The sequence below is a fragment of the Dermochelys coriacea genome, chromosome 14, assembly GCF_009764565.3.
Source record: "Dermochelys coriacea isolate rDerCor1 chromosome 14, rDerCor1.pri.v4, whole genome shotgun sequence".
Taxonomy (NCBI): Eukaryota; Metazoa; Chordata; order Testudines; family Dermochelyidae; genus Dermochelys; species Dermochelys coriacea.
This window is the reverse complement of record NC_050081.1, coordinates 37,228,884-37,299,269: the sequence shown is the minus strand read 5'-3', so window position 1 is coordinate 37,299,269 and position 70,386 is coordinate 37,228,884. Positions and strand designations below refer to the sequence as shown.

The 70,386-nt window shown below is 46.3% G+C and overlaps 3 protein-coding genes and 1 long non-coding RNA gene across 5 annotated transcripts; 2 read left to right on the top strand and 2 right to left on the bottom strand.

Annotated features, from left to right (window-relative positions):
- The first annotated feature begins 13,147 nt into the window (after positions 1-13,147).
- LOC119842655 (killer cell lectin-like receptor subfamily B member 1B allele C) lies at positions 13,148-25,671 on the top strand. The gene is made up of 6 exons (XM_043497169.1): positions 13,148-13,299; positions 17,608-17,706; positions 21,751-21,900; positions 22,424-22,578; positions 23,263-23,375; positions 24,558-25,671. Exons 1-6 carry the CDS (start codon positions 13,227-13,229, stop codon positions 24,670-24,672), a joined length of 705 nt encoding a protein of 234 aa, XP_043353104.1. The 5' UTR covers positions 13,148-13,226; the 3' UTR covers positions 24,673-25,671.
- Positions 25,672-26,899: 1,228 nt separating this feature from the next.
- LOC119842445 (C-type lectin domain family 2 member D-like) lies at positions 26,900-32,506 on the bottom strand. The gene is made up of 5 exons (XM_038370560.2): positions 32,367-32,506; positions 31,629-31,721; positions 30,979-31,157; positions 29,297-29,400; positions 26,900-27,088 (listed from the first exon to the last, which is right to left on the bottom strand). The coding sequence occupies exons 1-5, from the start codon at positions 32,452-32,454 to the stop codon at positions 26,935-26,937; spliced, it is 618 nt and encodes a 205-aa protein (XP_038226488.1). The 5' UTR covers positions 32,455-32,506; the 3' UTR covers positions 26,900-26,934.
- A 16,137-nt stretch (positions 32,507-48,643) lies between these two features.
- LOC119842443 (killer cell lectin-like receptor subfamily F member 1) lies at positions 48,644-65,357 on the top strand. 2 transcript variants are annotated; one of them, XM_038370551.2, is made up of 7 exons: positions 48,644-48,912; positions 52,625-52,723; positions 53,264-53,437; positions 60,715-60,869; positions 61,350-61,460; positions 61,713-61,714; positions 64,959-65,357. In XM_038370551.2, exons 1-7 carry the CDS (start codon positions 48,828-48,830, stop codon positions 65,080-65,082), a joined length of 750 nt encoding a protein of 249 aa, XP_038226479.1. In that variant the 5' UTR covers positions 48,644-48,827; the 3' UTR covers positions 65,083-65,357. The 2 variants fall into 2 exon arrangements, with proteins under 2 accessions (XP_038226479.1, XP_043353054.1); XM_043497119.1 differs by lacking the exon at positions 61,713-61,714.
- Positions 50,101-68,609, bottom strand: LOC122456644. The gene is made up of 3 exons (XR_006275626.1): positions 68,378-68,609; positions 61,814-61,817; positions 50,101-50,114 (listed from the first exon to the last, which is right to left on the bottom strand). It is a non-coding gene; the product is annotated as an uncharacterized LOC122456644 (long non-coding RNA).
- Between the last annotated feature and the right edge of the window lie 1,777 nt (positions 68,610-70,386).

Genomic DNA, 70,386 nt, shown 5'->3' with positions numbered 1-70,386 from the left:
CAGGCGAGCGGCCCCCTAGCTGGCTGGCTGTTGTGGATCCCATGTGGAGGCGCCTGTCTCCCCCCATTCACCTAGGACCACATGGCATAAAAAAGTGTCCAGCCCATTAACCATCTTTTATGCAGCTGTTCTGCAGCTGAAAGGAGCCTTAGAAAGGTTCACCTGCCCCTGGGAGAAGGATTGAATCATCACAGTTATCTGAGCTTGCTGTGTCCTCTATCTGTGAAGACTTTCATCTTGCATGCTCGTGTACCAGTGACTCAGTTTCCATAACATACGCCAAGAAAAACCTCCTGACACGCCTTTATGCTGTGATTGGATGAAATTCATCCGGTGGTTATCTTGATCTGTTCATGTTCTGACTCCCAGCTCATCTTGGGAATGTCGCTCTCAATTGGCAGGAGTTTACGACTGTTACCCTGTGGGTGGCCTCACTCTTTTCTGTGGCCTTTTGCTAGTTGATCCTTTCTCAGCGTCACATTCCTCTCTCTGCTGAGCAGCTCTGAGCTCTCAGGTAAGACGTGACTCTTGTATTGTGCAGAGGTATTGAGTTAGTGCCATAGTCAGAGGATATTGCAGAGATGGGTAGAAAGATAAAACCCTACGATAGATAATATAGTGGAGCACTGTGAAGAGGAAAGAAATGGGAGTGTGTTTATTTATATAAATCTAGCTTTCTCCATTCTGTATCATGAAAGTATGTTAGGCCTTTGTTCGGAAATGTAATGTGGAATTTCCCACACGGAGCATGGGAGAGGGCATTGAAGAGTGTGTGTGTGTGTGTGTGTGTGTGTGTGTGTAATTTAGATTGTAAGATTTTTGGAGACTTTTTAATTTTTCTGTAAAGTCCCACGTACATCTGTCTAAGCAACCAGACTAATCAATACAAGCCCCTTTTTACCCCTTATGGGATCAGGACCTAAATGTATATTTTTTTCAGTGAGTACATCTGGGGATAATTGGCATGTTAAAATTGTTCACGTGGTCTTAAGTTCCAAGTATAAAAAAAGCTGTTGGATTTTTTTTTTTTCATTCTTTTGATATGTGCTATTGCATAGGCTGGTCTTGTGAACTAGTCACGTGTAGAATGTGATGCAGATTTTTGTCTTTATTGCATCTTCTCCATTAGCATCTCAGTAACATGTAATGCACAATATTTGTTTTCCCTTTTTTTAATAAGGGGTTTATGCTGCGCTATAAGGGACGCTTAGAAACCTGGATTGGCCTTACCAGGGGACAAGCAGACAAGCCCTGGAAATGGGTAAATGGCACCCCATTCAATGACCTGTAAGTCCCTTTCTTTACATTCCCTTTCTATCATGGTGACTAACGTGCAGAGAAATATTCTCAGCTGGTGTGCATTGGAGTAACTCCATTGACTTCTTCAACTTAAGTGGTGCTATATGGGATTGTTTTTAAATTCCATGGCCTTTGTGTTGCAGGTTTCCAATGAGAGGAGGAGGTGAAAGCGCGTATCTGAATGACGACAAAGGTATCCGCAGCTCAAGATGTAGCACGGGGAGACGCTGGGTCTGCAGCAGGCCAGCCTGATGCACAAAGCCAAGGCAAAAGGCAATGCAAGGCTTTCTGAATGAGGGAGAATGAGTAGTCATCACTTGGCTTTCTGAACTGGAGATATTGACCACTGTCGACCCACTGAAGACTGGTCCAAACCTGTGTTTCGATGGTGAGCTGGGAAATGTAGTTCTCATAGATTCATAGCTTCTGAGGCCAGAAGGGTCCACTGTGATCCCCTCTCCTAGATGGGAGACTGTGGTGCATTGTGGGAGACAGAGTCTGACGGAGAGGCCTGGCATGTAGAGGAGAACGGGCGCATGAGGAAAGGTGCATCTCCCATGGGGTACCACAGCAGCATTTCCAAATCAAAATATTTCAGTTTTGGCTAAAAAAAATTGAAGTTTTCTACACAAAACCCCTCCCCTATATTCTGACCAGCTCTGGTCTCAACTAATGTTCCAAAGTGTCAGCATTAGGGCCTTCAGTAATGTAAAAGCTATTTTTCTGAATATTAACATATTTTTCGGTATGACCAGCTACAAAAACCATCAAAGAAAACACTATGTTCTTCCCTTCCTCTGGAAGCAATACATCTCCTGCCAGCTTCTCAACCTGGATGTTGCAAACAAGCTGTTACCAAGGGCTTCAATCATGCTGCCTTTCCTAGAGTGTTAAATGAGAAGTCGGTCTTGATGTGGAAAAGGTTGAGACCCCTTGGTCTACCCATGGCACAAACTATTCACGAACAGGCATTCTTACCTTAGTCAATTAAAAAAATGGGAGAGACACTTTGTGTATTGGACCTGACTAAGATGTGAGTGGTAGCTGTGCTTAGGTGACTAATATAGCCATAAGCCACCAAAGTGTATGCGCTGGTAGGCTATTGGACTGTCCTTCTACAGGCCTCGTTCTCTGTTATTATCAGGAGTCGTGTATTATGGCTGTGCATCGAGGCCCCAGCTGAGATCAGGGCCCTGTTGGGCCGGGCACTGCACAGACATACAGCGAGAGACAGTCCGTGCCCCAAAGAGCTTGAAATCTAAATATACAAAGAGAGTATCATTATCCCTCTTTTAAGGGAATAATGGGTTGAGACAATGGAGATCTCAGACAGGGAACAAGCAGACAAGTGGACTTGCTGCCTCCTGACACCTCTAGAGCTGATGTTCCAGGGGAGACCGGTGGGTCTAAATGACAGCACAGGACACCTCAGAGACTAGTTGAACTTTGTTAGTAAGTGTGGGTTGTATTTGTTTTGGGTTTTTCTAGGTGTTGTTAAGTTTTGCTTAGAAGGAGAGATGGGGTACTGGGTGGGAGGGGCTGTGCCTGTAATGGCTGAGCTTCCCAGACAGAGAGTCTCAGTGGTGCGATGGGAACCTCTTGTAGGTGTTGTTTTGCACAGCCCATTTTATTCAGATGGAGAATAAAGCAGATCTGATGCAAGCAACTTAAGCTCTGTGTGATCTCTAACTAGCACATGGACAATATACACAACCACATTGGGACGTGCAATGGCTCATCATCAAATGGAGGATTTCCGCTTCCATGTGTCTTGATGGCTGACCTGTGCCCTGCAAATACTCTTCTCCTCATGCCCTTTGCTTCTGCCTCATGCAAAGTTACAAATATCTGCTCCTCTCTGCTTTCTGCAATCTATGGCCCCTGTTGCCTTCCCATCCTGCCCTCAGTGACCCCTCTGAAGTCCTGTTGCCATCAGTGGATTTGCGCAGCTGGAACTCACTACAATTTACTATATAATTCCAAGGCCGATGCATGAGCCTGAATTGAATCCAGCTCCCAGAGCTAAGCTCGCTCCACAGAGAGGCGAAGGCACTAGCAAGTTATCTGAGTCTCTGTAGTCAGGAGATGGGACTTGGATACCTACAGGGAGCCGATCTGCTGAGCAAAAAAGGACTGCTTTTACAGAGTCATTTCGCAGAGGGGAATTGCCTGCAAAGTGTCTAAGCCTGCTGCAGAAGCTGACTGTAGTAAAACAAACCCACTGGAGATATAGGTAGCTGCACCCTTCTCATTGTTCTGTCAGACCAATGCAGAAGCCAGCCGTATTTAAGTTCATGCACAGAGATCACAGAGTAGTTACAAAAAGAAAAGGAGGACTTGTGGCACCTTAGAGACTAACAAATTTATTAGAGCATAAGCTTTCGTGCGCTGATAGCTGCTAATATCATCAGTAACACCTGTTGGTAGCTATGCCACAGGGCTCATTGATCAGAGAGAGTTTCCTGCTACAATTCATGAGCCACTTTCTTATTCATACATTTGCCAAGACAGAAAATTGGTCTCGTTATGTGGCTGTGAATCCTGATTGGTTGGTAATTGCGAACATAGGACTGTCCACTCCGGATCAGATCAGCGGTCCATATACTCCAGAGGTCTCCAAACTCTGGAGCGTGCCCCCCTAGGGGGGCATGGAGGAACATCTGGGGGGGGGTGCGGTGGGGCCAGGCCAGCTCCCATGGGGGACGGGGAGAGAGCGCCACCCAGCCCCACTCTGCCCCCAGCTCTGCTCCAGTCCTGCCCCCAACCGCATCCCTGACTCCGGGCCCTGCTCCTAACTCCATCCCCCAGCCTCGGTGCAGCTCTGCTCCCAGCCCCCAGCTTTGACCACTGGCTGCGGCTCCATTCCTGGCCCAGGGCCGAGGCTGGGGGTAAGGCTGGGGGTGGAGCCAGACCAGGCTGCCAGCCTGGCTCCTGGCCCCCACCACAACCCTGCTGTGGCTCTGCCCCGGCCTCGGCCCTTGGCCACAGCCCGCTCCTGACCCCAGACCTACCAGCTTCCCAGCTGCAGCCCCAGCCTCAGCCCCCTTATCCCATCCACATTCCCCTGCACCCCCGGAGCCGCAGCCCCACTCTTGGCCCTGGTTCTGGGGTGGGGGAGAGGGCGCAGTCAGAGGTAAAGGGGGGTGTGACCCTCAAAAGTTTGGGGACTGCTGATCTACTCTGTGGTCAGGCTGGGATGTTTCAGAGAGGGGAGTGTGAACCCAGCCCCAAGTGGACAGGGTTGGAATTCCCTCTCTTGCTAATTGACTCAGCTGGCGAGTTTTTAACACCCCACTGAGGTAGGTCAGCATTATCAAGCCTATTTTATGGGTGGAAGACTGAGCCATAAAGAATTAAGACCCAGATCTCAAAAGTATTTAGTATTTTAATGGAAGTTAGGAGCCTAAATACTGTTGATCATCAGTGACTTGATCAAGGAATCTGTGGCAGAACTACAAACTGAACGCAGATCTCTGAAACTTGAGTGCCTTAACCAGAAAACCAGCCTCTTCTTTCACCCTCCGGTCGATTGCGATTTGTCTAGACTAGGATTTAAAAGTTTGGTCTCAGGATATGCTAGTTAGCACATTGTAAAATTCCAATCCAAGTATAGCCAAGACCATGGAGACTGTACAGATGGTAGCTAGTCAAGATGAAGCTGTCAGGCTACAAAATTGTTTAATTAAACTTTTTGTTGATTTGTGTGTGTGAAAATTTTTAATCAAGAAAGTGTTTTATGATTTTTTTCATTTTTGACTAAGAAAATGTCATGAGTGGGTTTTTTAAAATGTAGGAATAGTGTTTAAAAATAATCGTTAATAAATCCCACCATTTGATTAAGCGGATAAGAAATCATTTTTTTTTAAAATATTTCTTATTTCAAAAGAGGAAAATACTTTTATTTAAATGACACATGGATAGAAGGGAGAGAGAGAAAGAGAGAGAGAGAAAACAATTTTGGTTAGAAATAGTTACCATTGTTTAAAGAAATGAAACAAAACCGATTTCCAACATTTTGTAATTTTTTTACTAGGCTTGTCTGAGGCCTTGTTCTTAGGCTAAGGCCTTTGGCTAAGCGGCGGGGGCAGCCATAAGCCGGGAAGCGAATGGTCACATCCTCACATCCCAATCCAGTCACATTGAAATAAGGTGGTATTAGGCTGCTAGGAACACAATCCTATCCTGATAGTGCCCATCACCACCAGAGAAAGAAACACATCTTAAGATGGTTAAAGAAAACTTAGTCTGATAGCCTCCGGTCTGGCAAGAAATCACTTCTCAATGTTTGTGGTTGTGAAATCCTCATTTCTGTATCGTTTTATCTTTATGGCCCCCACTTTTCTATTGTAAATCAGTCTGGTTCTCTAATTGTTTCTGTTTGCTGTATAATTTATTTTGCTAGGTGCAAATTAATGAGGGTAGTGGGATATAATTGGTTAGAGAATTATGTTACAATATATTCGGATTGGTTACTTACGTTTCAGTAAAATGATTGCTTAAGGTACAGCTGAGAAAATTACTATATAAACTGGGTCAAACAGGAAGTGGGGGGGAAGTGAAATTGGAATCATGTTTTCTAAGGGGGGAACGGGAACAGGGAATAGGGAATGCAGCATCAGAGCTGGGAAGGGGGACGCGGGGTAAAGCAGGGGTTCTCAAACTGGGGGGTGAGACCCATCGGGGGTTGCAAGGTTATTATATGGGGGGTCGCGAGCTGTCAACCTCCACCCCAAACCCCGCTTTGCCTCCAGCATTTATAATGGTGTTAAATATATTAAAAAGGGGGTTTTAATATATAAGGAGGGTCACACTCAGAGACTTGGTATGTGAAAGGGGTCCCCAGTAAAAAAAGTTTGAAAGCCACTGGGGTAAATGCTCTGCGGCATGGAAGCCAGGAAGAGGGAGATGGGGTAAATGCTCTGTGGCGTGGGAGCCGGGGGGGGGGGGGTGCAGGGTAAAGGCTCTGCGGCGTCAAAGCCGGGCAGGGGGACACGGGGTAAATGCTCTGCGGCGTGGAAGCCGGAAAGGGAGATGCAGGGTAAAGGCTCTGCAGTGTCGGAAGTGGGAAGGGGGATGCGGGGTAAAGGCTCTGCGGCATCAGAGGTGGGAAGGGGACATGGGGTAAACGGTCTGTGGCGTGGGAGCCGAGAAGGGGAAGGCGGGGTAAACGCTCTGCAGCATGAGAGCTGGGAAGGGGGACGTGGGGTAAAGGTTCTGCGGCATGGGAGCTGGGAGGGGAGGGACACGGGGTAAATGCTCTGCGGCATTGGAGGTGGGAAGGGGGACGCGGGGTAAAGGCTCTGCGGCGTCGGAGCCTGGAAGGGGGATGCGAGTTAAACGCTCTGCGGCGTTAGAGCTGGGAAGGGAACCCTGGGGAACAGACTCTATCGGCGTATAGAGATAAGCCCGACTGGTGTGAAGCCTCAGAATATGCTTGCTTGGAAACTAACCCGAATAAACATCACACTGTCTGCACTTCGGACTTCTGGTCTTCTGCTTTCTGTCTGTTGTGACAAGAACCAGGGGAGAGGGTGAAAGGAAATTCCTCTATCACACCACATTGGTACTCTTTTACTGGAGACTGCAGCATGAGGGAGCCCTTCCTAAGCCGTCTCTGTCGTGGGAGCACAATTGACACCTTTTGCGAGCAGCAGACCAAAGAAATCACACAGGAAAGGAAGGCTAAAGGTCGGTGACAACTCAGGCAACATTTGTTATGCTGCTGAGGCTTCTAAAGTAGAGACTTTCCAGTAAAGGAGACAGGCCTCAAGCCAAATCATATGAAAATAGTGCACACTGCACAGTGCTGGCAAAACCGAGGGCTAGTTTCCCCTCAGAGTACAAAGGGGCAGGACCTAATCAGAAGATTTTCTTGGTATGGTTAGTTTATTTACAGAAGATACAAATGCCCGTGCCCAAGACTTAGCAGCTATTCCTCAGCCTCTCTGATGAGCTGGCAACATACTAGCTAATTAGTGACCCCAGTTGGATATAATGGGGCTAAATTAGAAACCGAGCTCAGCTGTGGTGGTGAAGCAGGCAGAACATTACTCACTGGGGCTGGGGACTTAGTAGAGGAGGAAGACCCTGGAGAAAGGAAAAAAAGCAGGTTCTCCTCCGAGAAGAGCCTGAGGAAGTCAAGTGTAGAGACCCACCTGAAGCAGAATCAGCTCCTGAGGAGTAGCCCTGAGCTAAGTCCTACATCAGGGAAGAGAAGAGAGGCCCAGGAGGGGTGGGAAACCAGTTAATGTGGAATTTTGGACTCCCAATGGGGAAAAAGCCTGGAAAGTCAATGTCTTGACAAGAGTGAGGAGAACTGAGAGAATCCCAGGAGGGCTGAAGGACCTTTTGTGTACATCAACTGGGACGCTGAGTACCCCAGAAGTGGAGTGAACCATTGCGTGACTCCGCTGGAGGACAACACTCTGAGGGTGAGTTGGGAGATGATGCAGGCTGAGAAAGACCATTGCACATCTGTGGGAGAGCCCAGTAGGGGCACCAGACAGGAGGACCCCATGCAACACTGGGGACAGAGATAAAGGGGCACCCACAAAGCAGAGACATGCTCTTCCAGTCCTGTTTCTTGAACAGAAGAGGTTGCAAACGGTTCATAGGCAATCCTTGCAGAAACACCAGCTAAGGGTATGTCTACACTGCAAAAAGAGGTATGTCTTTTAACTCAAATTATCTAATTTGGATTAAAATAGCAATAAAGACACAGCAACTTGGGTTTTATCTCAGGGTTAGCAGCTCAAGTTCCACCCCCAGCTCCTCTGAAGGCTTTAATTTGAGCTGCTGACCCAAGTTAAAAGCCAAGATGACGTGTCTTCACTGCAATTTTAATCTGAGTTAGGTAATCCAGGTTAAGAACCCATAGAGTGACCAGACAGCAAATGTGAAAAATCGGGACAGGCGGTGCAGGGTAATAGGAGCCTATGTAAGAAAAAGACCCAAAAATTGTGACTGTCCTAATAAAATCAGGACATCTGGTCATCCTTCGAACACACCTTTTATTTTTCAGTGTAGACATAAGCTAAAGCCCTGTCAACAAGGAGCAGCTTTGTCTTTCTCGGAGTTTGTCTTCACTGCAAAGTCAGCTGAAGTTATAACTCAAATGCTGCCCTAACTTGAGTCCTGTCTGCACACAAAAGCCCTTAATTCAAATGCAATGTTGCTTGTAGCTCATGTTGTTGTCCCATCGGCGAGTACAACTTAAGTGAGCACAACTCATCAGCTGCTAACACAGCCACTCTGTAGTGTGGATGCAGGCTAGCACAACTTCAGTGCCACAAGTCCTCCAATGCCTTCCCACAGTTCCCCAGTGTGCCCCAAAAGGACAGACAAGTTCTCCAACAATTCACTGGGAAAGAATTCCTAGAGCGGCTCAGCTCACTGGAGAGCTATAGGATGTATCCTGAGAAGTGATAGCACCACATTCAGGTGAGAGCAGAGCCATTGTGGACACGGCAACATGAGTGGTATTTCTGTGGCATGGGCAGTCTCACTGGAGCTAGGCTAACTCAGCAGTACAGCTCTGCAGCTAACTGGTTTCTCAGTTCACTGGCACTCCTGAAATATAAGGAAAAAGATTAGTTTCAGATCAACCCAAAATGAAAATTTTTTTCAAAATTTTCAGCATACCAAAAAGTCAGAATTCAGAGTAGCAGCCGTGTTAGTCTGTATTCGCAAAAAGAAAAGGAGTACTTGTGGCACCTTAGAGACTAACAAATTTATTAGAGCATAAGCTTTCGTGAGCTACAGCTCACTTCATCGGATGCATCCGATGAAGTGAGCTGTAGCTCACGAAAGCTTATGCTCTAATAAATTTGTTAGTCTCTAAGGTGCCACAAGTACTCCTTTTCTTTTTGAAAAAGTCAGAAAAAATTCATTTGGGGTGAAAGAAAAATGGTTCATTTCACCCACAAAAATGTTTTGTTTCGATTTTGAGCTTTTATTTTATGTTGAATAAAATTGAAGGAAATTTCAAACTGAAAAGTTGTTTCAAATCGTAATGTTTTCAGAATTTTTTTTAACTGAAACAATTTGGTAAATTCAGCACAATTGCACAAAATGTTTGTTGTCCCAAATCTGCATGTCCCATAAAAAACAAAGTTTTGGTCGAAAAACTCCCCCCGCCCCCTGAATTCTATGTGAGAAGAGTCACTCCAATGCAAATCAGATGAGTTAGCTCTGCAGTGAGGATGTAACCTGTGGACGCTTGCACAAATCTAACTTCTTAAACCACTCTGTGACCCGTTTCCTTCCTCGGTGCCTTGATTTTACACCTGATAAATGACCCAATGAAAGCTGGTCATCTAAGATGGCTCAAGAGATGGGTACTAATCCTGAGATTCCTATGTGCATAATGGGAGAAGTTTGCACCTCTTGCCATAACCATACTCTGTGATTTCAGCACTCCTGCCTAAGAAAAATATTGCTATTGAGGCAGCTGACATCAGGCTTGGGTCTCAACAAACCAGCAACACAAAGGAAGATATACAAATGGTCTTTTTTCTGATCAGAGAATGAATCAGAACTTATTGGTTAATGACAGGCGGTGCTGAATATGGAAGAATCTGCTATTTATTTTTTAAAACATGTGTTCATGAGTTTATTGCTCACGGGAACAGAGAGATCTGACACAGTGCTCGGTTTTTTAAGGATACCATTTGGCATAGCCGAAGCCCCGGCAGCGTTTCAGAGAAAAAACAGTGACACTGAGAAGGTCACAGCGGTCGCAGTGGAAATCAACTCCACACGAGCTCTCAGTGTGACACTGTGGCTAAAAAGGCCAAAGACATCCTTGGATGTATAAAAAGGGGCATATCAAGTAGGAATAGGTGTTACATCTGTATGCAACATGAGTGAGATTGTTACTGGTCTGTCCAGCTGTGACGTCAACTCTGAAGTTCCTGGCAGGGTTGCCTGGGAGGATTGAACCTGGACTCCTGTGAAGTACTGAGCTAAAGGGCTGCTTCGTTAGCCCTGAAGCAATCACAGACTCCTAAACCACTAAACCTGGTTCAGCTACTTGAGGGAGACATGGAGGCACACTGGGTTAACCTGCTTTGCACTTAATTTAGCGAGTCAAAAATTTTCTGTCAAAGTGTTGCTTTTTCCAATGGAAAATGGATTATGTGCAAAACAGACATTTTCTTTCCAAGAAATCATTTTAATTCAAACTCTTTGGAATTTCATTAAAAACAAATCTAAAATTGAGTTTAAAACCAAAAAATGTTAGTTTTTTTCAGATTTTTTTCTTTGTTTTTATTAAGAGATCCCTTCTTTTAGAACAGAAATCTTATAACTTAAATAGAGATACTTAGTGTTACACACAAATACACATTTATAAACTGGCCTATGGAAATCCCTAAAGCTGCATTGACAAGACCTGCTACCAGTCACTTTCCTCAACTTTGTGATCTTGATCACATATTGTGGTTGAAGCTTTTCTACTCTTTGTCTTCCTCTTCTATCTTTTCAGTTGCTAGCGTCAGTTAAAGTCTTTCATCTCACGTTTAGGTCCAAACTTTGGTTTTTCTTGCATTTTAGTTGTGTAAGCTATGTATTAGCTGTCCCACCAAAATGCTGCATAATGTTAAATTTCAAACACACACACAGAAAAATATCAATGAAGATAAAAAATGTCTCATTTTCACTACTTTTTTTTTCCTGGAGAGGGAGGTGGGACATTGCTGAACAGTTCTATGTAAAATGTTAGCTCAAAAGTGTATGTTTTGCCTTCTGTGTTTGAAAAGCTGTAACAGCTGCTGTAGGTATTTCGTTTAAATACATTCAGACAATCTCTTTTCCACCATGCCTATAGTTCTTAATTTCTTTCTGCTTCTGATATTGTTTCTGGTGGTGGGTTTGCCAGGTCATGCTGTGATAATGGACATACTCTCCTTGAAAATAATATTTGGTTTCACTTAAAATGGTTTGTAAAACTCCCCTGTGAAATAACCATTTTGATTTAAAGAAATCTGTTCCTGTTGTAGCAGCAGCTCTGAATGCTCCAGAGACAAGAAACTCTTCTTGCTACGTACAAACTGGAAAACACTTTGACAACGACGTTACAATTGGCATTTGGCAGATTACGTATTTGCACTTTTTAACCCCTGTCAAGCATTTGGAGGATATAGTGGTTTGTGCAACTGAAGCGACAAAATAGTAAGACTATTTTGTATCTGACCACCTCAGAGGCGGGTCGAGTTATTTTCCGTACAAGTTTGGTACGTGTTCAGGTCAAAGCCACACATATCTGGGTAGCAGCTAAGCAGAGATGGGGGCTGAGTTTGTTGCAATGGAACAAAAATTCAACTTCCGCAGCGTGTGTGTGTGTGTGTGTGTGTGTGTGTGTGTGTATATATATATATATATATATATATATATATATATATATATATATATATATATATAAACAACCAGCCACTCAAAATTGTTTGTGTGCATTTTGGTAGCATCTACAGAACACAACTGAAATCAGGCCTCCATTGCACAGCACACTGTAGTAGGAAGAGGGCCTAAAACATAAATCTTTGAATCAGAGGCCTGGTATGAGGCCTGGGCTAAAGTAGTGTCCAAGCTTTGCTAATATAAAGCAAAGATAGGTTGTGAGTAAGAGGCAGGCCCTGCTCACAGAATCTGGCAAGAACAGGGCTGATAGTGCAGAAACACACATTCCTAAGGAGTGCTAGGCACAATGCACTCACGAAAGCACATTCTAGAAGGGTGGTACCAGAACATCTTGATACCAAAATGGAGTCTCAAAGAGAGTGTCTTTGGCCAGCTGAAGGGATAGTGAAAAGTCTGGCCACTAACTGAGCTGTATCCATTGTCAGGGGCATACATGCATTGAGTGTACTTGTAGCAATTATAAGGTACTTATACAGTGCTTCATCAACAATAAACCAGGCTGGGTGCCTTCATACCTTAACGGATCTTATGGTCATTGGGAGGTTTGCTCGAGGTCTGCTGTGCCAGCTTTCTGCAAGGAGCTGGGATGGCACACAGAGAGAACACACACACACAGCCAAATATCTGATGACACACACTGTACAAATACATCGTAAGAGACAGCCCGTGCCCCAAAAAGCTTCCAATCTAAATGGGAAGGAGAAATGAAGGACTGAGGCCCAGAGATTTAAGTGACTTGCCCAAGGTCACTTAGTGAGTTTGTGTCACAGAGCTGGGATTTGAACCCCCAACTCACAAGTTGTTTCTTATCCACAAGAGCATCCTTGCTCACTAAGGTTTTCAGAGCTTATGCAAGGTAGCCTACATACGCTCCAACTCTATACCTGTGGGCCTGGTCCCTGTGCATTGGGAACACTATGGAACTTGTGCACAGACCCCGGACTCTCAAGTTACCCCAGCAAAATCCAGCATAGCAGCCTCTGGGACAGAGACAGGAAGGAAGAAATCAGCCGTGATGTGCCATCTACCCAACACCGTTTCTTTTCACAGGAAGCATCTGTACAAGAGCTTGATGATCCCAAAGCTGTGGAAAAGGGAGAGGGGGAAGGTCTGGACTAAGCTGCTCCCAGCAGGTCTGGGAAATACCCATTGTAATTTTATTTCCACGCTCTTTCTCAATTTTTATGCAGCAAAAAATGTTTGCCCCCCCGCAGCTCGCAGAGCTGCTGTTTACAGGAAAGCATGGGGGCGTCTGGAAGCCAATTAATTCAATGCCTCCCAGCTCTGCAAGTGCAAATGCCTTGATTGAAACGACACGATCGGTTCAGTCCTTAGCCTTAAACGGTGAAGGGAATCCACAGAGCGGTGATAGGAAAGAAATTCAATAGCTTCTGATAGATAAGACTTCCTGGCTTTGGATGTGTTGTTCATTTTGTTTTATGCACAATCGGTGGTTCTCCTGATTCACAGCCCTGCTTACTGGTGTGCTCTCTTCTCGGGCTGTACATGCCATGGCTGGGGACGTCGTCTATGCTGACTTAGACATCCCGGGAGCCCGCTTACCTCGTTCATCTCAACCCCACAGTGAGTGTGTTCTTACTTCCTACTTTTGTGCTAAGACTGGGATTTTCAGGTACATCTCCCGGTTTTTAACTGGAGAGGAGTGTACAGAGATGGGGTCTAGAACAGAGGCACTAGTTTGTGTAATGTAGAGTCATAGAAATGTAGGAGTAGAAGGGACCTTGCTGGTTCATGTGGTCCATCCCCCCATGCTGGACAAGACCAAATCTGGGCCTTGGGTCTAGCCGAATAAATGACTATTTATTAGTTGATACGTATAGTATAGTATATTTTAAACTTTGTACTGTGTCAATGTAAATGTCTCCCAGGCCGTTTCAGAGCTCATTGTAGTCTTAGCACAGAAAGACAAGCAGAGTATAGTTTTTCCAGAGTATCCTTAATGCTTATTTTAGTTTATTATTTACAGACTTGGAGTGGAAACAAGTTAATGCTGTAAGTGACAATGTTTCCTGCCGAGTGTCTCTAGAATAATGGTGTAGGTAAAGGCTGTCTCGGATTCTCAGGGTCTAGTCTGTGCCCCTTCAGCATCCCAAACCCCCAGGGTTCACGCAGTGCCACAGCAGTTCATGGACCCCAAGACTGGGTCTTTGGGCACACATGATCCCTGCCACAAATCCAGCCAAGCCAGAGCCCTGTGGGTGGCTTGTTCTGTATCCTTCCAAGGGCACAATGCACTCAGGGAGTATTTGCAGTGATGCAGGCAGCCTTTTCAGAACACGGTAACCACTTATTAGTTACCTGGCTACAGACTCTGAACATCCTTGGGTTGGCAAAGAAGCAAAAGTTACATCATCGTCCATCCTGGCCAAGCCAGTGCTATGAACCAGCCAAGCTGCAATGGATTTCATCTCTGGCTCTCTCTCTGTCCCTTTGTCCTCCCCAGGGGAGAGCTTCTCAGTCCCTGCATAGGGAAGTCCCTATTCCAGCCACTGAGCACCATTTTCCCTTTTGTTTTCCAGCTCTGTTCACATGTCTCACCTGATGTAGTTTCCTGCTCTTAGGCATTGATGGTTCAGTCCTTGGGACTTCTCTCTGAACCTTCTGTTGATCTGAGTCAGTTTCAGCCAGTGCATTAAGGACCCAATTCATTCCAGCCAGGCAGCGAGGTGACACACACACCCGTGTCTCCTGCACTTTTCCGGGAGCAATGTTAATTGCCCTCCTGCTGACACATTGATGGCAATGCAAAGTTCAGAGGAAAACTGAGGCATGCATAAGAATCATGAAAATATTACAAATTTTTCCCACTTTGTCACAGAAGGGATGAAAAAAAGCTTCTACGGTTGCGTTTGGAGAAGAATGAGCGAGAATGAGCATTGAGATTCGGGATGCTCAGAGAGTGAATTTAAATGTATTATTTCAGAAAGCAGGGCAAAGACGCTGCTCTCATTTAAACCAGTGTAAACCCAGACTAACTAGTTCTGGAGTCACTGTGGATTGACACCACGGTCACTGAGATCAGGATCCAACCCCGACTCCATTGACTGCAATGAGGTCACTCCGGATTTACACCAGGATCAGTGAGATCAGAATTTAGCCCTGAATCCTTCAGATAAGAAGCTTACATTTGCAACAGAGACATTTCACTGGGCTAACAGAGAATGACATGGGCTAATGTAGATGGACATTCTTTCCTTTAGAAGAAGTGGCTGAGAGTACAGCCCAGTGGTTCTCAAATATTTTCCTTTTTGGAAACTGATGTATTAGGTCCCCACCCAGTTCCAGTTCAGCGCTTCCACACTTGGTTACATGAACCATTAATCACAGAATCGTAGAATCATAGGTTTGTAAGGGACCTTGAGCGGTCCATCTAGTCCAGTCCCCTGCACTCGTGGCAGGACCAGCATCTTTTATAACATCCCTGACAGGTGTTTGTCTAAGCTGCTCTTAAAAATCTCCAGTGATGGAGAATCCACAACCTCCCTAGGCAATTTATTCCAGTGCTTAACCACCCTGACAGTTAGGAAGTTTTTCCTAATGCCCAACCTAAACCTCCCTTGCTGCAGTTTAAGCCCATTGCTGCTTCTCCTATCCTCAGAGTTAAAGGAGAACAATTGTTCTCCCTCCTCCTTGTGACAACCTTTTAGGTCCTTGAAAACTGTTATCATGTCCCCTCTCGGTCTTCTCTTCTCCAGACTAAACAAACTCAGTTCTTTCAATCTTCTCTCATAGGTCATATTTTCTAGCCCTTTCATCATTTTTGCTGCTCTTCTCTGGACCCGCTCCAATTTGTCCATATCTTTCCTGAAACCTGGCGCTCAGAACTGGACACAATACTCCAGCTGAGGCCATATCAGCATGGAGTAGAATGGCAGCATTACTTCTTGTGTCTTGCTTACAACACTCCTGTTAATACATCCCAGCGCGATGTTAGGTTTGAGGGGTTTTTTTGTTTTGTTTCTTTGTTTTTTGCAACAGTATTAAACTGCTTACTGATGCTAGGTCTGAAATAAATAAAAATCCCTAGATCTTACCTGGGGCTTTTCTCCCCTAGATTTCAAAGTGCTTTACAATGGTCAGTATCGTTATCCCTGTTTTACACATGAGGAAACTGAGGCACAGAGCAAGAAAATGACTTGCCTGGCATCACCCAGGTGGTCAGTGCGATAGCTGGGAAAGAACCGTGGTTTCCTGCATCCCACTCCACCGGTCCATCCACTAGGCCGATAAAACAAAATGAAAGTGACCTTGGTTTAAAGCCACCCCCTCCATGTTCTCTCTCAGCAGTTGATTTCCTCTCCCGGGGCTAGGGCATTACATTTATTCACTCTGACATTTTCTCCAGCTGCTGGCAGCCCCCAGGGCTCTGATCTAGTTTAATCAATTATGTCCCCATCCAATTTTGGTGTCGTCTGCTGATTTGATGTACAGTGTTAATCAGCTGTGATAAGGACACAGGTAGAGCTGTTTAGTTTTGGTGTTTGTTGCCATAATCTTGTTTTCTGGACTGTTAAATGTAAGACGCCTGGCTGGGGTGTGAAGGAATTTGAGAAGGAGGATTTTGAAAAGCAAGAGACACCCTCTGTTGTTTCTCTCACAATGACTCTATTTTTGCTCTTTGTGGTTTTCTTTGGTCTTGGATAAAAACCTTATCCCTTTGGCTGAGAGGTAGCCAGATTCACAGCCTGCCAGGCCAGCTTTCCTCTGCCAGAGCCCAAAGAAACCGCTGTCATGCCTCTGTCCCTCTCCAGGGATTCACAGAGATCAACACCTTGATTCAGCTGCTTCTCACTAGGGTGGCCAACCCTCCAGGATTGTCCTGCAGTTTCCAGGAATGACAGATTAAATTTTAGTTCATGTGATGAAACCTCCAGGAATACATCCAACCAAAACTGGCAACTCTAGGAGTGCCAGAATGGGGGGGGGGGGGCGCTAGAGGACCATAAGGGCGAGCGACAGGGCAGGGAGCAGAGAGGAGTGAACCGGGGACGGGGTCTTGGGAGGAAGAGGCAGTGGAGGAGCAGGGCCTCGGGGGAAGACCCAACACACTGCCAGCTAGTCATAGGCTGACACAAAGGTTCAGGGACAGACACATTCTCCCACAATACGCTGCAGAACAATTGCTATTGTTTTACTACTTCATGATAACATTAGGGGGTGCATAATTCTGCCCAGGCAGTTTCAGGGATGCTCTTAAAATGGACATTCACTGACAGACAGCTGTATGGTAGCCCCCAGAATCATGATTTATTTATCGTTCGATGAGCCAAGGTAGGGTGGTCTGGTGGCTAAGATGCTGGACTGTGATTCTAAAGATCTGAGCTTGCTCTGCGGTAGACTTCCTTTGTGATCATGTGCAAGCGGCTCCAGTCTCTCTGGACCTGAGTTCCCAGCTGTAAAATCAAGGTGTCAGTACTTCTCTACTACATAGGAGTGCTGCGAGCAGTTGCGGGGAGAGTATTTGCTGGTGCAGTATAGATTGGCGCGCCATCCTCTTGCAGGGGTTTCTGGACAAGCTTTTAAGGAGAATAACAAGGAGTTTGGTAAAAAGAAAAGGAGTACTTGTGGCACTTTAGAGACTAACAAATTTATTAGAGCATAAGCTTTCGTGAGCTACAGCTCACTTCATCGGATGCATTTGGTGGAAAATGCAGTCTCCATGCATCTGAAGAAGTGAGTTTTTTACCCACCAAAGCTTATGCCCAATTAAATCTGTTAGTCTTTAAGGTGCCACCGGACTCCTTGTTGTTTTTGTAGATACAGACTAACACGGCTATCCCTCTGACACTTGTTTAAAAGAGAATGTAAATCATCAAGTAATTGCAATATTTCCTTTTTTATTATAATTTCCCCAAATACTGAATTGGCCAGATTTCCATCAGTGTCCGCACTGGCATCAACTTGTCTTGAAGATCGGAGCTGCTGGGTACGTTGTCCTGCTGATGACACTCATAGTGCTGAGTGTTTGGGGTAAGTCGCTCCACGCCAGTTATTCACTAGCAAGCATACCACAGGCAGTTAGATCACAGTAATACCTATCGTTAGGCATTTCTATTACAAGAGACATTTTTTGGTTCTTATAATTTCCCCCAGTTTTCACATTTTGAGCTGAATTTTCCCCTGGTCATTCTTAGCAATATTTTTTAAAAAGTTTGAGTAAAAGTAACTTAGATGTTCTTGGATATGACAAAAGTTGAGAGGGGAAAATAAGCTTGTGACTTTTTTTTTTTTGGAAGTTGTGTGACAGTTGTGTGACATTTGCCATAGAAATGAGTTGGGAACCAGAGAACCAGCTCCCCTAGGAATTGGGCAGCCCAGAACTGAGACATTATATTTTATTGCAATTTATGTTTTAGTTTTAAAATTAGTTAAAAGAGCTACTCTTCTAAGCAGCAGTTGTTTTTAATGTCCTAGAAAAAAGATTTCCGGCTAACACAAGGCATTGAAACAAACTTGCTATTGTCGTTAGTACTCAGGGCTTTTCTGATTTTCTTGCTCAATGTGTCAAATGGTTTCATAACAGCAAACAGGAGACACATCTAACAAGGAAATAAGATAAGCGCTCAAGCTGTTTAAGACAGCCGGTAGCTGCTGCTTTCAATAATTTTAAAAAGAAAATGAAATGAAAAGAAATTGAAAAATAGAACCAAATATAAAAACTCAATAAACAATTTAATGATAAAGTTAGTAAAAATAAAAATTTGATTTCAAAATTTTGAAATATTTCAGCATTTCATTTTGAAATTTTCCAATGCAATTGTTTTGATTTTTTTTCCTAAATGATTTTTTTTTTAAATTTCCACTCCACAGAAAATTGTGAAATTTCTACTTTTTGTTCCAAACAATTTTGGAATGAAAATGTCATCATAATGCAGTGACACAGAAATTTGAATGTTAACTCACTCTACTCATCAGTTTGGGGGAGACATTTAAAAGTTCTAAGACTTGAATATCTGGTTCACCAACATTCCTTTCAGTGGTTCCTTAAAATTTTGATTTGGGGAAGTTCTAAGGATTTGTTGTTGCTGTTTTTTTAATAGTTCAGTTATCACGCATAGTGATTTTTGTTATACTAGGAGGATGATTTTTAATAGCAGATCTGCTCTCTCAGCACTTTGCTTGCAGATGGAATTTAAATGGAATTTCTCCGATGCCAACACGGAGGGTTTCCCCAGTTTAAGTAAAGGTGTGAACTTAAACAAATTTAGTTAAACTGACACAACCCCAGTTGTTGATCCTCTTATTTTGGCTTAACCTGATTGGGAGCAGATTTAAGCAAAACTGAAATAAGAGCATTGCTAAGAGTGTTAGTGATGATCATGTAGTATTCAGGCCGGTCTATTTGCCTGAGGTAGGAGTCGAGGCAGTCTTCAAGTGCACGCTTGTTTTATTATACTCCCATTCTATCCAGAAACACTTTAGCTTTATCGCTTCTCTCTCTTTTCACCCCGTCTGCGTGTGGGCAGATGTAACACACAGTGTCTTTGTTCTTTGTTCACACATATTAGTAAGAATATAAAAATATCAAAAGGCAAATGGGCAAACAACTCAAGACCCCACATTCTATCTCAGGCAAATATACAGGCCTGAATACTACATTATCATTACTAACACGCCTAAAAGGCATTCCCACTAATTAAACCAGTGCAAGTTTGTGTGTGGACAAGGCGTGTATAATCCGTAAGCATTGCATAGGCTCTACACATGCATGTGCAAGAAGGCTAAGGAGCATTTCATTTCTGATGTGAAGATGCACTTGGGATAAGGTAGAGGTTCGAAGGAACTCACCTCAATCTCCGTGATCAATAATTGCAGGCAGTGAATTACATAGGGCTGTTTAGAAGCTCAGCTCCTTTTAATGCTCAAAATTGTGCACACAATGAGGCAGGGCTCCACCACGGTGCCCATTTTGTGCAAGGTGGAAGAAAACAGTAAGTATCCCATAACAGAATAGCTTTGTTATATTTCAGGGGGGTTGTTTTGGTTTTTTTTTAAACTCAGGCAATGCCATCGAAAGATTACAAGGACCTTATTGAGGTGGCAAAGTCAAGCACTCAGAAAGTAGGAAATGCCAGCAACACCTGTACAAAACCTGAATTCAGCCCCCCTGGTGTGTTGGCATCATGATAATTACATGCACATGTGCTGTTTTTTTCCCATGGAACCCCCGTGCCTCAGCCAGTGTACAGGCTGGGCAGTGCTCACAGCACCTGTTGTAAAGGTGTAGGTCCAGAAATCAGAAGAGGTTATGCAAATGATGCAATGACCTGATTTGCATAAATCGTCGCTCTCCCGCAATGATTTCCACCCCTCTGATGCACCCCTTTCTAACTGGCACCTCCTTGCTTAAATTCCCCCCTCTATCTCTGACTGGGGGCTGGTTGTGGGGGGGGGGGCTAAGGAGAGAGCCCTGGGAAACCCGTAGGAGTCCCTATGTTTTCAGATCCTAGAGCGGTTTTCCAATATTCTAACCATAGAGACTTTGCCTAGAGCAGGGGTGGGCAAACCTTTTGGCCCAAGGGCCACATCGGGGGTTCGAAACCGTACGGAGGGCCAGGTATGGAAGGCTGTGCCTCCCCAAACAGCCTGGCCCCACCCCCTATCTGCCCCCTCCCACTTCCCGCTCCCTAACTGCCCCCCCAGGACTCCATCCCCATCCAACCCCCTCTGCTCCCTGTTCCCTGACCTCCCCGATCCCTATCCCCACCCCCGCCCCCTGACAGCCCCCCCAGGACTCCAACGCCTATTCAACCCCCCCACATTCCCCGTCCCCTGACCGCCCCCTCCCAGGACCCTCCACCCCTAACTGCCCCCCCAGGACCTCACCCCCTATCCAACCCCCTGGCTCTCTGTCCCCTGACTGCCCCGACCCCTATCCACACCCCCGCCCCCTGACGGGCCCTCCCGGGACTCCCACGCCTATCCAACCCCCCCTGTTCCCTGTCCCCTGACTTCCCTCCGGGACCCCTGCCCCTTATCCACACCCCCCCCCGCTCCCTGCCCCCTTATCATGCCACTCAGAGCAGCAGGAGCTCGCAGCCCCACAGCCCGGCTGGAGCCAGCCATGCCGCCGGGCTGCCCGGCAGGAGCAGCGGGCCAGAGCGCGGGTGGCGCAGCGAGGTGAGGCTGCGGGGGCAGGAGAACAACGGGGGAGGGACCAGGGGCTAGCCTCCTTGAACGGGAGCTCAAGGGCTGGGCAGGACGGTCCCACAGGCCAGATGTGGCCCTGGGCCGTAGTTTGCCCACCGCTGGCCTAGGGCACTTCCCACATAAATATCCATTCACCCAACTCCCCAGCTCAGTGACAGTGGGAGACAGAAGCAGGTGCTGAAGAGGTGATGCCTGAAATCCGGAGTGATCCAGCCAACCCAGGAAACTGAATGGCTCCGGTGCTGAGTGCAAGAGGCAGCTGTGCAATACGCAGCCCCTTGCTTCTCACACACCGCCCACCATCCAACCCCTTCAGTGAATCAAAAGCCACCCCGCATCCCTGCCACAGTCACCATCCAATCTGTGCACTGAATAAGGCCAGGGTTCTGTGTGTTCAGCTTGCGTATCATACTAACACAGAGGCACCAGGGAGGCAGAGGTGAAGTTGCACAAGCAAGCTTCCCCGAGACATTTGCCTAACTTTTGAGAGCTGCCCTCTGCAACCTCCGTGGTCTTTGAACGTAGAAAAAGCTAGGGAATTGTTGGAATTTTCTTGCTCGTTTTCACACCTGTTACACTTGCCAGTGAACAACTTAACCATTCTCAACGGCAGGACAAAATGAAACAGACAGGATCCCAGTGCCTGAATTCACCTGAACAGCTCATGAAGGCCTTGCCTTTGTTACACAGATAGGAAAAGTGAGAAGGAGCTGAACGGTTGTAGCGAAAGAGACGCCCAGTCTATCCATTTCTTTCAGTCCCCCCTGCCTCTTTCCCTGGTACAGTCACTAGACGCTACCGAATGAGGTGTAATTTACAGACCCGCATTCGTAATGTTTTAAAGCACATTACGTTGTGCTGAAGTTTTTCAGGGCTCCTCAGGGAGTGGACTGGCCCCTGAAGGCAATGTGGTCTCCGAGAGACCCAGAAATGAAAGTAAATGTGTCGCCAGCCTGGAGAAATTGTCTCACCTGAAACAGCACCTGTGTGACCCACCCCAAAGCCGATCAACAGGTAACATCACAGGCATTGACTTTCATTTTTCTGGGTAGCTGCATCTTCAGTGGTTTGTTATTTAACCTGTTTTCCTCCAGGCTGTTTGTGGGACCTGCTTTTAGCCATTCGCTCCCCGCCCCAAAGCCCCTGTACTGGTATGAGAGCTTAGCAGAAATGGAAATTTCTGTTCCGTGGGAGATTCCAACCCTTGGGAATTTTTGTTTTCATCCGACTCAGAATCAAGAGCGGAATTCTTGACATTTCCTGGGAAACAAAAATTCCAAACAATTTTGATCCAGGACCGTTGCAATATTTCGGTTTGATAATGTCAACCCCCCGACCCTCTCCCCCGAGGCCCCACCCTCGCTCTCTCTCTTCCTGTCCCTACTCCACCCTCTCCTCGATGCCCCCGCCCGCTCACCATTCTCCACCCTCCTCCAAGCCCCTCCCTGACCTGCCAAACAGCTGATCAGCAGCTACAGTAAGTGCTACAGTAATACAAACAACTCATTAATGATGCTCTTTCCAGTTCCCCCTCCAGAGGGCTCCAGGTGTGTATTTTGCCCCAGGGACTGGCTGCCGTACAAGGGAAAATGTTACTGGGTGTCTAAAGAAACTAGAATGTGGAACAGCAGCCGTGATGACTGCTTAATGAAGAGCTCTCGTTTACTGGTGACCCACGACCAGGAGGAGATGGTAAAGTTAATTTTCTTACAGGATATTGGAGCACTGCGCCATAATAAACCAATGTGGGAAAATGTAGTTCCAACCCCCCCACCCCTCCTCCGGTAAGCTAGTGGATATTTTGTTTGAAGGTCAGCGGCTGGGAGTGCCAAGATCCCAAGTGTGGTATGTACGGTTGCCCATTTGGGTAATATTTAAAAACCTGACGCTCCTGCAGGAGTGCTGGAACCTCCCTGCCCTGCCTCTCCCTCCCCCGAGGCTCTGCCCCACCTCTTCCTCTGAGGCCCCACCCCCATCCACTCCTCTACCCCCATATCCTCTGTTGCTCGCTGCTTTTCCCCTCCAGCCCCATGCCTGGGTCAGGAGGGACTTGTCTGCAGAGCTGGGGATGGGAGCTGCAGCCACCTAACGATGGGAGGAGACAGCCCAGCCTGAATAGGGGCTGGTGCGGGTGATGATCCCCGCCTCCCCTGCTCACAGTAACTGGACTTGGATTGTCCTGTCGGTAGATCTGACCGGACACTGTCAGGTCCCCTTTTCGAGCAGACTTTCCCATCAAAAACCAGGCACCTGGTCACCCTATCAGGTTGTTGTTATGTGTTGGATTTTTATTGCCCTTGGATTAACACCGAAGCAGACTTCAGAGAATGAGAGTACCATTTATTCACCTAGATGCCTGTCTCGTCCACTTTACAGGATTACATACACACAATTACAACCGAGAAAAATTCTCTTTGGATTGGATTAAACTTTAAATCTCCCAAGAGGACGTGGATTTGGGTAGATGGCTCCCCCTTCAATAGAGACCTGTGAGTTTCCTAATGTTTTTACGATTTGTGTTTGCAAACAATCTTACTGCATCATTTGCAGATTCAGAAGCCAAAAATGTGACACTTCACTTCCTTTGAAATTATTACCGTATGGGAAAGCCCAAGCCTTATGCATTCTCCACCCTTTTAATGCATTTAGGGTTTTTGTCTTTGTCTTCTGGTTTTCGGGGTCATGTTTTCAATCAAAAGGAAGGGTAGAAACTTTGTTTTTTAAAAGGCAAACTGAGATTCTCCCATAATCACCTGACTCCAAGAGCTGAAACTTAAAGAAAAGCACGAAATAGCATGAGACTGGCAGTAATACTGCAAGCGTTCATAGGGCTGCAGAAGAGAAGGTCACAACATGTGTCAATGGAAAGGTTTGGGGGTTTGTGTGTATTTCAGGTGTCGCAATAACCAGAGAGCCAGGTTCAACATAACCTGATGTTCAGGTGAGAGCAAAGCATCTCTTCTAAAACAGTTTGGTTTGAGCCACACTTGCAGATTCTAGGAACTTCAATTAAAGCCCTGTATCGTGGACACAGTTAGGTGCCCTAAACCATTACAGCGTATTCCCATACAGGAGTAGCTATGCCAATATATGCACTTTTATTCCGGTGGGTACATCTACACGTAATACGCTATCTTCAGTGTAGCCACTACCTACGCTGACAGGAGGGAATTCTCCTGTCAGCATAGTTAATCCACATCCCCGAGAGGTGGCGGGCAGGTGGACAGAAGAATTGCTTTCTCAACCTAGCGCTGTCTGCACCGGCAGTTAGGTCAGGATAGCTACGTCTCTCAGGGGTGTGGATTGTTCACACCCCTGTTAGATCTAGCTGTACCAATATAAGTCCCTAGTGTAGGCCAGCATCTAGGCTCCTAACTCCCATGGATTTCAGTATTTAGATGGAAGGGATTAGGCCCTAACTTCCATTGAAATTGGTGGTAGTTCGGAGCCTAACTACCGTTGAGGATCTAGGTCTGAGTGACTTGACAAAGGCCATGCAGGGAAATTTGTGGCAGAGACTAGAACCAAGTGCTGATCTCCTGAGGCTCAGCCCAGTGCATTAACAATAAGGCCAGCCTTCCCTTTGAAATGGGGGGGGGGAAGGAAGTGACAGCATCCTGCCCCACAGCAGTCTAAACACATCGGTAATGACTGGCTCTTTGATTCCGCAGCGCAGGGAAACCCAGTGGAAGGGACTGCGGGGTGTTAAAAAGAAACCAGATTGCGTTGGAAACCTGCAGTGCTGAATTAAAATGGATCTGCCAGAAAGACGCGCTCCTGATCTAAGCAAGACCGTTGCAGAACTGACAGAGAAAAGGTCTTCTGTCTGGGTCTGCCCCAAGATTATTGTAAGGGCTTTGTAACTTCCTTTGTTCCACTGTTTGATGCATCTGGGGCAGGATCCCAGCTGATGTAAATCAGCGCGGCCTCGTTGGCAGAGCTGTGGGCCAGCTTACACGAGATGGGGATGTTGCTGACACTGAGGTGACCCCCGATGGTTGATTCACTGCTCCAGCTGCATGTTCTCCTGCACGGCTCTTTCCCCATCCTGCTTCTCTCTCTTGCTGAGATTCCTGGTGGGGACTGGACCCTGCTGTCAACCTGGGTTGTTTAAGTCCGGTGCTCACTAAACGCCTCTGAGCAGGATTAGGTGGTATGGTGCGTACTGTAGTAGGAAGAGGCCCTGAACCATAAGCCCATGTACCAGAGGTCCGGTATGAGGCCTAAGGCCTGGGCTAAAGTGGTCAAAACTTTGCTGACATGAAGCAAAATCAGATTGTAAGCAAGAGGCAGGCCCTGCTCACACAAACACATTCCAGGGTGGTACCAGAACACCTCGATACCAGCACATTGCCCACAGATATCAGCAACACACTGACCCTTCTTAATGACAAAGTCAGATAACAACATGATGAACACAGATGTTTTGTTCAAACCAACACGTACAAGGTACATGGTGGCCCCTGAATATGTCAGGGGGTGGCACCCTGATACATCAGAAGTGATACATAACTTGTTTGTATCTGTGTATAAAGATGTATCTCAGAGACTGTCTTTGTCCGGTCTAGGGGACAGCGGAAAGTCCTGCCACCAGCTGAGCTAGTCCATCGCAACGGGCATACAGGTGTTAGCGTACCTGTAATCGTCAAGCCAGGGCATTAGGACTGTGCTTTATTGACAATAAACCTGACCAAGCGCCTTCGCACCTTAATGGATCGTGTAGTCATTGAGTGGTTTGCTCGAGGTTGGCTATGCCAGCTGTCTGCGCAGAGCTGGGATGGCACACAGGGAGAACACACACACGCAGCCAAACATCTAACCCAACTACACCTACAATGGTACTCAGTGTCACTTGTGGATCCCCTCAACCTCCCTGTCGTTTTTGGCACTCGCTCTCTTCAGGTACATTTAACTCCAGACTCTGATCCTGGAACCCATTAAAAAAATAGATTGTCTGAAAAGTCTCCCGTCACCACCCTGAGGCACAGGTCACTTGCTGAAGGATTCTCTGCAACTTGAAGTCTTTAAACCATGATTTGAGGACTTCAATAGCTCAGACATAGGTGAGAGGTTTATTGCAGGAGTGGGTGGGTGAGATTCTGTGGCCTGCATTGTGCAGGAGGTCAGACTAGATGATCATAATGGTCCCTTCTGACCTTAATATCTATGAGTCTAAGCTGTGAGCTCTGAAGCAGGAGGGTTCAGATCCTGTGTAACTTTTTTCTAAGCAGCGAAAGTTCCTTGTTGCAGCATTGCCTGCCCAATCTGGTTTTGGGCTAGCTGCTGCCTCAGTTTCCCCTCTCTCCAGTGGGAATCTCCCAACTTTCCAGCCTCGCTTGGTTGTTGCAGGGACCTGGCCCTCCAGCTAAGTTGTAAAAGAAAATCCCACCCTTTCCAATGTCTCTGAGGACATAAACAAACAGAAAAGAATCTGCTACCCCAGCCTAAAGTTCTCCTCTGTCTTCTTTCCTCTAATTCGTCTGCCCATTAACTGAGCAAAGCTCTTTCCTAGACTCTCTCATAGCTCCGGCTGAGGTTCTTAGAGTCTCTACCAAGCATCAACCCCCAGAGCTTCTTACCTGGCATTTCCTATCTTCTGCTCCACAAGCTTCTCTCCTTTTACCACCCCTAGAGGCCTGAATTAGCCCCATGACTGCCTGTCATGTGACTTAGCTTGCCTCCCCAGGTGGAGAAAATAAGCAAAGTGTAACAGGTGCGGCTGGAACCCATCTCCCCTTAAAGGGCCAGCCATCCTATGATAGTCCCATTCTCCAGCTATATGTCCAGTCCTTCTTTGAATCTTGCTGAGCTCATAGCCTCAATAACATCTTGTGGCCAAGAGTTCCACAGGATAATTAAGCAGTGTGTCGATAAAAAAATTCTTTTAATCTATTTTAAATTTGCTGCCTTTCCATTTCATTGGCTGCCCTCTTGATTTGATTGATTTTTTACGTGGAATAGATGCCTACTGATCAGCTATGCATTACAAATGAGCGTAAGACAGTTTGCATATTTTGTTAGAACAATTTATTATTATTCTCGTGAGGGTTACTGTTTTGCCATCCCTTCCAGCCTGTTCTCTTTTCTTTTCCCATATCTACCAGGTCTAGCACAGATCCAGTTCTTCTCTGTCTCACAGCTTGACGAGCTGACACCTATGTCATTCAGATATGCACAGTTTCCTCCTCCCCTTACTTCGAACCTGCAACCAGAAGCCGTGGAGCTAGAATCAGTCCATAGCCAAGGCTAGTGTGTCCCACCCACAAAGAGGCATAAACTTGCGTGGATTTTGTTAAACTGGAGGCAGCCCCCTGCGTGGATGGATGCTGTGATTCTGGTTTAAGAGTGTTTTATTTTGTTTTAGTTTATACCAGTTCCCAGCTGACTGACGCTAAACCAGAATAAGCTATTTAAACTGAAAGAAGAATGTCCAGACAGCCTTTAGCACTGGTTTAACTAAACTGGTATAAAATCACCCCTCGAATCTAACGGGGGCTACTCTGCATGTAGACCAGCCCAGAGACAGACAGTGGAATTCTCTGCACCAAAGCAGAGCCTGAGAGGGAGTGTCTAACCTGTTCTTAAAAACCTCCCGCAACAGGGATTTCACAACCTCCCAGATAACCTCTTCCAGGGATTAACTACGCTGATAGTTAGAAGGTTAGGCCATGTCTACACTTGCATTTTATAGCACTCTAACTTGCTGGCTCAGGGGTGTGAAAAATCACAAGCACACCCTGATTGAGCACTGTAGCGATGGTCCCAGCACTCAGAGCTATTCCCCTCGTGGAGGTGGATTACACAGAGCGCTGGGAGAGCTCTCTTCCAGCCCTCACGCGTGACCACACTCACACATCAAACTTTGTAGTGTGTACACTTAGCCTTAGACAAATGCCTGTCAGGGCTGGTCTAGGTTTACTTGGTCCTGCCTCAGTGCAGGGAGCTGGACTAGATGACCTCTCTCAAGGCCCCTTCCAACCCTACATTTCTATGATTTTGATGATTCTATGAATGGAGTTTGTAATATGATGCTAAACTGTATCACACTGTTAAGCCACTAGATTGCGCCATGTGTCACATACCTTATTGACGCTAACCTCAGTCATACCTGGCCCAGTATTAAAGGATCCTACAGACTAACACGGCTGCTACTCTGAAACATACCTGGTGTGGGTGTCTATAAAGGACGCTCTGTAGCCAGTCCATACCCAGTACCAGAGCCTGGCCTGCTAGGGGCAGCCCTGCCACCTATCCTGTACACAAAGCACATGACAGAGCATGTTGGAGAGAGAGAACGGAGGGTGGATAACCGGATGCTGATCTTTAACAACTGCCGGTCAGGGATGTGAAACATGAAAACAGCCTGGCAGTAATGTGAAACAAAGCCCAGATGTGGGGAGGCGGGTTGGAACTGGGCTAAGGTGGTTGCCACCCAGAGCGTAACTTATTATTAATCAGGTTTATTAAGGTATTGCCTGAGAAGCAGAGGAGTGTAGGATTCAATTGCACTAGGTGCTGTACAAACACAGAGTCACTGACGTTCCCTGTCTCACAGCGCTGACAATTGACGTAGACCTGACAGACACAGGGCAGGGGTAGGAGTGGCACACACAGGTAGCGTGAACGATGGGATGGCAGCAAAGGGCATGGGAGTTTTTATTTATTTATTTTATTCGGTGGGTTAGTGAGGAGGGGCTCAGCTAAGAGGAAAGGGGGTGGAGAGGGAAAGGACAGAGCAGAAGAGGGGCAGGGGTGGCATGAAGCACCTGTGAATACATCTACACTGCAAATGAAGATGTCACTAACACCAGTGGGCATAACCATACTAACCTTAATCTAGCTAGCATGGGTAATAATCGCAGTGCCCAGGTGGCAGCATGGACGTCAGTGCGAGCTAGCCACAGGAGCACGTAGCCTGGATGCCTGGCATGCGTACACTCAGGTTGCTCACCTGTGCTGCCAGGCCTACCCCACGCTACAATGATACCTCCATCTGGGGTGCAGAAAGACCCTGCAACAGACTGGGGTAGAGACAAGGGTTGGAGCAAACAATCAGAGATGAAATCCTGGATGCACTGGGCCAGAGAGGCAGGTAAGGCTGCCAGCATGGTTTTGCTTTTCCATTCTAACCTAAAGACCTAAAATACTGTATTCCTGTTAACTAAAACACCTTAGCTTTCTCTACAAACCGCTGCTGGCTGCATCGGTCCCTCAAGGGGTGAAGTCTCTAAGCAGTCCCCCATGCCCCGTAACAAACTAAACCCACAAGGGGTGGAAATACTGGTTTTTCACCTGTTTTTGACCCATGTACGTTTGTTGGGTTGATCTCCATTGTTGATCTCTCTGCACTCAGCACTTCCAACACCAAGGACTTAGCACTGAGAAAATTTAGAGCCAGAAACAGACTCACCGGTTGTCAAATTCAGAACCATTGCCCCACTTCCACAACTGGCTGGGCTCCCTTCTGAGGCTGATCCAATGGTAAACGCTGCCTTTGTATCGCAGGAGGAATGTCTTCAAAACAAACAAAGGGAAAGCCTCTGTCTTTTTGTTTATTTATAAGCATTTTCACGGTGCTCATCCCCTGAGCACTAGCTGCAGTGAGCACCTCTGAGACTCTCCCGTCTCGGTTCAGTTCTAGCGTCTGCTGTACATAATGCTGCGTAACACACAGCCTTTAATGCTTGCCCAGAATTGAAGCTTTTTTTAAAAAAATAAACCCACTGAGCTTCCCAAGCCAACTCCTCTGCTCCGGCTCATAGGAGTACAGACAGATGCTGCTTTATGTTCTGGGCGGTTGTGCCATTTAGATTGGTGCTGCTTGGCTGGACGCCCCAGCTAAATGAAAACCTGACAGACTCCAGAGACAGTTATTGGTCTTGGGGCTTTAGCTGAAGTTCTGCTTTACAGGTGTTTGGGGAATTCTTGTACATTGTGGATGTCGGAGCATGTCTTGTGACAGGTATCACAACCCTCTGCAGTATCTTTGGGGACCACTGTATTGCATTATGAATGGTTTACGATTGCCACCCCGCCCATCACGTCTACCAGCATAGACAGAATCTATAATGCGGGGGGGGGTGGGGCTGGACTAGGCCCAAAGGCCCCCTGCTGGAGACCTCAGGGCTCTGCCACGCCCATCCCAGGAAAGGAGCAGCGGAGAGGCCCTACGAGCAGGCTAGAGTGGCTGCAGGGGAAGCAGCCAATCAAGGCCCAGGAGGGCCATATAAAAGGAGCTGCAGAGCAGAACAGCAGTTCGTTGCTGCTGGAAGCTGGAAAAGAAGTGACTGTGTACCTGGCTGGTTGCTAGAACAGAGCCAAAGACAGTTTGCTCGCAGAGCCTGGGGGAACAATGAAGGAGCTCCCGGCTGGCTGCAGACACTGAGTAGGGACTGAGCCGGTGGAGGGCTGTAAGATAGTGTGTCCAGGGAGGAAATCCTGGGGATACAGCCCCATAGCAGGGCTGGACTGGTTTAAAGGACGCAGACACTCCCAACCAGAGGGGGCGCTTGCAAGAGGTGGGTGCCAACTCTGTTACAGGAATATTGGAGGGAAAGTGTATTGCTCTGTGTAGGGGCTGGGGGTGCTGGAAGTCAAGGCTTTATTGTAAAGGGGAACAGCTCACTCTCTACAATGCCCAAGAGCCGGGCAAAATCAGACCATCTCTTCAGCCAGCCACTCCTCCCATTTGCCCATCCATATGGAACCACTGACTGTGCTGAGCTGAGCGGGGAATGAACCCCCTTCCATCTCCAGGAGATGAGCAGGGCTGGAGCTGTGTTTCCCCACTGAATTCCTGCTCGGAGAAAGAGTCGGGGCAGGCTGACAATGAGCCACTTCAATCACCACAGGCTGCAAAGCCCCAGCTCCAGCCAGGGACCTGGGAAAGATCATTCGCTCTGCCCTCCCGGCATGCGACACACAGGGGCCCCTCACGCTGCAGGGCCTGGGCGCTGTCCCATTGACTCACATGACAGATTCTGTCTAGGCTGTAAGACGTTCTGGGCAGGGTGTCAAACATAAGCCATTCATCATTGGCTCTGTCATGCCAAGGTCCATCTAGTGCACTCACAAAACACCTGGGTCTCTCACCATCTCCAGGCCGCTGTCAATTCCAGCCAGGGAGGCACTGTATGAAGAGCAGAAGCTCTTGCTGGCGGTCCAATTCCTTTCAACCTCGGAGAAGAAGTAGCACTGTCTTCGGTAGCCAACCCATCCATCCGGACATGATGGGACATCCGCATAATCCAAACATGACTTAGTGGTTCTGACTGAAACAGAGAATGTAACACAGGGGCTGTCCCCTCCTCATCTCTGTATCCAAGGGGAACAAGTAGGATAATCCCCTTAGACCAAGGCCTCAGAGAATCACCTAAGCAGCTCTGGCAATTGCTTGGACGCAGTGGTGGGCGGTGACGTTTTCAGTAAGGCAATTCCACACTCACATGCAGGACAAGACCTCCCCTTCCAAACGTTTAACAAATGGGGAGGGGGCACGGAAGATGCTCCTCGCTTGGGACGCCATTAGGTCCAGGGCCAGCATTAAAAAAGAAGTAGGAGGCAACTACAGGAGCTAAGAACTGGGAAGCTGTTTGGCTAAGCTTTCCCTAGTGGCTGCAGTGCTATGCTGGCTCCCCCAAACCTCGCGAGGACGTCACCTCCAGTCCCTGGAAACGTGCTCGAGCAGCTCCAGATCTGAACAGAAAATGCCGAGAGTGAATCCATAAGAGCTGCGCACTCACCTGCCAGGGTAGCCGTGGTAGCGATTAAACCCAAAATGAGGACTGTGACTGCCGCAACAATTGTAAATGCTGTAGTTTTCCCGAGTCTGTAACCTGAAAGAGACCAACATATGAACACTCCTGGGGCTGCTGCAGCGGGGAGGAATCGGAGTTATTTATTTACCATGGCCCAGTGCAGAGACAGAGGACAGTTTGCACACCCCCTAGTCAAGCAAATGGACAGTCACTAGCTTCTTGGTAGATCAGAGTTTGTAGCTGTCTCTGATCTACCCTGCACTGAATGTGGGATTATGAATTTCCTCCCAAGCTTTTCGACAGCAGTTATCACGGTAGTAACTCGGTGAGAGATTTAAACGAGTAACGATTATAGACCGGCATGGAACAAGCCAACCTGCTCCCTGTGCAGCTACGCTTTTGCCATCATGTCCCAGCAAAACAAACTGAGATATTCAGCCCTGAACCAGAGTGGGAGAGACAGGGCCACAGTCCCACATGGGTGCAGCTGGCAAGCCCACAAAATGCCACTGCACCCTGTTACACAGCCATAAGCGCCCAGCTGCAGGGAAAATTGTAGCAGTAGCTGCAAAGCAACCAGTGGTGCTCATAGGAAGCCAGTGGGGTGATCAGATCCCTGCTGCGTTCGCAGGCAGGCGTTTGGGCTGCTGCACCCAAAACTGAACATATGGCTTCATCTGCATAAGCCGCAGTGTTTCTCCCAGGCAAAGGGGCTCCACCTACCTGGTTCCTTTCCTCGCTTTTGGTCTCCATTGCTATTAAGGGGCACGTCTAGCTGCTGTTCCTTACAGATATCCAGGCCATTGTACATGCTTTGTCTTTCTGTGTCATTCTCGGTTAAAAAAAAAAAAAAAAAATCACAATTCTGCTTGAAGTCACAGTAACAATGAAGATGATGTAACTGAATGATTAGAGGGGGGGAATTCTCTGTGGTGTGTTTCCTTTGTGCATCGGACAGCAGCTTGTGTTATCTGCATTACATTAGGGCCCGGGTCTCTCTGTGCTACACGCGCCACACACAACTAACAAAGAGCTTTTCTCTTAGCAGTACGTCTTTCAAAGCACTTTCCGTTTTACTACTGACTTGAATCACAAGCAATGTACGAGGTCTCTTCCCCCCGCCCGTCTTCTCTTTGGTCTGAAACTCGTTGCAGTGCCCAAAAGAGGCTCAGTTTAGAGACCAGACCTGGCTCATTCCTATTCTTGGTGTCAATACTGCCTAGTACACCAGTGTGCGCTTAGATCCTCCCCTCCCACAACCCCAGTCTCTCCCTGTCCCTCCCCTCCCGCAACCCCTGTCTCTCCCCTCTCTCTGCCCCTCTCCACCCCTCAGCTAAATCACCCCTAGGCTTTGCAATATGATTCAAATCCCGCGCTCCCCACTCCCTAAATAATGAACAAGTATGAAAACCGGGCTCCTGCTCCCCACTTCGCTCTGATCCCGGAGAAGTGAACTTACCGAGTTCTGGGACTGAAAGAGAAAGAACAAATATAGTCACTGAACTATGTACAGCAAAACTCCACCCCCTATGCTGTTGCACTTTACAGGGTGGCCTACAAAGTAGCAGCTTAGCTACTTGGTGTTGCAGGCTGCAACTGGGAGACAGGCGTCAATTTTATTTTGGGGGAGAAAGGGAAGGCGGCAGAGTGAAGCACAACTGGCGTTGTGGATAAGGCACTGGCTGGACAACTGGATTTGGGTCCCAGCTCTGTCCCAGACTCCCTGTCTGACCATTAGCCTTCTATGAGGACAACAGCCCTGCTCTACCTCGCAGGGTAAATACAATAAAGATTGTGAGATACCGACAGTGGCAAGAAAAGTGCCATAGATGGAGAATTGTGTGGGTGATTGGGGGTTGTCTAAGAAGGAATGTTGTGACACAGTCTCATCCTTACTTGTTGGAAACAGCCCAGTTCAGTGAGGAAACCTAATATGGGGGAAAAGGCAATTTTCAATTCTCTGTTCCAAAAACACCAGCACAAATCCTGCGTCAGGGCAAAATCATGAGCTATGGCAGGGGCACAGTGCATGCTTATCATTGTATACAGAGCACCGAGGCCCCGCCTGAGATCAGGGCACCACTGTGCAAGGCGCTGAAGTTGTGCAAAGTGAGAGGCACTCCCTTCTCCAAAGAGCTTACAATCCAAACACAGCATCGTCTCTTGGCAATAACTGCAAGTAGCAGATCCCCTTGTAGATTCCAAAGCCAGAAGGGACCGTTCTGATCATCTAGTTTGACCTCTAGGATAATGCAGGCCAAAGACCTGCTCCGAAAATAATCCCTAGAGCCGAGCTTTTAGAACAACATCCAATCTGGATTTAAAAATTGTCAGTGATGGAGAATCCCTCAGGACCCTTGGTAAATTGTTCCAGTGGTTAATTACACTCACTGTTAAAAAATGTCTTGTTATTTCCAGTCTGAATTTGTCTAGCCTCAACTTCCAGCCATTGGATCATTTCAGACCTTTCTCTGCTCAATGGAAGAGCCCATTATTAAATATTTGTTCCCCATGTAGATACTGATAGACTGTAATCAAGTCACCCCTTAACTTTCCCTTTATTAAGCTAAATAGATTGAGCTCTTCTATAAGGCAGGTTTTCAAATCCTTCAGTGATTCTCATGGTCCTCTGAACCTTCTCCAATTTATCAACCACCTCCTTCAATTGTGGGCACCAGAACTGGACACAGGATTCCTGCAGTGGTCACACCAGTGCCGAACACAGATGTAAAATAATCTTCTGCTCCTACTCGAGATTCCCCTGTTTATATCTCCCAGGAGCGCCTTAGCTCCTTCAGTCACAGTGTCGGACTGGGAGCTCATGTTGGCTGATTATTCACCCTGACTCCCAAATCTTTGTCAGAGTCCTTGCTTCCCAGGGTAGAGTCCCCCATCTTGTATATATGGCCTGCATGCTTTGTTCCTAGGTATCTGACTTTATCTTTGGCCGTTTAAAATGTACGTTGTTTCCTTCATCCAGTTTACCAAGTGATCCAGATCTCTATCAGTGACTAGTCCTCTTCATTGTTTACCACTCCCCCAGTGCTTGTGTCACCTGCAAACTTTGTGAGTGAGGATGTTATGTTTTCTTCCAGGTCACTGATAAAATTGTTAAATAGTGTAGGGCCAAGAACCGATCCTGCAGGACCCCACAGGCAATGGATACGATTGGTGACAATTCCCCATTTACAATTACATTCTGAGACCTGGTGGAGGAGATAATATCTTTTATTGGACCAACTTCTGTTGGGGAGAGAGGCAAGCTTTCAAGGCACACAGAGCTCTTCTTCAGGCCTGGGAAAGGTACTCAGAATTGAAAACTTTGAGATCTATCATAGAAATGTAGGACTGAAAGGGAATTTGCTAGGTCATCTAGTCCAGTCCCCTGCCCTGAGGCAGGACTAAGTATTATCTAGCCCATCCCTGGCAGATGTTTGACTAACCTGCTCTTAAAAATCTCCAATGATGGAGATTCCACGACCTCTCTAGACAATTTGTTGCAGTGCTTTGTTCAGTTAGACAATCTCCACACACAAATGCTTAAGGAGACTCCACTCTCAGGTCAGTGCTAACCTGGAGTAAATCGGGGGGGGTCACTCTGGATTAACTCTGGGGCCACTGAGATCAGAATCCAGCCCTGACTGCAGTGGGGGTCACTTTACAATTACACCAGGGTCACTGAGGTCAGAATCCATCCCTAACTTCATCAGCTTCACAGAGCTGGCTGCCCATGTCCTCTTGCTGACCCCAGGGAAGGTGCCCACTGCTGTACTCTGGATGCCCCTGCATGGCAGTCAGTCTGTGCAGACTAGGAAAGCCTTCAGAATCAGTGATCCCCAACCTCCCCTTTTGCAGCCCTACCTCTGGCTATTGCCACTGGCTGCAGCAGAGAATTTGGACCTAAATGTTTTAGGGACAACATGGGTGAGGTCATATGTTTATGGAGGAGATGGTATGATGGGATAACATGATTTTTGTAATTATTTGATCTTTAAATATTCATGGTAAATAGGCCTAATGGCCTGTGATGGGATGTTAGATGGGGTGGGATCTGAGTTACTGCAGAAAATTCTTTCCTGGGTATCTGGCTGGTGAATCTTTCCCATATGCTCATGGTTTAGCTGATCGCCGTATTTGGGGTCGGGAAGGAATTTTCCTCCAGGGCAGATTGGAAGAGGCCCTGCAGGTTTTTCACCTTCCTCTGTCGCATGGAGCACGGGTCACTTGCTGGAGGATTCTCTGCTCCTTGAAGTCTTTAAATCATGATTTGAGGACTTCAATAGCTGAGACATAGGTGAGAGGTTTTTCGCAGGAGTGGGTGGGTGAGATTCTGTGGCCTGCGTTGTGCAGGAGGTCAGACTAGATGATCATAATGGTCCCTTCTGACCTTAGTATCTATGAATCTATATCTTTTATTGGCCCAACCTCTGTTGGTAGAAGAGACAAACTTTCAAACTGCACAAAGCTCTTTTCCAGGTGAAGGAGTTCGTCCAATAGAAGATATGACCTCACCCACCTTGTCTCTCTCACCTCCTGGGGCCAACACAGCTACAACAATGCTGCAAACAACTTGATATTTTTGTCCATCGACCCAGACAGGCGTCTCAGAGGGCTCCAGTGAAAGGAGAGAACTTACCCTGCAAACCAACAGTGATTCGTTTCAGATGCCGTGCTTTTGAGTGCTACAGAAAATCCCAACATGGACAGATTAAACCCTACAGCTCTCTCAGAATAAGAAAGAGACAGGAGGCCAGCAATCAACCCCACTCCTGCCTGAACGTTACAAGGGTGGTGGACGGGTAGAAATGTTCGGGGCATTAAGAACAGTATGGCTTTATTAAATAAACTATTGGGGCAGAGTCAAGAGGAAAGCTAAAGAGGATCAGTGTGGAAAAGCACAAAAGAGGGAAGAATCAGGACTGACTAAACCCTACACACAGGGGTAAACCCTTTACAGGATGCTGAGAACAAGGAGATATAAAATCAGTGCCCTTCCCCTTTCTCTGCAGTTGTGCCAGTGAGCCGGTCTCCAAAGTACACTGGTGGAAAGATGAACGGAATACAACTACTAACCCTTAGGGTGTTAGTCTGTATTCGCAAAAAGAAAAGGAGTACTTGTGGCACCTTAGAGACTAACAAATTTATTAGAGCATAAGCTTTCGTGAGCTACAGCTCACTTCATCGGATGCATTCCGATGAAGTGAGCTGTAGCTCACGAAAGCTTATGCTCTAATAAATTTGTTAGTCTCTAAGGTGCCACAAGTACTCCTTTTCTTTTTTTAACCCTTAGGGGTGCCCCTCTCTTCCTGAAATCCCGTTGTTCACTTACTGCAATCATTCCCCGTCGGGAAATGCCAGGCGAGCTAGCGTTTAAAGGTTGGGGTAAGAGGGGAGGTCGTGCAGAAACCTAGGCAGTGGGAGAAGTGGGATCTCCTCAAGCAGGAACCTGAAATGCAACATGAAATTTATAGTGGCAATCGGAGCAACATATGGTGATAAGCATCTGGTTTATGATACAGGGTGGATGAGGAACAAGGAAGAGATGGAATTCCGTCCACCTGGCTGTTACTGATTGGCAGGATAAAGTACAGCGTGTCTGAGTTTCCACCGCCACCCGCCCTAGTCTTTCTTCCTGTTTTCTGGTGGGGAAATGAACCGGGGAGTTAAGGGGAAGAGGAAAGGAGGAAACCCCAAAAATCAAAACCCGAGATTTTTTTTTTCAGTTCTCAAAAACCAGAACAAAGTGAAAAACGTTATTTCAGGCTGAAACACAATGTCAAAAATCAAAGAATGCTGGCAAGATCGAAACCACTCACAGGAAATTGAATTTGGTTGAAGAGGTATATTTTGTCCAAGAAAAAGCTCTGCTCCCAAAGCACTTTATAAAGGTGGGTCAGTATCAATATTTAGCAGAGGGGGAAACTGAGGTGCAAGAGAGGGGAAGTGACTTGCCCAACATGCCACAGGGAGTCAGAACCCCATTCTATCAACTAAACCCCACTCCCCTTCCAGATCTGGAGCTAGAACCCAGGAGTCCTGGCTCCCAGCCGCCCTGCTGTAACTACTAGACAACTGACAAAAACTAACAGGAGGGATTGCTAGTGATAGAGATGCTGTGAGGAGCAGAGTGTGGGAAGGAGAGTGTGTAAAACACTACACAGGATAATTATTGTGCACCCAGATGAATCCATCCCATAATAAGAGTGGATCCCTCCTCCACTCTCCCACACACTCCGCCCAGTAAGGCAGAGAGAGGTGCTGAGGCAAACATCCAAGAGGAGGGAGTCCCACACCGAGGAGCATTGCCATGACACCACCAGCTTCACCGGCTAACCTGAGGCTCGCTGGTGGGACCCATAAAAGATGGGGAGGTTAGAACCAGATGATGCCCAAGGAACAAGTCTCGGTGACAGTGGGACCAGCTAAGCCAAAGCTCAAGGCAGCTGAGGTCCAGTTCTTCTGCATAGCCAGTGTCTGTGCTCTGGGACCCTGATCCAAACCCCAAGGAAGTCAATCACTGATGTCAACGGGCTGCCTTGAACCAAGACCTGCCTGATTCATGGATGTTAAGGTCAGGAGGGACGATCAGATCATGTAGCCTGACCTCCTGGATATCACAGGCTAGAGAACTCCACCTCATTATCTGCTTAGTGAGCCTAGTAACTTGTATTGGATTAACGCATCTTCCTGAAAGGCATCCAGGCTTGGGTTGAAAACATCAAGCGATGGAGAATCCACCGCTTTCTTTGGCTGCTTGTTCTAGTGGTTAATCACCCTCACTGTTAAACATTTGTGCCTGATTTCACCTTTGCATTTGTCTGGCTTCAACCACTGACTCTTCTTCTGCCTATCTCCACTATATTAAAGACCCTTTAGTACTTCCTCCATGTGAAGGTACTTACATACAGGAATCACGTCACCTCTTGATCTTCTGTTTGATAAACTAAACAGACAGAGCTCTACGTTTCTTCCATCTTCTCTCGGCTACAGGGAGCCCTGCAGTTTCCAGAGACCCTCATAACCCCACTGTGAGGTAGGGAAGTGTTATCCCCTTGCTAGAGGTGGGGAAACTGAGGCCCAGAGAGATGAAAGGTCACATAAAGACTCCATGGAAGTGGTAGGACTAGAACTAGTAACATGAACAGAGCAAACAGAAACATTCTGAAAATATTTCTTAGTGGCAAGAGGATATTTATTGGACTGTGTAATAGTCTCCCAAGGAAAGGAGCAGAACTAGGGCTGGGTGAAGTGCAGGAGAACAGACTGTTGGCACCAATCCATTCTCCGGAGGAGTACACAGCCTGTGATCTAAGCAGCTACACCTTATTGAGTTTGATGCAGGAATCAGTGGGTGAGTTTCTCTGACCTTATGCAGGAGGTCAGGTGAGATGATCTGGCCTTGAAATTTAGGAGTCTTCTCTGATTTCTGCAATTCTCCTAAGCTTTGCATGTTCCTTTCTTTTCATGTAATCAGCTGCTTTTCCCCAGATCCATTTTTTGCCTGTGTAGCACTTTACAAATCACATGGTTGCATCAGTCTGGTTAAGCAGAGTCCTCTGCCGTCCTCACTGCAAATCCATAACTCAGAAGAAATGAGACTTAGTATCCATCTATATAGCCAGAGAGGGAGACCTATCACAAATTCAGGCTCTCCAAGCGATGCAGTGAGTAGCTACGTACACAATCACTCCAGATTTCCCTTTCCTGTACCAAAAATAATTGTGCAGATCCATTTCCTTCCTGCCACTGATGGAACAAATTTCAAGGGAAAAATACAAAAAAGGACAAGGCACAGACTGTCCTTTATGGGTGTTAGTGGACTTTGAAAATTCAGCTCTTAAAAAGAAAGCTCCATTAACTAATAACTATGGAATTGAGTGTGTAAAGCTCCTACCACAACGAGGCTCCAAACCTTATTTGGAATTTCTAGAGGTTACAATAACACAAATAATAAACAGGTTTCAGAGTAGCAGCCGTGTTAGTCTGTATTCGCAAAAAACAAGGAGTCCTTGTGGCACCTTAGAGACTAACAAATTTATGGGCAATTTTTAGCTTTTAACTCTAGCATCCTGGCAAAGCTTCATAGTGACTTCCGGCAGCAATGACTGTGTCTGTGGTTAATTCTGAAGTCTACCTTGTTCTACCATTTCATTATGTTTACTTTTTAAAATGACTGGAATCTTGTGTATTGCAATGTAAATGTGAAAGAAGTCAAACTTTTTGATGAAAATTAGTCTACTGCTCAAACAGAAGTTATGGGTTTAATGCCAGAATTACTGGGTGAAGTTCTATGATCTGTGTCAAGCAAGTAGCTAGTAGCTATGATCATAGCGCTTCATATCCCATGATCATAGTGGTCCCTCCTACTAAAAATTAAATTAAAAATCCATGAATCTATGAACCACCTTTTTTAGTTTGTGTTACAGAGAACTGTTAGAGCGAAGGGGAGGAGGTGACCAGCCCTCTGTGAGAAAGAAGTGGTTCGGGACTATTTAGAAAAGCTGGACAAGCACAAGTCCATGGGGCCGGATGCGCTGAATCTGAGAGTGCTAAAGGAATTGGTGGATGTGATTGCAGAGCCATTGGCCATTATTTTCGAAAACTCATGGTGACTGGGGGAGGTCCCAGATGACTGGAAAAAGGCTAATGTAGTGCCCATCTTTAAAAAAGGGAAGAAGGAGGATCTGGGGTACTACAGGCAGTCACCTCAGTCCCTGGAAAAATCATGGAACAGGTCCTCAGGGAATCAATTCTGAAGCACTTAGAGAAGAAGAAGGTGATCAGGAACAGTCAGCATGGATTGACTGGAACAGTCAGTCACCAAGGGCAAGTCATGCCTGACTAATCTAATTGCCTTCTATGATGAGATAACTGGCTCTGTGGATGAGGGGAAAGCAGCAGATGTGTTGTTCCTTGACTTTAGCAAAGCTTTTGATACGGTGTCCCACAGTATTCTTGCCAGCAAGTTAAAGAAGTATGAGCTGGATGAATGGACTATAAGGTGGATAGAAAGCTGGTTAGATCATTGGGCTCAACAGGTACTGATCAATGGCACCATGTCTAGTTGGCAGCCAGGATCAAGCGGAGTGCCCCAAGAGTCGGTCCTGGGACCGGTTTTGTTCAATATCTTATTAATGATCTGGAGGATGGCATGGATTGCAGCCTCAGCAAGTTTGCAGATGACACTAAACTGGGAGGAGTGATAGCTATGCTGGAGGGTAGGGATAGGATACAGAGTGACCTAGACAAATTAGAGGATTGGGCTAAAATAAATCTGATGAGGTTCAACAAGGACAAGTGCCGAGTCCTGTACTTAGGATGGAAGAATCCCATGCACTGCTACAGACTAGGGACCGAGCAGCTAGGCAGCAGTTCTGCAGAAAAAGACCTAGGGGTTACAGTGGACGAGAAGCTGGATATGAGTCAACAGTGTGCCCTTGTTGCCAAGAAGGCTAACAGCCTTTTGGGCTGTATAAGTAGGGGCATTGCCAGCAGATCGAGGGACGTGATCTTTCCCCTCTATTTGACATTGGTGAGGCCTCATCTGGAGTACTGTGTCCAGTTTTGGGCCCCACACTACAAGAAGGATGTGGAAAAGTTGGAAAGCGCCCAGTGGAGGGCAACAAAAATGATTAGGGGACTGGAACATATGACTTATGAGGAGAGGCTGAGGGAACTGGGATTGTCTCTGGGAAGAGAAGAATGAGGGGGGATTTGGTAGCTGCTTTCAACTACCTGAAAGGGGGCTCCAAAGAGGATGGATCTAGACTGTTCTCAGTGGTAGCAGATGACAGAACAAAGAGTAATGGTCTCAAGTTGCAGTGGGGGAGGTTTAGTTTGGATATTAGGAAAAACTTTTTCACTAGGAAGGTGGTGAAGCACTGGAATGGGTTACCTAGGGAGGTGGTGGAATTTCCTTCCTTTGAGGTTTTTAAGGTCAGGCTTGACAAAGCCCTGGCTGGGATGATTTAGTTGGGGATTGGTCCTGCTTTGAGCAGGGGGTCGGACTAGATGACTTCCTGAGGTCCCTTCCGACACTGATATTCTATGATTTGAGCATAAGCTTTCGTGAGCTACAGCTCAACAATAAAGAACAGCTATTGGGAGACGTCCATGGAGGGGAGAAAAGCTTTGAGCCTGAATAGTGCCACCTGGCAGTGGAAGTAGGAAGGCTTGACTCTACAGCTCTCTTGCCGGAGCTTGGTTCATGGCACACTGCAGTTAATCTGGTTCCTTCCAGGCCTTTTCATGGGGCTAATTAGAGTTTGGGAGGGGTTGGTTGGACGGTAATTTGCAGGGCAAGGAGGTCTCTGTTTTTTATCATTACTGTGTGGTACAGTTTATAACAGATGTACAGTGCCCAGACCTATACGGTGAGTGCTTTTATCAATAGAAATATCGCAGTTGCCAGGCGGCATCATACCCCTGGTCCATTTAGCCCAGTCACCTGTCTCTGACAGTGGCCAGCACCAGCTGCTTCAGAGGACCAGGCAAGAAATCCTGCCGTTATACAATAATCTGCCCCCAGGGAAAGTTACTGCATGGCCCCCGTTAGTGCCCTGAAGCACAGAGCTTTACAGCCTTTCTCTAACTTTTTCTTTTTTTAGTAATTAAAAAACTTCCTTTGTATCTAACTTTGGATCTTCACATCACCCATATAAAAATCCAAGTCCGCTGTGAATCTTGCCAAGTTCTTGGCGTCAGTGACATCTTGTGGCAATGAGTTTCACTGCCTAATTATGGATTGTGCAGAAGAGGATTTCCGTTTACAGCCTCATTCACTTTTCAGCTACTCCTTTCTTCCAGGATTATTTTTATAATCCTGATCCAGGCTTTGTTCCTTTCCTGCACGGTTATTTCTGGGCAGAAACACAGTCCTGCCACAAGTGACTTCAGTTCTGGACAGAAACCGTCCCACCACAAGCAACTTCAGCTCGCAGTGAGCCATTTAACATAACAAAAGTGGCTCCTAATGAAACCTATTTAGTTCTATTCTTTAAACAGCTAAGCGGAATGGGATGGGGGAACAGGTTAAACCAGCCTAGGAAAGACCTTCCAGGGTATGCAGCCTCCTGGCTCATATTCCTGACCCCACCCCTTTTTCTTTCACAGAGCTCGGACATTCATACCCTTGTTTTAACAAGGCTCAATTAAATTTGTTAGTCTCTAAGGTGCCACAAGGGTGAGGAGGTTGGCAGATGGAGTCTCCTGTGACTGTGGGGCCTATTTCCGATCCTCTGTCCATTCCCGCCTCCGGGCAGAGTTCCTCTGGGCGGTGTCCACTGACTGCCTTGACGCCTTCAAGGAGCAGTGGGCGCTGTCGGGGTTCTCTGCTCGGTGTCCCCGTCCGGTTCCCTTCGTTTGACCCTTTGACCGCACTCCTGTCCCTGTTGTTCATTAGTTGTCCCCCGTAATCTGTCATCACCTTCCCACCTAAATCCCCACTGGTCTGGGTCTGTCACACATGATTAGCTAGCCAATTATATGCCACAAGGACTCCTTTTCTCTTAACACTGAAAGTGACTCCTTCCTTTGGGACAGGTTAAGCACAGTCCTTCTTTTCTGCATTCCCACAATAATTACAAACACTGGTAACCATAATTTCGCTACTCCCATATTCAGTACTAACATAAAAGCCTGGGGAAATATCGGGCTTATTGGTGTGCTAAAGAGACGGTGATGGCTGCATTATAAAACAAACAAACAACATTAGAAATGAACTCAAAACCATTGGTTTTCAACCTTCTTTCATTTGCAGACCCCCTACAAAATTTCCAGTGGAGGTGTGGAACCCTTTGGAAATCTTAGCCATAGTCTGAGGACCCCCAGGGGTCCACAGACCACAGGCTATAAACCACTGTTCTATGGTAACGACAAACTTTTGTAGACCCCATAGATGTAGTTAGACGTAGTTGTTTCTCCAAATGCAGCAGGGGCGAGCGTGGCAGGGGGGCTATGGGGACAGTACAGGGGGTGGAATACTGGAGTCTCTCACGTAGGCCCGAGTCACGGTGATAACTTGTTGAATCAGACACTGGCTCTACGCTGGGTACTTTGTCTGCCTAGCCCATAAGGATACCTATTAAAATGCAGATGGTAGGCGTCTCTTGGAAACCTTTTCACTCTGGCGCTGATTGGCTGTCCGTGGCAATGTTCAGTCCCAGGTCTGTGATTGATTGGTGGTGATGGTGATTTGATTTACCAAGGCTCACAGCCCCAGTGCCCACAGAGGTACCTGTGCCTACGTCTGCGATGAACGAGCTGCCCCTCCTGTGGGATCGCACCAGCACCTACAGCAGCCCCTTAAATAGCAACAGACTCAGCCGTGCAAACTGAGCCAGGTAACTGCATCCCTCATATCTCAATGTCTGTACTTTGACCCGTCAACCTTTTACCCCCAATGGGGGATATTGCAGATTCCTTACGTATTCCTTACGTCACCCGATCTTAAACCAAACTTCGCAACCCTGATAACCAGAAACTTCTATGCTTAAACTCTGTACCGTTCACTTTTTTTAAAACATCATCTTAATAAAATTTGTAACTCAGGGAGTTACCCCATGCTGGTTTTGATCACAGCTATCTTGTCCCCATTGATAGGTGCCTGTCTCATCTTTAGAGTTGTCAGTCTGCCCTCCTCTGACATTTTAATAGGGGCATGTTGCAGCCTCCTGTTGTCCTTGCGTCTATCTCCTGTTCCTCCCTAGACAATCTGGTTCAGCGATGGCCTTCACGCTTATCTCTTAACCCACACATCCCTCATTCACACACAAAACAGAATTAATTTACACGGAACATTTTGAACAGGAACATCAAATTGCAATGCAAAAGAAACCAATCCTGGCTTTCTTTTATTTATTTCAAAATGCTAAACCTACAACAAAGTGGTGACCCTCAAAGGTCTGTCTCTGCCTTGAAATCAGCTCCAGACACAGATTCTGGTTGATGTATCTCTACCAATGGCCCATTAGGCCATTCCTTTCTGCTATTCATAAAGGGTGGCTGGCAGGATATGATCAAATCATACATTAATACATTTAATACATGCTACGTTATTATTCTTTATCCTTCATTCTAAATGATATAAAATACAAACAGAAAATCCTACTACTACATATCCCCTTTTGACTCACTCATAGTTAGTAGGATTTTATGTTTGTATTTTATATCATTTAGAATGAAGGATAAAGAATAACAGGTGTTTGTCTAACCTGCTCTTAAAAGTCTCCAATGACGGAGACTCCACAACCTCCTTTGTCAATTTATTCCAGTGCTTAACCACCCTGATAGTTAGGAAGTTTTTCCTAAAGTCCAACCTAAACCTCCCTTGCTGCAATTTAAGCCCATTGCTTTTTGTCCTGTCCTCAGTAGGTAAGGAGACAGTTTATCACCCTTTTCTTTGTAACAATTTTTCACGTACTTAGGGGTGTGCAGGGGGGGAGGGAGAGAGGGAGCAGGGGCACATCCTCCAATAATAGGCAGGGGTACAAACTGTGCCCCTCCAAAAGAGGTCGAATTTAAATTCCTGTGCACGCTTCTGTATGTACTTGAAAACTGTTATCATGTCTCCCCTCATTCTTCTCTTCTCCAGACTCAACAAACCCAGTGTTTTCAATCTTCCCTCATAGGTCATGTTTTCTAGACCTTTAATTATTTTTGTTGCTCTTCTCTGGACTTTCTCCAATTTGCCCACATCTTTCCTGAAATGTGGCACCCAGAACTGGACACGATACTCCAGTTGAGGCCTAATCAGCGTGGAGTAGGGCGGAAGAATTACTTCTCGTGTCTTGCTTACAACAGTCCTGCTAATACATCCCAGAATGATGTTTGCCTTTTTTGCAACAGCGTTACACTGTTGACTATGACTCCCAGATCCCTTTCCACAGTTCTCCTTCCTAGGCAGTCATTTCCCATTTTGCATGTGTCCAACTGATAGTTCCTTCCTATGTGCAGGACTTTGCATTTTGTCTCTCACTGTTGTAATCATCCTGACTCATCCCTCCCCTCTCCCTGCTGACAGCGAGCCTTGCAGCCCACCCTGGTGTGCCCAGCCTGTTGTGCCGAGGGATTATCTGAGTCTTTGCACTGCGGAAACTGGCTGGAAAAGATCCAGTGGATGAGCCCCTTCCCCTCCAGTGCGGTTTGCCCTGTGTCTCCGGGTGAATCAATTCCTCCTCCCTGATGTGCACTATGCCTGGGCTGGGAACTACCCCTTTAGCCCAGTGCTGTTTCGGTAGAACTACAGAGCGCTCAGGGCTGGCAGCCCATCGCAGGCTGTAGCAAACACACGCTCTGGAACTCTGCGAGATGTAACTTTCCCTCGCCAGGCCCAGAGGTGCCGGGGCTCTGAACTGCCGAGCCCAGAGGTGCCGGGGCTCTGAACTGCCCGGCCCAGAGGTGCCAGGGCTATGAACTGCCAAGCCCAGAGGTGCCGGGGCTCTGAACTGCCCGGCCCAGAGGTGCCAGGGCTATGAACTGCCCGGCCCAGAGGTGCCGGTGCTATGAACTGCCAGGCCCAGAGGTGCCGGGGCTATGAACTGTCCAGCCCAGAGGTGCCGGGGCTATGAACTGCCAGGCCCAGAGGTGCCAGGGCTATGAACTGCCCAGCCCAGAGGTGCCAGGGCTATGAACTGCCAGGCCCAGAGGTGCCGGGGCTATGAACTGCCCAGCCCAGAGGTGCCAGGGCGATGAACTGCCAGGCCCAGAGGTGCCGGGGCTATGAACTGCCAGGCCCAGAGGTGCTGGGGCTATGAACTGCCAAGCCCAGAGACGCCGGGGCTATGAACTGCTCTGGGACTATGAACGGCCAAGCCCAGAGGTGCCAGGGCTATGAACGGCCAAGCCCAGAGGTGATGGGGCTGAGCCCTGGCAAACCCTGGCAAAAATTAAGCACTGGATGTGGTGGGGGCATTGAGGGGAGAATCCTGGCCCAGTAGCAAGCAGGGGAGAGGGGGAGATCTAGCCCTACAGAAACCCAGGGTGAAATGGGGGGCAGGGCATACCCATTCCCAGAGACACCTGGGGACATTGGGGGTGAACGGGGATGGGAGGAGACCCAGCCCTAGAAACACCCAGGGAGCAGCAGGTGGAAAATGGGGGGTGGGGGGAGATGCACCCCCACAGACACCCGGGAGAGTGGGGGGGAGAAGCGTGGGGCAGAGGAGACCTACCCCCACAGATACCCAGTTACCCCATTGGGTAACTGACTCTACAAAGTTCAAGGCAGGAGCGGATCACGCTGCTCATTCTCACTTGACGGTGCTGCATGGCCCTGCCCCTGCCCACATCTTCATCCCTAGCTCTGCCCCCATTCCAGTTCTTGGGCTGCACTCCCAGGATCACAGGGATTACCAGACCGGGGGTCCCTCTACCCACTCTCCAGCAAGACACCCCACAATCTAGGATAACCTGTCCCCAGGGGAAGGTCCCTCCAGACCCCACTCCACCACCTCCTCCCTCCTTTGTCCTTCACCTTCTCCCCCTTGGGCCTACAGGGTTTTGTTCATGCAGCCTCCAGTGTCTGCATTGGCCTCTCTCTCCCAGGGCTTAAGGAGCCTCTCAATCCACTTCCAGATCCCTCTTCAAACTCCCACTTCGCTGGGCCAGATCCCATCACCGCCCTTTGCTCTGCAGCTACCAGCTCCTTCCTCTGGGCCCAACCTAAGTCTCGGATTTAATGACCTGCCCTTTCATGCTACACAACACTGGTTTGGCATCTTCCTGTCGTTACCCTTCGCCCATCCCCACGTCCATTCTCTGCAGCCCAGCCCATCTCAGTAGTGGGTGAGGCTGGTCTTTGGGACACAGGCAGAGCCTGGGGAGTGGGAGGTGAAAGCAGCACCTAGCACAGACAGGAAGCGCTGATCTGAGCTAGCCAGCAGCATCAGAGGATGCTGATAGTATGAACAACCCGCCCGGGTGCTACACAATTTCTTGACCAAAGGCAATTTCCTGTGAGAGCCCCTGGGTCAGGCTCATGCTCATGTGTTTGCTGAAGTGGCTACAAAAATTTCCAGCGAGCTCTCTGGCTGCCTGCAATTCTTCCTACTGCCTGCACTAATTCTGAAAACCTCTCTATTGACCTGCCAGATTATAGCAGCGTGAGTTAGTCAAACAACACACAATGTGATCTGCAGCTATTCTAGCAAACAAATGCAGGTCACTGATATATAAACACTGAGGGAAAATTCCCACCCCACAACACAACCTTTACTCTGCCCTCTTTGAGCCCTGCCCCAGCCTGCCACTAACACACATACCAGCACTCTGTTCTCGCATATGCTACAGGACATGCTGAGCACAAAGCCCGTGAGCATGGTAGGACAGAGTACTTTGGGGGTCATGGAAGATGATCAGCTGAACATGAGCTCCCAGTGCAACACTGTGGCCAAAAGGGCTAATGCAATCCTGGGATGTATAAACAGGAATCTCGAGTAGGAGTTGGGAGGTTACTTTACCTCTGGATTTGGCACTGGTGTGACTGCTGCCGGGATCCTGTGTCCAGTTCTGGTGCCCACAATCCAAGATGATTAAAGGGTTGCAAAACGTGGGCGGGCGCATGTGACAAGCACCAGCAGGAATTGAACCAGGCAGCTTGAGAGCAAGAAGTGTGAGCCTCTACAGTGTGAAGAAGAGAGCCAGGGGCTGTATGTGGGGCTGTAACAGACCCACATCCTCTGCAGATCAAGTACAACTGAGGATATGGAACAGTGATTTATACAGGTCCATACATCCCCTCCCATTTCTGCCCCTCAATGCTCTGGGGGGTTTCTGAGTTTCCCAGAATGCACTGCTTCTGGGGGCTGAGCTGAGAAGAGTGGGATCGGTAATTAGACGACATTGCAATGGAAATGATTTAGGAGGCCGCTAATGCGGACGCAGGGCAAACTTGCATTGGTTTGAAACCCGGTTCAGCATGGCTAGCCGAGGGGTCCTGACCCACTTGTATTCAAAGCCGTTCTGTCCAACCAGTTCAGGTCTCCTGTACAGTCCAGGGGCGGGTGGAGGAGAGATGTAGCTAAGACCACACATGCGCTTGGTACCTGCATTTCCTGTGTGGTTTCCCTTGAAGAACGGTCAGTGCTCTGAGCTGCACAGACCAAGTCTGATGGCCAGTTAATGGGGGGCCTCCTTTCCCCGCTCTGAGCACCTGCTGGGAAATCAAACCAGGGATGCACTTGGCCAATGGAGGATGAAGAGGGCTACACGGTATTAAACCTCCGGCCAAAGCAGAGACAACCAGGCCGCCCCCCGGGAGCTGGGCCTCAAGGTAAGTGACTGAGCATCCTCCCAGAGCATCCACTTTTTGCAGTGCAGCAATTATAGGGTGTGGCTGGGGCTTCAAAGAGACCCCAGGGAGCTGAAATTTACTAGGAGAGTTGGGCGTCCAAGTCCACTGGACAGCTTTGACAGTCCCAGCCTGGGACTGCATTTCAGAAGAGATGAATGAAAGTGTCTCAGGGTGAGTGGATGACTCCCTGGGAGTAAGAGTGGCAGAATCTGGCCCTTAATACTGTATTTCCAATGTCACAGCTAAGGACTTGACCACAAATACTTACTACTTGGTGTAAGGTTCACTACACTGCATAGCACTGTTCAGGGCCTAAACCTCAAACGATAACTAACATTTCTTACAAGCTGATGTTGAAATCAGTGGAGCTCCAGCAGTGACTCCATACAGACATTAAGCAGAAGGCAGTTTTCAGCACAAGTCTGATTCTGAGGGAACTTCACCTCCCTTTGTAATTTTCTTAGAGGTTGGGAAATCTCTGTTTAGCCCGAATTGTAGGAACGCAGTGTTGTTATAACTGTGTTGGTACCAGGATATAAGATAGACAAGGTGGGTAGGTAATATCTTTTATTGGACCAACTTTGGTTGGTGGAAGAGACAAACTTTCCAGCCACACGGAGCTTTCCTTCAGGTCTGTGTAGTTCGAAAGCTTGTCTCTTCCACCAAATGAAGTTGAACCAATAAGAACATAAGAACGACCATACTGGGTCAGACCAAAGGTCCATCTAGCCCAGTATCCTGACTTCCGACAGTGGCTAATGCCAGGTGCCCCAGAGGGAATGAACAGAACAGGGAATCATCAAGTGATACAATAAAGGATATTCTCATCCCCCTTGTCTCTCTGAAATATGTGTGTCGTTCTGAGGCTAGGGGAGAATTTTAATTGAAAAGTTTGGAGTAAATTGACAAGCTGTATTTTCAGTTCAAAGGCAGACAAAAGGGGATTGTTTTTTCTCCATGCAGACCTCTATATGGTTTGTTCTGTAAAATCCATACTAGTTTTATTCTTTAGAGAGAAAACTGCTCTTGTGGCTGACATTTTCCTGCTGCTGGATTCAATTCCCAGCTGTACCACTGGGTCCCTGGGCAACTTGGGGCAAATCACTGTATCTCTGCACCTCAGTTTCCCCTGCTGTAGCATGGGGATGAAAACGAAGGCCCTTATTTTTAAAAAATATTTCCTGGGAATTTATCAGTGTTTATTCTAAAAAAAATTGAATGTGTTCAAATCAGTAAAAACTGAAAACAAAAGGCAGTGGGTGGGTCAGAGGGGTGCTTGGTCTCTTGGGGGCTCAGGGAAAGGGGGGTACTCATGATGTAGCAGTCAGGTAGTCTCAGCTATCGAGATCCTACTCATCTTGTTCTCCCACTTCTCAGGGGAAGCAGACAGGACTAGTGTGAAGGGCTGGGGTCAGGAGGGGCACACAAAGTACTGGCCCTCCTGCCAGACAGAGCCTCCTCCTGATCCTGGCCCTTCAGCACAGCCCCAGCCGCTTCCTGGGGCCATGCTGAAGGGGTGAGGTCAGGAGGGGGCTCTGTGCGGAGTCAGAAGAGGTTCTGTGTGACTGGTCTTGGCTGCCAGGACCAGGCTCCCTACCCATCTCGCTCTCCAAGGCAGAGAGACCCGTCTGCTTCCCCTGTCAGACAGAACCTGTGCAGGAAAAGTAGGTGGGACTGCAATGAAGGGTCAGGGTCTGGCAGAGTGCTCAGTACTTAATGTGTGCAGTCTTTCCCCCGCCCCCTCCACTGCCCTTCATTTTAAGTGTCAGTTCTACTTCTGCAAAAAATTCTTGGGTCCCAAAAAAAGCCAAATTCGGGTGGAAAATTGGTACAACCTGAATCCTGGCTTTTTCAAAACTTGGGAAACTTTCCAAAAAAATGAGTAAATACTGAAAATGAAGGGGATCCTTGCATGAGGATCATTATTCTTTCTTTGCCTAGTCTATTCAGATCACATGCTCTCGTATTGTGTTTGTGTGGTGTGTAGCGCAATGATGGTCAAAATAGCCTACTGATGGATGAACCATAAGAATCAAAATGGGCTCCTGATATTGGCTGGATCTTACTGTAACATTAGTAATAATTAACTAATAACTTGGGTGTCAATAAAAATTCAAACCAACACGTCTAACATTTATGAATTATGGGCTCCAATTTTAAGATATAGTTCAAAAGGAATACATTTGGGGCAGGTCTCTGGCCTGGGTTAAACAGGAGGTCAGATCACAGTGGTGTCCCTCCTGGCCTTGAAGTCTACTAATCCAGAAGTTACTCAGATTATTTAATGCTGGGAGCACTGTGACTTCTGCCAGGGCAATTATAAGCGTTGCTGAAAGGCCCAAGACTAAACAAGCTTCTTTTAAAGTAGAGCTGGTTGAAAATGCTACAAATTTTTACAAAATTCTTAGATGTTTTTGTTTGCTGGTTTGGAAGGTGAATTATTTTTCTAATTTTTACAAATTTTCATCAGAATATTGAATTGAAATTTTTAAACTTTTTTTGTAGTATTTCCCCCTTTTACTTTTTCTTTGCTTTTCCCGTTTTGCCACTGAAAAGGGATCCCACCCCTTTTCAATGGCAAAATGGGAAGAAAAAAGGATGGAGGGAAGGAAGTGGGGGGGGAGGGTAAAGGGAAAGAAAAAACAAACATTTTCCCTTTCATCAAAAAAACATTTTCGAAGCAACAAATTTTGCCAACATTTTTATTTAAAATGTATAAAAAAACGATGTTTTGAACAAAAATTCCTACCATCTCTAGTTCAAAGTGAAAAGTAAATCTCTGGTCCTGTTCCTATGGAAGAAAGCCTTGAAAATGTGGAGTTGCCAATTCTACATAAGCCTCAGTGGCTTTCTGTACAAGTTGTTCACAGCATACACGAAAAGAACTTAGATAAAAACATAACTACTCTTGCTGGAAGGTTGCAATGTAATACGACTTTATTTTGTAGAATTCAGAATAAGAATGCACAAGAACCAAAAACAGAGAGAGACAAAGCAGGCTGCTCCCTAAGACACAGCAGCACAGCTCACTCCAGCTTACCCAAGGCTGGCTCTCTGCAGACTGACTGTAATGGCACATTTCCCTACAGCGCCCAGAAGCCTGCAAGCAGGACCAGGAAAACCCCTGAGGATTTAAAGGGATAGCTTGTCATTTTAATACAGCTTTCCACATACCACAACTGGGATGACTGAAGCACAGATTCTCTGTGTAGCCAAAGAGCAAATACCCATCACCACCCCCTTTGTCTAACACTGTCAGTGAGTCAGAGTGACTGTTAATTAGTTACATGGATGACAGTAGGTGGTATTATTGTTTTCAGTGGTGGATAGCCGTGTTGGTCCCAGGATATTGGAGCAACAAGGTGCGTGAGGTGATACCTCGTATTGAACCAACTTCTCTTGGTGGAAGGGACAAGCTCTGAAGAAGAGCTTGGTGTATCTCAAAAGCTTGTCTCTCACCAACAGAAGTTGGTCCATTAAACGATGTTACCTCACCTTCCGTGTCTCTCTCATAGGTATCATTAGTGTGTGCTTCAGCTTCCCTGTACATTATTCTGGTTATCCCTATACAGCTGAAACGGCTACTCCTGATATTACCTGGATACTGCATGGGCTCCATGGCAGAGTCTTGTGTCTCATTGTTATCCCTTCCCCTGGATGTTGACTGTGCTTCAAATATTGATGGTTGCAGATTCCCATCAGCGTCCCCACTGGATTCGAATTGCTCTAGGGGTCGGATGGGCTGGGAATATTGTCCTGCTGGCAGCTGTGATAGCACTGGGGCTACGGGGTGAGTAATTCCAGGACATGTATCCCTTTGCACAGGTATGTAACTGTGCATCATGAATTCTCCTTCCTCCACAATGCCATCAGGATTCCACTTCTGCTTCCAGTGCGTCTGTGACTAAAACTCCAGGCACATCCTCATCGTCAGGTGTACATCAGAGCTGGATACATGAGATTCCTGGGACCTGCCTAGACCATGTCGCTGTTAAACGTGTAGGGAAAAGGGGACTGCACCTTACAATGTGTGACAAAAAAGAGTCTCATTTGTTCTGTGTCTCACTCTAGCTCTCTAACCCTACCCTAGATTCAACAGATACAGTATTTAGTGGGTTTAATACTAGGGTTTGTAACACCTGGCCAGGTTTTCCCAGGATCATCCCTTTAAATCTGTCCTGGTGCTCAGTACACACGGCCAGCTGTCTAGTTATACAGGCTCAGGATCATCCTGGATGTCCCAGGTTTTTGTTCCTCAAAGGTGACAACCCCATTAAACGCTCAGTTTTCTCCAGTTCCTCTTGTCATTGATGCTGATGCTGTTTTGAAGTTTTCCAGTTACAAGTCCCTTGTGAGGAACGGACCAGAGCAGCAATGAATACCCTGCATAGCGACGGGGCCAGTCACAGACCCACCAATGGAACGAAGCACGACACTGGCCTGGAGGATTTCCTGTCTCGCTTGAAACAATTTCTGTGTGAACCTCCCTACAGCAGCTCAGGAGGTAACCTCATCTCATTCTGTACCAGTGCGGCTTCCTGCACTGCAGTGATATCTAGTGGTGAATTTGTAATTCAGGATGCACAGAACAGGTAACTTCAATATGTGCAGTAAATATCCTATTGCTTATGAATCTTGCATTCCTTGGGTTAAGACAGGGATCTCAAACTCAGATCAACAGGAGAGCCACATGAGGACTAGTACATTAGCCCGAGGGCCGCACCACTGACATCACAAGCCCCCCACCCCCAGCCCCACCCCCATGCCACACCTTCCATGAGGCCGCGCCTCTGCCCGGCCTCTTCCCACCCCTTCCCTGCCCCCATTCCAATTCCTTCCCCAAAGTCCCCACCCCAACTCCATCCCCTCCCTGCCCCTATTCCAACCCCTTCCCCAAATCCCTGCCATGGCCCCGCCTCTTCTCCACCTCCTCCCCTGAGCATGCCACATCCCCGCTCCTCCTCACTCCCTCCTGGAAAGTCCTAAGCGCTGCCAAACAGCTGTTTGGTGGCAGGAAGCGCTGGGAGGTAGGTGGAGGAGCAGGGATGTGGCGCGCTCAGGGGGGTGAAGGCGGTGGGCGGGGGTGAGGGGAGCTATGGCAGGCCACAGGAAATAACTCCTCAGGCCACACGTTTGAGACCCCTGCGTTAAGAGATCCCCTAATCCCTTTCCTATATCCCATTTTATACACACCAGTGCCCTGCAGGGGAAAGAGATTGCCCTATGGCTTAGCTATCTCTCTACCATAAAACATCTGGCAACAATATGCAGCTATCTCTGGGGAGAAACCTTCTGGCTCTTTAGCAGCACACAGCAACACTGTACACAATAGCTAAGGAGCAGAAATGTCCAATTGAAATTTCAGGGGGGAATTAAGGGAAGGGGAAATGTAGCTACCCAAACTGGTAAAGCAACATCACTGTTCAAAAGAGGCAACAAGATTTAATTACCTCGTTTTGATTTCACCATCTGAAAGTAGAAGAGCTGATGAGATCAAAACACAGAGGTGCTAATTTTCAGTGCCCCAAGCCCTACTGCTGCATTTGGAATGGCAGCAGCTGAGAGCCCAGAAACAAATTATTTTTCTAACAAGTGAGTTTGAGAAGAGTTGAACTCCATGAAACTAGATTTTCTTTATTTCCCAAAGAACAGCCTTCCCGTAACTCATCCAAAAGATGTGAGATGAGAGGGTCTGTAAAGAGCCCTCAATGAGAAATGTGGCTTTGCTGTGCCAGAAAAGAATTGTTTAAGAAATAAGTGTAAGTTACTGACTGGAAACATCATCATGCGCGGGCAAAATATGTGATCTTTATTAATGTTTAACATTTAGATCCCCTTCCATCGGAGCATCACAAAGGGCTTTACAATCTCAATAGATTCAGCTTCCCAACCCCTGGAGGTCATTATCCCATTTTCACTGCAGGGGAAACTGAGGCACACACCGATGAAGTGACTTGTCCAAGGTTAAGCAATGGGTCAGTGTCAAAGCTGGGATTAGAATCAACATTGCCCAATTCCCAAGACCTCTGCTTGGAGAGAGGTCCAAACTAGGCCAGTGCTGCCTTTTCTCCAGATTTTATGGGTGCAGTTATCCAGGAACATGCATGAATAAATGTATATGTATCTCCACACAACCCTCAATTGTCAGGGTGTTTCATGCACACCAGGAAATCATCACTCTCAAGCAGGCTTCCCTACCACCTAACTTTAAGATGCACCAGAAGAAGGCCAATGGGAATGGCAACCTTTTTGCTGGACAGCTTTAGTTTCCTATTTTGCATGATCTTTGGGTGGACTGGGGAGATTGCGTTCACCGACAGTCCATAACTTTGATTTAAATACATCCACGATCTAATGATTTCCATGTTCAGATAAACGCACCAGATCCCCGCACAGTTCCAAGCATGAACTGGCATTATCCAGTACCAGGGGGCTGGCTGACACCTTTACCAATGCACCTCAGACAGCTGCAGCGGCACAGGAGCTAGCAAACAGAGCTGTAAACAGGGGAGTTTGAGTGGGAGTTCTGTTGGAAGAGAAGGTATTTGTACTTAGGTTTGTATTTTTAGTGTGTGTGTGTGTAGAGGCTTGTAGGGGCTTTGTGCTGGGAGAGAAGCTGAGCCCTGATTAGGGGGTGGGGCTTCTGACTAGAGGTCCTATAAAGGTAGCCAGCCAGTCAGGCAGTGGCACAGGAGCTAGCAAACAGAGCTGTAAACAGGGGAGTTTGAAAGGGGAGTTTGTATTGCGGTGCTTGTTTGGGGTTTGCTTTTGCTGGGGGGTGTCTTTTTGGTGTGACTTGTTTCCCAGATTAACAGGATTTAGGTGGGAAGGTGATGACAGATACGGAGGCAGCTGTGGGAGTGACTCCTGTAGTGGAAGACACATTGAGGATGACTGGATGTGGAAGCTGTGGTATGTACATGATCCTGGAGGGGGGACCTGGTAAGAGTTTTGTGTGCATGAAATGCTGTCTGATAGAGCTGTTGGAGGAAAAGATCTGAGGTTTGGAGATGCAAGTGGAAAGTCTTGTTGAGTTTAGGAAGGGGTTTGAGCAGATGATGGAGCAAAGATATGAGGCATCTGAAGGGAAATGCTCAGACTCACGGATGGAAGCAGGGCTGGGGAATTTTGAGGGGAGACTGGATGAGGAAAGTGGTCAGTGGAAGCATGTGACTAAAAGAACCAGGGAGAGGAAAAGATGGGCTAGTGAAGGAGAAATAGAGCTTAGGAACAGGTTTGCAGAGTTGGAAAATGAAGAAGGGGCTCAGCAGGTACTTGTTGAAGGTGGAAGGGTAAGGAAGAAAAGAAGAGAGGCTAGTCCTATAGAAAAAGCGGAAGAGCCAAGGGAGACTACACCAAATATGAGCCCCAGGAGGATACAGGATGGGTTGAAGAGGATTATAAGAGAAAATAGGAATGGAAAGAACTTGCAGCTAGAGGGAACAGGGGAGACACTGGAGAATAGCACTGTCACCAGGAAAAGGCAGGTCTATGTGATAGGGGACTCTTTATTGAGAAGAATAGACAGGCCTGTAACTAGAGCTGATCCAGAGAATAGAAGGGTGTGCTGTCTTCCGGGTGCTAAGATACGGGATGTAGACATGAGGTTGAAAAGGATCCTAAAGGGAGCGGGAAAGAATCCCCTAGTTATCCTTCATGTGGGAACAAATGATACGGCTAGATTCTCTCTGGAAAGTATTAAGGGAGACTATGCTAGACTGGGGAAGACGCTTAAGGAAATTGAGGCTCAGGTGATCTTTAGTGGGATCCTTCCTGTTCCTAGAGAAGGGCAACAAAGGTCTGACAAGATTATGACTGTCAACAGATGGCTTAGGCAGTGGTGCTATAAGGAGGGCTTTGGGATGTATGGCCACTGGGAGGCATTCACAGACAGAGGACAGTTCTCTCGGGATGGACTTCATCAGAGTAGGGAAGGAAATAGACTTCTAGGATCAAGGCTGGCACAACTGATAGAGAGCTTTAAACTAGGAATTAGGGGGAGATGGTTGGGAGATGTCCAGGAAATCTCCACGCCAGATTTTAGCATTGAGAGGGAAGAAGACTAAGAGGGTGGTGAAACACTGGAATGCGTTACCTAGGGAGGTGGTAGAATCTCCTTCCTTAGAGGTTTTTAAGGTCAGGCTTGACAAAGCCCTAGCTGGGATGATTTAACTGGGACTTGGTCCTGCTTTGAGCAGGGGGTTGGACTAGATGACCTTCTGGGGTCCCTTCCAACCCTGATATTCTATGATTCTATGATTCTATGATTCTATAAGACGAAGTAAGAAAGGATACAGCCGTGGGTAGGAGAAAGTATATAAGGAGTGAGGGCGGTGTGGATACTAGTCTAATAGGTTATACTGGCTGTAGAATGACTGTGCCTAATAGGGTACAGAATGTGAGCAAGGCCAAACAGCAAAAATTAAGATGTTTGTACACCAATGTGAGGAGTCTAGGTAACAAAATGTAGGAACTAGAGCTACTGGTGCAGGAAGTGAAACCAGATATTATAGGGATAACAGAAACATGGTGGAATAGTAGTCATGACAGGACTACAGGTATTGAAGGGTATGTGCTGTTTAGGAAAGACTGAAATAAAGGTAAAGGTGGTGGAGTAGCATTGTATATCAGTGATGAGGTAGAATGTAAAGAAATAAGTGATGGAATCGATAAGACAGAGTCCATCTGGGCAGAAATTACATTGGGGAAGAAAACTAGTAGAGCCTCCCCTGGAATAGTGCTTGGCGTGTGCTATAGACCGCCGGGATCTAATCTGGATATGGATAGAGCCCTTTTTAATAAAGTAAATACTAATGCGTGATCTACTAAACTGCGTGATCATGGGAGAATTTAACTTCCCAGATATTGACTGGAGGACGAGTGCTAGTAATAATAATAGGGCTCAGTTTTTCCTAGATGCGATAGCTGATGGATTCCTTCATCAAGTAGTTGCTGAACCGACTAGAGGGGATGCCATTTTAGATTTAATTTTGGTGAGTAGTGAGGACCTCAAAGAAGAAATGGTTGTAGGGGATAATCTTGGCTCAAGTGATCATGAGCTAATTCAGTTCAAACTGAATGGAAGGATTAACAAAAATAAATCTGCAACTAGATTTTTTTATTTCAAAAGGGCTGACTTTCAAAAATTAAGGAAATTGTTAGGGAAGTGGATTGGACTGAAGAACTTATGGATCTAAAGGTAGAGGAGGCCTGGGATTACTTTAAATCAAAGCTGCAGAAGCTATCGGAAGCCTGTATCCCAAGAAAGGGGAAAAAAATCATAGGAAGGAGTTGTAGACCAAGCTGGATGAGCAAGCATCTTAGAGAGGTGATTAAGAAGAAGCATAAAGCATACAGGGAGTGGAAGATGGGAGGGATAGGCAAGGAAAGCTACCTAATTGAGGTCAGAACATGTAGGGATAAAGTGAGACAGGCTAAAAGTCGAGTAGAGTTAGACCTGCAAAGGGAATTAAAACCAATAGTAAAAGGTTCTATAGCCACATAAATAAGAAGAAAACTAAGAAAGAAGAAGTGGGATCGCTAAACACTGAGAATGGAGTGGAGGTTAAAGATAATCTAGGCATGGCCCAATATCTAAACAAATACTTTGCCTCAGTCTTTAATAAGGCTAAAGAGGATCTTAGGGATAATGGTAGCATGACAAATGGGAATGAGGATATGGAGGTAGATATTACCATATCTGAGGTAGAAGCAAAACTGAAACAGCTTAATGGGACTAAATCGGGGGGCCCAGATAATCTTCATCCAAGAATATTAAAGGAATTGGCACCTGAAATTGCAAGCCCATTAGCAAGAATTTTTAATGAATCTGTAAACTCAGGAGTAGTACCGAATGATTGGAGAATTGCTAATATAGTTCCTATTTTTAAGAAAGGGGGAAAAAAGTGATCCGGGTAACCACAGGCCAGTTAGTTTGACATCTGTAGTATGCAAGGTCCTGGAAAAAATTTTGAAGGAGAAATTAGTTAAGGACATTGAAGTCAATGGTAAATGGGACAAAATACAACATGGTTTTACAAAAGGTAGATCATGCCAAACCAACCTGATCTCCTTCTTTGAGAAAGTAACAGATTATTTAGATAAAGGAAATGCAGTGGATCTAATTTACTAGATTTCAGTAAGGCATTTGATACCATGCCACATGGGGAATTATTAGTTAAATTGGAGAAGATGGGGATCAATATGAACATCAAAAGGTGGATAAGGAATTGGTTAAAGAGGAGACTGCAATGGGTCCTACTGAAAGGCGAACTGTCAGGTTGGAGGGAGGTTACCAGTGGAGTTCCTCAGGGATCGGTTTGGGGACCAATCTTATTTAATCTTTTTATTACTGACCTTGGCACAAAAAGTGGGAGTGTGCTAATAAAGTTTGCAGATGATACAAAGCTGGGAGGTATTGCCAGTTCAGAGAAGGATCGGGATATTATACAGGAGGATCTGGATGACCTTGTAAACTGGAGTAATAGTAATAGAATGAAATTTAATAGTGAGAAGTATAAGGTTATGCATTTAGGGATTAATAACAAGAATTTTAGTTATAAGTTGGGGACGCATCAATTAGAAGTAACGGAAGAGGAGAAGGACCTTGGAGTATTGGTTTATCATAGGATGACTATGAGCTGCCAATGTGATGTGGCTGTGAAAAAAGCGAATGCGGTTTTGGGATGCATCAGGAGAGGCATTTCCAGTAGGGATAAGGAGGTTTTAGTACCATTATACAATGCACTGGTGAGACCTCACCTAGAATACTGTGTGCAGTTCTGGTCTCCCATGTTTAAAAAGGATGAATTCAAACTGGAGCAGGTACAGAGAAGGGCTACTAGGATGATCTGAGGAATGGAAAACTTGTCTTATGAAAGGAGACTTAAGGAGCTTGGCTTGTTTAGCCTAACTAAAAGAAGGTTGAGGGGAGATATGATTGCTCTCTATAAATATATCAGAGGCATAAATACAGGAGAGGGAGAAGAATTATTTCAACTCAGCACCAATGTGGACACAAAAACAAATGGGTATAAACTGGCCACCAGGAAGTTTAGACTTGAAATTAGATGAAGGTTTCTAACCATCAGAGGAGTGAAGTTTTGGAATAGCCTTCCAAGGGAAGCAGTGGGGGCAAAAAATCTATCTGGTGTTAAGATTCTACTTGATAAGTTTATGGAGGAGATGGTATGATGGGATACTCTGATTTTTGGTAAGTAATTGATCTTGAAATATTCAGGGTAAATAGGACTAATCCCCTGAGCTGGGATATTAGATGGATAGGATCCGAGTTACCCAGGAAAGAATTTTCTGTAGTATCTGGCTGGTGAATCTTGCCCATATGCTCAGGGTTTAGCTGATCGCCATATTTGGGGTCGGGAAGGAATTTTCCTCCATGGCAGATTGGAGAGGCCCTGGAGGTTTTTCACCTTCCTCTGTAGCATGGGGCATGGGTGACTTGAGGGAGGCTTCTCTGCTCCTTGAAGTCTTTAAACCATGATTTAAGGACTTCAATAGCTCAGACATAGGTGAGGTTTTTTGTAGGAGTGGGTGGGTGAGATTCTGTGGCCTGTGCTGTACAGGAGGTCGGACTAGATGATCAGAATGGTCCCTTCTGACCTTAGTATCTATGAATCTATGAACCTCCACCCTGGGCTGCAGTGCTTCCTGCTATTTGAATACTGGGGCTGACCTTAAACAAAACTAGAGAGAAATGGCCTCGATGGAATGTTGAAAATGAAGATTCTGTACAGACATCTCTGACTTCATTCCCCACTGCAGATGGCTCCAGGTGCAGACTCTGCCCCACGGAATGGCTCATGCATGGGGGAAAATGTTACTGGGCATCTAAAGAGAGTCAAATTTGGCACAAGAGCCATGATGATTGCTCAGTGAAGAGTTCTCACCTCCTGGTGATTCAGGATAAAAAGGAGATGGTGAAGTAAAAGGAAAGTTACTTAAACTTCAGCTGTGGTAATGGGTCGCTAGTTGTAATATCATTGCCCCCATTTCTAACACCACTGCTGCTCCTCTGCCAAGCAGGAGCAGCATGCCAGGGCCTTGTTGGGTGATTTCCGGTGCAGGAGAAGTCAACGACATGGAGTCTGAGACTACTTGCTATATTTACACATAACACCAGTTCTGGAACAGAGATGGTCAAACAGCACACCGGGCAATCCTTTCTCCCAGGCATCTAAGCCGAACACCAATGGCCAGTTCCCAGTGAGTGCCTCTGCCTCCAGCATTGACCTGTCTTTGGAAGGAAGTAGCTTTGGCTCAGGTTCAAGGGGAAGAAGTGCTGACTGTTTCTCCTGATAGCCAATGAAGATCAAGAGCATGTACCCAAAGGGAATATGCAGGGAATTCTAGCAAATTATGGCTTGTTCGCCCATTCCCTTCTACTTTACACTTCACAGGATTTCATATCCAGTGTTACACAGGACACAAATCCAGTTTGGCTGGGACTCACCGTGACATCCCCAGAGTGGAAGTGGACCTGGGTGGACAACTCCCTTCTAGATCACACTGTGAGAGTTTGCTGGGGTTTACTATTTTCTATCAGCTTAGAAAAAATAGTTTAATTTTCTGATTTGACAGGGACAAAAAGTGATACACTACCTCCTCTGTCACTAATAGGAATTTAAGGTCATGACACAGGTCAGTAGGAAGGTAATTTTCTCTAAGGTATTACTATGTATTTTGCCCTATTTGAGTTGGTGCAAATCTGCTGGAGTTCCATTGGCATCAATGGGGCCAGACCCCCAGTTGGTATGAATCAGTTGTAGCTCTAGTCGATTCCACCAGATCCCCAGCTGGTGTGAATTGCCCATAGCTCCACTGACTGAGGGACTGGTGACCCACTGTGCTAGGCATTGTACACACACCTATAACAAAGAGGGTCCCTCCCCCAAGAGCTCTCACCATATAGGTATATGACTTAGTTGTGGGTTTCACCTATTACTTGGCTAACTATGGATCGAAGATCTTTCTTCGGCAGCTATCACGGTGGTACTCAGAAAGCGAGGCGGATAAGCCTTCCCCTTTCCGCAGCACTTGCTACGATTGACTAACTTCACCTTGTTACCTGACATCCAGCCAGTTACGAAACAGAACCTGGCCAGAGCATTCTTTGGTTGCAAGTTTGACATGCCAGATTCTCTGGGCATGCATATCCAGTACCCTCACAAAACTTCACATCTCTGTGTCTGCAACTCAGCTGTTAGCTCACATAACTGGTGACCTAGGTTCTCTGGATCTGATCTTGCCATTGGACTCAGAGTTACTCAGTCTGCTTGTGGAACAGCCCATATGCCCACACTTCATGGAGGTGCTGATTGTGGTAACCAGTCTCTGCAAAGCTCCCTTATATGTCCATGCTTTTGCCTGTTACGCATCTCCAAGTGCGCAAGAACCACCCACACCTTTCCCCACCCCGTGAGGGCAAACAAACCCTAGACTCCTCTCAGCTGCATAATACAAAACTTCCCCGCATTTTTCAATGGCCTGCTTCCACAAGGTACACAAATGTGCTCCTATTTCAAGATTTTAAGAGAACACACCCATTAATGACAGGTTTCAGAATAGCAGCCATGTTAGTCTGTATTCGCAAAAAGAAAAGGAGTACTTGTGGCACCTTAGAGACTAACACATGTACTTGAGCATAAGCTTTCGTGAGCTACAGCTCACTTCATCGGATGGCATCCGATGAAATGAGCTGTGGCTCATGAAAGCTTATGCTCAAGTACATGTGTTAGTCTCTAAAGTGCCACAAGTACTCCTTTTCTTTTTACACCCATTAATGTAACTAGATCATGCATTCAGAACATGAAGGGGCCTGCATCTGAGTGTACATTCTTCTCCCAGCACACAGCGTCTGTGTCAAAGTACTATCTGATCAAAGTTTGAAATGTTCAGGATTTGATTCTCCCCCCCCTTCCCTCCCATGCTCAACCTCTGCTCAGGCACAATGGAAAGGGGGGGGTGGCAATCAAGATGTCAGTCGCTGACCCCAATGTAACTTAAAGCTGAAGGGGGGAAAAGGGGGATGGAAAAAATCTAATGTGTCTTTAAACTTCAGTTTCAGTTAGCTCAGCCACCAAATCTGAGCTTGATGCTGGAATCTCTGGCCTTGATTATCATAATGAGTCATTCTGAACACCGAAATGCAGACTAGATGATCCTAATGGTCCTTTTGAGATTTATGATCTATTAATCTAAGCTAGGACTACAAACACTAAAATACCTTAATTGTCTGGTTCTTGCACGGTGTCACTCCAGGGCAGTGTTAAGGTTGTTTAATTTGCCAACTCTGTATTTCCATGCCTCAACAGGTCTTTTAAATATAACCTTAATTGTGGATTTCCTGGGTTTATAACACTGATTTTGGGGATAATTGCAAATCCCTCAAACATATTTCACTCTAAATTACTGATGTGTGCACTCAACCTTCACTTCAGCTTAATCTGGTCATTTATGTCTGGGAATTATTACACATTTGTTGCTATTATTACTCCTAGGGAATTCTGTGCCAAAAATTAAAAATTCTGTACACAATATTTTAAAATTCTGCACATTTTATTTGTCAAAATAACACAATATAATCACGGCTGTTTCAATTGTTTTGGTCATTTATTTCAAAATACCTATCAGCAAGTATGTCTGTAACAATACAGACAACAAAAAAGGATTCAGGGAATGTTTTTTGACAAATTAATTCCTTATATAGAGTTTTGAGTAATAATTAATTTAAACTACAATACATAAATGTATTTCCCGCACCCCTCAGAAGTAGTGCAAAGGCTTGGGGGACTCAGGGATAACGGAGGTGCTGAGGAAGAGGGAATTAGCCTGCAGTGAAGCTGGAGGGTTGTGGGGTGTGGGTGGGAGAAGTATGAAACAATATTTTTGGGAGGGGGAGGGATCGTTAGAGAGTTGGAGAGCCTCCCCCGTGCAGACTCTGGGTGACCCCTAGCCTCTCCCATTCAGTCAGGCACATCTGCCCCTGTCTGAGTGTGTCCCTGCCAGCCCATTCAGCCACACCCCCTCACCCCTGTGGCCCTGCACCCCTACTTCCATTCAGCCCCAGATCAATGTTGTCACCCCACTAGCTCCTGTGCCCCTGCCCCAGTCTGTTCCCCTTCTAAACCCCAGTCTGTGTGACTTCCCAGCAGCTCCAGGCTGTCCACCACCCCCCTCCATACCTTGTGCCTCCTCACCTGGCCCCACATGCAAGGCACCATGAGGAAGGCAGCCTCTGCCCCTCCCTCTCCACAGCTGGGTACTCCAGCCCTGAGCTGATGCCCTCTCTTCTGGTGCCACAGCTGCCCCTGGTGGGTGAAAGGTGTGATTGCAGCACCTCCCTGTCAGAATATAATACTCTGTAGGGGGGAAAAAAAGTCTGCGGGAGATATGAATTCTGTGTGTATGCAGTGGTGCAGAATTCCCCCTGGAGTAAATTATCCGCAGATGGTGAGTGGGATTTTTGTTGTTGTTGTTGTTTTTTTGAACTAACAGCTACGATAAGAGAGGACAGATGAAGTTAGAAACTTGGCTTAGCCACCATCAATTTAGGCATGACTCTGGGCTGAAGGTCCTTTCTAGTTGCAGAAATACAAGGTCTTTAAAAAGACATCTGCATCCTCTATGTGTTTGTATTAAGAGAGCTGATTGCTGTAGCTTTAACACATGACTTACACCCACAACCAGGTCAACCGGAGTAACTGGTTTGGTAATAGTATCTGTTGCATCTGAAGAAGTGGGTTTTTTACCCATTAAAGCTTATGCCCAAATAAATCTGTTAGTCTGTAAGGTGCCACCGGACTCCGTGTTGTTTTGGTAATGTAGAAAAGTGTTTTCTGCTGCGATACCCAGCTCATCACCTATCACCTGGGGCACTTTAGGAAAAATAGAGGGGAAGGAAGAAAGAGACAGGTATCACAATGTGTGTTCTTGAAGTGAAAGAGCTGTTGTAGATTTGTTTAATACATTCAAATGCACAAATTATGAGTTTCTCCTTTGTTCTGCAGGTTCCCAGTAGTTGGCCCTGGTGAAAGGAACAGCTGTGGAGTGATAAAAGGGAAGGAGATTAATTCTGAAACCTGCAGTGCTGTTGTCAAATGGATTTGTGAGAAGGAAACTCTCCTGGTGTAATCAAAGGCATTAATGACCCCCTCTTTGTGGAAATGAAGCAGAAAGCAGGCTTAGTTGTAATTGGTCACTGGTTCAATAGTTTAAGGGATTGTTTTTTTCATTTCAAAGCTGGAATAAAAAAGTTCAAAAGAAAAACGTTGTACTCAATGGAAGTTAGAAGCCTCAATAACTTTGAGGATTGGGGCCTTAATTGCTAGGTCCACTTCTATTTCTCTGGCCCAACAGGAGCTGGGAGTGACTCCCTGAAAAGTCTCTCACCACATATAGGTGGGTGTACACAGTTGCATAATGAAGATGGAGACTGCCAGAGCATTTAGCACTTACTGTTGCATTTCTTTGAGTCCAGTGTTGGAAATAGTTTCCCGAATAAGTTTAAGGTTACCCTGACTCACTTTCCCTGCATATGCACCTTTATTAATCCCAAAGATTAGTGGTGTGGGTTACATCAGTACAAATATAAGCATCTATGCCCTAGCACCATTGCTGTTTAAGCACTGGCCAAAATACTTACAGTAGGTTCAAGCCCAGGAGATATCTGCCCATAGGTGCTAGAACTAGGAATGCTGCCACAGCCCCTGGCTTGAATTGCTTTTCATTATATACAGATTTTACTGCTTGGTTCAATGGCTCCCATACAAATTGTTCCAACTCCCCTGCCTGACTCCATCGGGGTAAGGAAGAGCTCTGGTGAAGTACCCCTAGAAAACCTTGTTTAATACACTTAGGATGACCAGCTGTCCCGATTTTATAGGGACAGTCCTGCTTTTTGGGTCTTTTTCTTTTATAGGCTCCTATTACCTCCCACCCCTTGTCCTGATTTTTCACATTTGCTGTCTGGTCACCCTAAATACACTATAACAAACAAGTGATGTCACTGCTGGTTATTGGACCTTAACTGATGCACTTTAGGGCTGTATTCTGCTTTCTTCTAGGTTTTCCCCCTTACCTTGCTACATTTTTTCCTAAGGATTGGGCTAAGCATTTCTAGCCAATTATTTACCACAGCCAGTGCCCCATTAACTATGGGTTCTTTATTTCCTAAATCTTAAATAAGCTAATGCTGGTATTCAAAAGGGTCACTCCCAAGTTCACCAAAAACAATCCTTTCGCCTGTGTTCATTCTTTTTAGTCACACACTTTGGTAATGCTAATAGCCAAACTCAATTAATAACCATACTTCACTCAGACCCAACTCGGGCCTATATTCCTACAATCAGAGTCTTCAAAAATATGCTTTTGTAGTTACACAAAATATTGGGTTGGTGGCTATAACTCAAGGGATATTAGCAACTAAAAACACTTCCTTCCTAGTGTGTTTGAGCTCTAGCCTCCCCAGGATCTAAAAAAAAAAAAAAAAAAAAGTTTAGAAGAAGCCATGGAGTAGTGCTGAATATTACAGAATGAATCAGCAACTGGATCATGATCAAACCCTGCTCCTCAAATAAGGCAGATGAGGACAAACCAAAATGGCTGTGGGCTGTAGTGTTCAGGCTGCACCATCTGAAAAAGTCTCCTCATAGTGTTCTTCCAGAGCCAGTAGGTAAATCCCCAGGTAAATTACAAGGCTAAATAAACCTTTAAAAGTTTGTGGCCAAGTTTGGCTATGGCCAAGTTCCTCAAAATGACAGAACTTTTGACAAGGAAACAAACACATACTAGATAATGAAAATGTAAGGCAGGCTAGATGCCAGCATAGTATAAAATGTTTACTAACAGGAGCCCAAAGGCCTCAGTGAGAAGTGGGGCCCTGGTGTACTAGCACTGCATAAGCCAGGGGCATAGCCACGGGTGGACCTGAGTGGGCCAAGGCCCATTCATTTACCATCCAGGCCCCCCAAAATGGCATCAGGACCCTGCTCCCAGGCGGGCAGGCAGAGTGGAGCAAGTTCCCATGCCTGGAGCCAGCTCCCCCATGGGCTGAATGGGGCAAGTCCCCATGCCCTGGGGAGAGTGCAGGGTGTGCAGGCAGAGTGGGGCAAGCTCCCAACCCTGCCCAGAGGGAGTGCCAGGTGGGAGAATAGGGCAAGCCCCCCCATCCAGACACCATTTTCCCAGCAGGAGTGTGTGGGGACTGCAGGACGTGAGGACCCCCTACTTGTCCTGGCCCAGGCCCCACAAAACCATAATTCCCATAGGGGGAGGCAGCCCCCATCATTGCCTGCCCACCTGAAAGCTGGGCCCACCCCATTTTCCTAGTCTAGCTACACCACTGGCATAAACAGAAAGGAAATGATCCCAGTCCAGAATGGCTTAAATCTAAAGACATAGCCAGAGGAAGGGTGAGTAAATGAATTTGATGAAGAACGGGTAATGCTTGGTTAGAGGGACAGTAGCATTTATTTAATTGGGTTAGTGGTAGAGAAAAGGAAGAAGCATAAAAGAAGAATAATCATAGCTAGTGGTCTATAAAATCCAGCCTACTGATCAGAGCTAGGAAGGTGTTATGGAAGATGAGCTCTGAACAACAAGAGACGCTGGCTGGGAATGCTGGCAGAGGTCAATGTCACACTACGTTACTAGATCATCTGGGTAGGGCGCAGCTAAAGTCACAAAGGGCCTTCCTGAAGCCTGAATGGGTTAGAAGTGGGGTTGAACACCAAATGTCTTTATCCCTAAAATTACTAACATTTAGTCCAGGGAATTGAGACGTGGTAGGGGCCAAATGGTAATGGTCTCTCAAATGACAATTCAGGGCTGACTCCACCCTATGTTAATCACATGGGGTTCTCTGTCTTACCTTAGTGGACACCCTGATTAAAAAAACAAACAAAAGTCACTAGAAATAACATTGTTTAATAAAACAAAGAAACAAACAAAATGACACATCCAATTGCTACTTTAGTGACAAATCTCTTCTCTAGTCTCTAGAAAGCTTTTAACAGAAATTTAGTAGCAAGACACAGTTTAGCATAGCGTAAACAAATAGAAAGCAAAAGAAATTCAAAAGAATAGCAAAAGAAATTCACTGAAGGCTAGGCTTGTTTGGTTTATCATAAATAAACTGTAAAATTTAAATATATAATTTAGGTAAAATTTATGAATGTGCAAAGGTAAATGAGCTTATGTTTTATGAAGCCAAGGAAAGCATTTACATTCAGTTACTTAAAAGAAGCCACTCAAAGAGCTGCCTTGAGACAAGTTTAATATTTTTTGCCTAAATTCAAATTAAATCTACTATTTCTCTCCATTTAGCAAGGTTAGTGTAAGTCTCCTCTCCAAGAGCACAATCTCAGCCATTTCAGTGTTGACTAGCATTGCAATATCCCATTAAAATAATCCCAAGGAAAAAAAAAACAAAAACAAAATCTAGTTCCTCCGCAGTGCTTTGGCAAACTCACCTGTCATGCAAGAAACTTAATGAGGCAGGTGGCTAAAGTAGTGCTGTAGTGAAAGGCTGCAGGGTAGCTTCTTTGTTTTTGCCTTCCTGATGCTGTTTGCTTACAAAGAGACACGGTGAACTGGCTGAGTGTTGAGACAGGAACAGAGAATGTTTGCTTAATGTGAGAGATTTACACTCTTCTCCTTTCCTAAAAAGAAAAGGAGTACTTGTGGCACCTTAGAGACTAACAAATCTATTAGAGCATAAGCTTTCGTGAGCTACAGCTCACTTCATCGGATGCATTTGGTGGAAACAAAAAAGTGAGCTGTAGCTCACGAAAGCTTATGCTCTAATAGATTTGTTAGTCTCTAAGGTGCCACAAGTACTCCTTTTCTTTTTGCGAATACAGACTAACACGGCTGCTACTCTGAAACTTCTCCTTTCCTAGTGTCAGTGGAGGCTGCTCTAGGGCAGCCCTGCCCAAGCAGGCCAGCAGTGTCTACTCTGCCTGCAGAGTTGGGCTGCTGGAGAGTGGTAGCTGCTATATGGTGGCTAAAGCAAGCTTTGGGGTAGCTATAGCCCCTGCAAGCCTGTTCCCTTCCCCCCCAGCACCACCCCTGCTTAAGACCTTCATGACCAGCTACTGGGGCCAACTCTGTTTGCATATGCAATAGGGTGCAAAGGTCTTTGATCTTGTGCAGGGAATGCTCTGAAAATTTTGGAGTTTAGTGTTTCAACTCTGGTATATATTCCATTTTCTGGGATAGTCCTTTAGTTTTATTAGGGCTTCATAGGAGTTTAAATTCTGCTTCAGATATATAAAAAGTAAAGATGTTTGGATTTAAGAAGCAAGTCTTTTTAAAACCTTACAGGATTCTTATAGAAAGTCTTTAGCTTAAAATGGTTTTCAAAAACACCATTGACTCTTAACAATTCTTGGGGAGATGACTCTTGGCTTGTGAGTTAGGTAGGAAAGTTGCTTAAGCCCTGCCAGATAATTAATTACCAATTAACAATACTTGATACTGAAATGGCTTCTTTCAATAAATAACTAGCGATCACATAAATAAGGCAAGGTCATAGAATAATACTTAAAACATCTTACTAAAGTGGCGATAGTACATAGAACCTCAGAGTTACGAGCCTCCGAGTTAAAAACGGATGGGTCAACCACCCACCCACCTCATTGGGAACTCAAAGTATACAATCAGGCAGGAGCAGAGACCCCAAAAAAAAAAAAACCCCACCAAACAAAAAAACCCCAACAATGCAAATATAGTACAGTGTTAAATGTAAACTACTAAAAAAAGGGGAAAATTTAAAAAAAGATTTGACAAGGGAAGGAAGCTGTTTCTGTGCTTGTTTCACTTAAATTAAAATAGTTAAAAGCAGCATAATTCTTCTTGTGCCTGCCACTTATGAGGAGAAAACAGAAAAGTTTCCTAAGAATGTGCTTCATTAACCTGAATATTTCATTTAATAAAATTATATATAGATATAAATATAGACACTGTTCTCCAAAGTACTATGTATATAAAAATATTTTTCCTCAAATTTGAATAAAGGCACTTGCTTAATATTACATTAAAATAATTATGAATAATGCCAAGGTTTTATTGCCTACACTTCTATTTGCTGATGAGGTGAAGGAGAACCCAGTGTAGAAACTCAGCAGGGATTGTTGTGGTCAAAGCAATGGACAATGATCATCGTAGTAACAGCCTTCTGAATAGCCAGGGGAGGGGGGCTGCAGTAGCCAGGGCGTGAAACGATGAGGGGTGGGATGAGTTTTGGCCATGTGGAGACAGAGGAAAGGTCAGAGTTCAGAGAGGAGTATGATACAAGTGGCAAGATTTAGAAGTTGCCTGAATGGACAAGTCCAGTGAGAGGGCAGAGTCACAGATGATACCCAGGTTATGGGCCTGATTGGTGTAGCAAAAGGGGGAGAATGGAGTTCAGTTTCGGCCCTGTTGAGTTTAAAAATG

Bases quoted from the DNA above. Each gene is read 5' to 3' on its own strand.
- LOC119842655 (XM_043497169.1), top strand. From the start codon at position 13,227: ATGGCTGGGGACGTCGTCTATGCTGACTTAGACATCCCGGGAGCCCGC. The intron at 13,300-17,607 runs GTGAGTGTGTTC...TGAATTGGCCAG, and splicing joins TCGTTCATCTCAACCCCACA to ATTTCCATCAGTGTCCGCAC. The intron at 23,376-24,557 runs GTGAGTTTCCTA...TTGATTCCGCAG, and splicing joins TCCCCCTTCAATAGAGACCT to CGCAGGGAAACCCAGTGGAA.
- LOC119842445 (XM_038370560.2), bottom strand. From the start codon at position 32,454: ATGTACAATGGCCTGGATATCTGTAAGGAACAGCAGCTAGACGTGCCC. The intron at 31,158-31,628 runs GTGAGTGCGCAG...TCTCTGTTTCAG, and splicing joins TACCACGGCTACCCTGGCAG to TCAGAACCACTAAGTCATGT. The intron at 29,401-30,978 runs GTGAGAGACCCA...TTTGTTTTGAAG, and splicing joins TTGACAGCGGCCTGGAGATG to ACATTCCTCCTGCGATACAA.
- LOC119842443 (XM_038370551.2), top strand. From the start codon at position 48,828: ATGGAGGATGAAGAGGGCTACACGGTATTAAACCTCCGGCCAAAGCAG. The intron at 53,438-60,714 runs GTAACCTCATCT...TCCCCACTGCAG, and splicing joins TCCCTACAGCAGCTCAGGAG to ATGGCTCCAGGTGCAGACTC. The intron at 60,870-61,349 runs GTGAAGTAAAAG...TACACTTCACAG, and splicing joins TTCAGGATAAAAAGGAGATG to GATTTCATATCCAGTGTTAC.